Here is a 72,089-nt window from a genome sequence, read left to right as displayed (position 1 = left end):
ATCAATTTATGAGGCTTATCATAATGGCTGTTTTTACCTGTGCATTTCCATACATTCCATTTGCTGCAAAAATATTTGCCCCCCTAAAGATGTCTTGGTTTTGCTTTTTTGGTACACTTAAATGTTTCAAATAATTAAACAAATTCAGGCGAAGGTAACCTAAGTAAACAAAAAACTATTGAAATTATGATTTTGTCCACTAAGAGAAAAAATGATTCAAACCAACCTGTAAAAAAGTAATTGCCCCCTAAACCTAACAACTTGTGCTACCTTGGCAGCAACAGCTGCTTTCGAGTGTTTGTGATACCTGGGAGTGACTCTCACATCCCTGTGGAGGACATTTTTCCCACTGGAGGTTTATTGAGCTTGTCCTGCTCAGTCGGACTTTAACTAGGTCACCTCAAAACTTTCATTCTTGTTTCTTTTTTTTAAGTCATTCAGAGGTGGAATTGCTGGTATACCTCTGGTCATTGTTCTGCTGCATAACCAAGTTGTGCATAAGCTTGAAGTCATTAACTGGTGGCTGGATATTCTCCTGCAGGATTTTCTGCTAAAGAGCAGAATTCATGTTTCCATCAATCATGGAAAATTGTCCATGTCCCAGACCATCACACAAACACCACCATGTGTAACTGTAAATATGATGTTCTTTTTCTGGGATGACGTGTTAGTTGTAAAACAGATGTAACAGGATGCACAGTTCGAAAATGTTGAGACTTCTGTCTCATCTTTCTACTGAATTCTTTCCCAAAAGACTTGAGCATCATCAAGATGTTTTTAGAGAGATGTGAGACAGGTCTTTGTGTTGTTTTTGGTTATCACTGGTTCTCACCTTATGACCTTTCCCATGGATGCCATTTAACCCCGTCCTTGTCTTATGGTTGAATAAAGAACACTGACTGTAACTGAGGCCATTTAGGAGAGCAGTGCTTCAAATGTTGTCCTGAAATATTTTGTAGTCTCCTGGATGAGTCGTTGATGCACTCTTAAGAGTTTTTGGTTGATCAGACCAAGAAAGGTCACAACTCTGTTGTTGGATAATTACTTTCTGGTTGGTTTACTAAAGCCTCAGAGCCTTGGAAATGGCTTTGTAAGCATTCACAGACAGATGTCAGTGACTTTATTTCTCATCTGTTCTTGAATTTCTTCAGATCGGAGCACCATGAGTTGCTTTTTGAGATCTATTCACAACACTGTAGTGTAAGCCGTGTTTAATCATATGACTAACCTTTGCAGGCCAAATTCCTCCGTGGCCCAACCCCTTTCCGTTCAGCTTCCTTAAAGTCACGGGTCATAGGAAACCTCCGGGTCCGTCTTCACTGTGGCTGTGGCGTGCTCTGTTGGTGTGTCTCGAACAGATTGTAAAATCTGCGCTCTATACAAACTTGATGGCATGAACTGGCGGTGATTTATCTTCCAAACTCCATTGGAATGGTGCTGTAAATAGCCATTCGGCTGTGCATGAAGTTAAGTCACCCTTACTCCATTGAAAAGGTCTGGTTTTTTTTTTTGGACAAGATTCTTCACCTGGATTCACAGATGGCGAGCTAGAATCATGGACTTATATTGATGGACTTTGAATTGAGCTTTGTCACTCAATCCATTTTGTGTATTGTGTTGTTATCTGCACCAGTCACTTTAATACATGCACCAAAACTAAAACTGAATTTGCTGCTTCTTGGTTTTTACCCCTCAAGCTCTTTCAAATAATATACTTTTGATGCTGCATTTGTAGCCCAGTAAAATTGCCTAGTCTTTATGCGTTACAGTAGTTCTAAGCATCTTTCCCACATTGTGGATGATTTTTAAAGCCTTCATATTGCACTATTTGGATGTTCTAGAAGCATCATTTTGTCAATTTAGTAATATTCATCCATCCATTGTCTATACCTGCTTATCCATGCAGGATGGGGACTGGTTGCCAGTCTCCAGGGTCACTGGGCGAGAGGCGGGGTCAACCTAGGCAGGTGACCAGTCTATTATAAGGCTAAGTTAAAATATAGATTTTTTTTAAATGTATGATTATTGATAATGTTTCACAGCTCTGATGCTGCACAACTTAGTGCTTCTATTTGAATTCACAAAAAATATAGATTTCTAAATAAAAAACTATTAAATACAGATTTATTTGGACTCCTTACTCGAATTAAGCATTATGAACATTAATGAAAATAAAACAGAAAACTGCAAATATTTTAAAATTCTTTATTCATAAACTTGATGCAAGTTTACAAATAACTGTACATGGTCAAAATATCCTCAAATGGAAACTGAAAAATAAACAGAAAGTAGGGCGAGCCAAACGCAAGACTCAACATCTCTTTGTTGATAATAGAAAATTCAATGATAATCGTGATAAACGGATGTTTTCCAACAACACCGTCCAAGTAGGGAAGTGTGGAGATGTGATCACTTCATGGCTGTCTACCTTCAATCTTTAATATCTCCTGTGATCAGATTTTTGGCTCGTTTTTAGAGGCATTCTCCCAGCTTAATGAAGGCTCTGCAGCAAAAGAGGTTGGTAAAATGCCAGAAGATTTATGCTGTAAATATTCTGTGCCAAACACACCAACTGGTCAGTGGTGGGACACCTCATGAAACAAATACCAAAAACTCACCGCCCTTCAAACATACCAGACAAATGTAACAACAGAATATGGAATGAAAGATCTAGTTTTTCTGACCTGAAAACATTAAGTTCACAAGTTCCTATAGCGCTTCTCCAAGGTGGCAGCTATGCAAACGACCTGGAAACATTTGTTCGCACACCAAAACTGGGAGTAAACAACGCAAATATTACAGTTAATATTGAAGAGATCATCATGCTACAGAAATCCCACACTCTTGTCTGTTTGGGTCTTCAACTTTCATTGTCTGAATCACAGACAAAAAACAAGTTTTTCTAAAATCGCTTCAGTTTTGTTTCCAACAACACATTGCTTGATGAACAAGCCAAGCTACAGTCCAATGGAGCACTATTTAAACCCAGATAACCCAACAGAAATATTCATGAACCTTCTCGTAAGAATCGTTGATTACCTGAGTTGCCTTTAAGACATCTGCAGACAGTGTTGACAAATAAACTGCAAAAGAACCATCAGATTGACAGATACAGTGCACGTCCCGCGCTAAGCGGACAGGAGGACTTGTGCTGTGCTGCGGCACGTTGCATCGTTACGGTCAAAATGTTAGATTTTCATGAAGACTTCAGATTTCCATCACAATATCCCCCTCTCTAATTGTAACATAAAAAAAAGATGTGTAAGATTTTGGCGGCAAAGAGAGCCCTGAAGATGAGGGGCGTTTAGCTGCAGAGACGACAGAGGAAGAGTAGGCCAAGATCTGAGCTGGAACGGCTGGAAACGACTGGCATGGTGTGGCTTTAAATAGGAGGCGAAGGTTTAGATGTCCTAATAGAGATAAAGCTTCAGAACAAAGAGGCCAAAGATGGATAAAACTGGTAACGATCATGGGAAATATGGATGACACATTCAGCATTCTCAAATCTGTAACATTAGGGAATCTTTAAACGTAAGCTACATGTTGCCCATTTTTCACTTCTGAAGCCGTTGAGTTCAGGTGCTGATCATTTCAAAGTCATTTTCTGCAATCCTTTCATAGTCTACTCAAAGAAATGTGGTTTTATAGCTTCAATGGGCGACATCTACCAACTGGAGTTCACCGAGTTATTATGGTTTGATCAGGGCACACAATCTGTTAAGATAAAAGTCAATGGGCCCAAACGTGGATCAGAACCAAAAACAAAATGTGAATAGTGAGTAAATCAAAATTCAGATAATAAAAAATTAAATGAAATTCCACGTCGGATTTAAGCATTTTAATCGCCACTGTTAGCTTTAATTCATGAAAATATTTACCTGCAACAAATTATAAAGTCAGACAGCAGGCCTTAAGGACGTGAATGAAATAGTTTGTTTTAAATCAGGGTACAAATTGGTGAAGGGGTGTATTGATCTAAAGTTGTTTATTTCTGGTGAAAGTGGTCCAATCAGCAGAAAAGTAGGCGTGAAAAATCAAACATCTTTCTCCATTTTGGTGGAAAGGCAAGTCTGACAGAAAGAAGGTTGGAGATTTAGAGATTACAAATGAGGAACATTCTGTACAGGGAAGATCAAGGATAGACCAGAAGATAGTGGTGCAAGACTGTAAAAGACTAATGAGAGACAAATGAAAATGTTCTGGTTTAAGCTGGACTACACGAGCGGCCCTATTTAATAGTCACACCGTTGCCCCTTTTCCATTTATGGTTCCAGCACTGAACGGCTCCACTCCGCTCTACCTCGTTCTACTAGGGACAAAACCTGTTGCGTTTCCATCGAAGCTCCGCCTCCAGTCGTCAGCGTCATGTGGTGTGCAAAGTAAACACTCGTGAGGTTGTGGAGTCCAGACCATGCTCCCGTCCATAACTCCTGCGACGATGACCATAAATGGTCCATGACTTCAAGTCACTTCCACAGCTTTCGGTCTATCTCGCTCTGGTAATTGTGGTCCTTAATATTTTTAATACGCTCTGCTACCTTGAAGAACACTTCTCCATCGAGCTGCCGCTGAATATTGCAATCAGACTCATACGGCTGACTATGCTCATGCCCAATCAGTGAACAGCAGTCTGCTCACGTCCAATTTCGGCCCTGCCCAGCCCCAACAGGACCTGCTGACGAGCAGGTCGCAAAACATGCTTAGTGTAGTGGAGCAGGTTAAAGTAGAGCGTGTGGAAAAGGGGCATTTGTCTGAGAAAGATGATGAACGTCATCGGTTTGTTTACAATGCAGAGCTAGTTCCAACTCAAAGGATCAGACCTTTTTAAAAAAAAAAAAACAAATAAAAAACCAAGATGTGTTTCCTGTACAACTTCAAGCAGAAATGATTCGGTGTTGGCATCAACCTTTGCAGCCAAAAGCAGAAAAGTCCACCAGCACTTTGAGGGGCAACAACAGAAATATGGCAAAACGAGACTTTCAGCTTCGACATTAGGCCTGTCTTCTGGTAAAATATCTTATCACATATAATCATCCTAGTCGTGACTGGCTGAACAGCTGATCTTTGTTCAACAACACTGAAGCATTTTAATCTACACTTCATAAACTTTCAGAAGAGGTGAGGGAGAGAGAGCAGCAGATCTTTTCGGTTTTAAGATAAGCTTCCAACATCTGAAATTGGCTCTTTTATTGTCTAGGATGATCAAAGAACAAAAAAAATAAAATAAAATTCAAACAATGTCTTAAACAATATATGCATTTATGTACCTGTTAATTTCCAAAAGAAACAGAAAAAGTAAAATCACAGTCCATTTAAAAACTGGTGCAATGAGGTGCCACTTCAAGAGCTTCGGTTTTGATCTTTTTTAAAAAAAAAAAACAAGAGTCATTTAGACAGAGGGTAACTGATTGTGGGGTTCGCTTTGCCAAAGCAGCTAAATGAAAAAGCATTTCCCCACATCTAAAAGAAAGAAAAATCTAGTTTTCCTCTTTTTTTCCTCCAAAAGAAAAAAGAGCATTAAAAAACAGGACAGGTGTTACCCTCATATTGTCCTCCTCACTGAAACAGAGGGGGGGGGGGGGGGGGGGGGGGGGGGGGGGTATGAGACCAGAGTTCAGTCCTTTCCAGAGCAGAGTGAGAGAATACTTGTCAGATGAGGCAGCGAGATGGCTTCTGTGAGAAAGATGATTTATTCCCAGTAAGTCAGAGAGGGAAAATATTCTGAAGAAAACAAGATGACCCAAAGACATGTTCCAAGTGCATAGTGGTGGCAGCTCCTTATCCGTCCTCTTTGGGTGGTGTGTACCAGCCTGGAACCAAAACAAAACTGTTGTTAATGGGTTTTTTTTTTTTTATAAAGGCAAATTTAAACACTCCAAATTTGGTTTTTAAATGTTAACATACCATTCTTTTCATGAATCTGCACGAGGGATTTGTACGACTGTTGTGCTCTTGCAAGATTGTACTGGTTCTAAAACACAAATGACAAATAGTTTAAAACCTTTCTAATGAGTGGAGAACAGGAGGGCTTTTATTTTCTTCTTCTCTCTCTCATCTCATCTCATCCGCATGTCTTGGGACATTACTGGAATATTATTTTATGACCTAACCCTGGTTTTAACATCTCCACAACTATATCCCTGTCATGTCTTCTGTGTTCCTTGGTCTTTTTGGCTATGTTCACACTGCAGGTCTTAACGCAGAAATCGGATTTTTTTTTTGGGTAGTTGTTCACATTACTTTAAAAATGTTGCGGCTCAAAACTGACCCGCATGCGCAAAAGAACAATACAAGCGCCATGAAGCGCAGCACAACAGTAAACACGGAGAAATAGATGTTCTGGTTTAAGTGCACAACAGAAGCCATTTATTGTCAGCGGGTGCTGTGTGGGAAACACGTGAATAAAAGGAGAGTGAAACTCTTTATTGGTCCGTTGTAGAGAGATCTGACTGCCAAATCAGCATCCAAACCGTTTGGATGCGGAGACACAGCCAGCAATGGTGGAGCAGGGATGTTAACAACTTTACAGAGACAGAGTTTATTCAGAACTTTAGCATGTCGAGGGCAACCTTTAATCATATATGTCAGCGCCTCTCCTCTCAACTCCACAGGCAGAAGACCTGATGCAATCCAGTGTTTCGGACTGCAGCAGTCGAATTTTACAATACAAACTACAGGGGTTGGACAATGAAAGTGAAACACCTGGTTTTAGACCACAATAATTTATTAGTATGGTGTAGGGCCTCCTTTTGCGGCCAATACAGCATCAATTCGTCTTGGGAATGACATATACAAGTCCTGCACAGTGGTCAGAGGGATTTTAAGCCATTCTTCTTGCAGGATAGTGGCCAGGTCACTACGTGATACTGGTGGAGGAAAACGTTTCCTGACTCGCTCCACCAAAACACCCCAAAGTGGCTCAATAATATTTAGATCTGGTGACTGTGCAGGCCATGGGAGATGTTCAACTTCACTTTCATGTTCATCAAACCAATCTTTCACCAGTCTTGCTGTGTCTATTGGTGCATTGTCATCCTGATACACGGCACCGCCTTCAGGATACAATGTTTGAACCATTGGATGCACATGGTCCTCAAGAATGGTTCGGTAGTCCTTGGCAGTGACGCGCCCATCTAGCACAAGTATTGGGCCAAGGGAATGCCATGATATGGCAGCCCAAAGCATCACTGATCCACCCCCATGCTTCACTCTGGGCATGCAACAGTCTGGGTGGTACACTTCTTTGGGGCTTCTCCACACCGTAACTCTCCTGGATGTGGGGAAAACAGTAAAGGTGGACTCATCAGAGAACAATACATGTTTCACATTGTCCACAGCCCAAGATGTGCGCTCCTTGCAACACTGAAACTGACGTTTGGCATTGGCATGAGTGACCAAAGGTTTGGCTATAGCAGCCCGGCCGTGTATATTGACCCTGTGGAGCTCCCGACGGACAGTTCTGGTGGAAACAGGAGAGTTGAGGTGCACATTTAATTCTGCCGTGATTTGGGCAGCCGTGGTTTTATGTTTTTTGGATACAATCCGGGTTAGAACCCGAACATCCCTTTCTGACAGCTTCCTCTTGCATCCACAGTTAATCCTGTTGGATGTGGTTCGTCCTTCTTGGTGGTATGCTGACATTACCCTGGATACCGTGGCTCTTGATACATCACAAAGACTTGCTGTCTTGGTCACAGATGCGCCAGCAAGACGTGCACCAACAATTTGTCCTCTTTTGAACTCTGGTATGTCACCCATAATGTTGTGTGCATTTCAATATTTTGAGCAAAACTGTGCTCTTACCCTGCTAATTGAACCTTCACACTCTGCTCTTACTGGTGCAATGTGCAATCAATGAAGACTGGCTACCAGGCTGGTCCAATTTAGCCATGAAACCTCCCACACTAAAATGACAGGTGTTTCAGTTTCATTGTCCAACCCCTGTACGTCCCACATCCAGACGGTTCCTATGAGCCTTTCAACTAGACTTGAATAAAGATTTTTCTCTGTTTATTAATGAGCTCTAACGTCTCGCTGTCTCTCCACTGTGCAGTACTATTTTAGCCCCCCGCCTGTTTTGCTAACTGCAACCGTTTCCTGCTGGGCGGAAAGCTGTGATGAATGTGATGAAAAATGATGCAAAGTCACATCTAATCCACCCTGGTCGTTCCCACTAGAGTCACATTCCAAAAGATCAGCGAGTCGGATTCAGGACCACATATGAATATGGCTCAAATTTGATTCCAAAAAGTCAAATACGGTTCAGATATGAGCGCTTACACGTGTTCTAAAAAGTCTGACCTGGTCACTTGACCCACAATAAATCTGATTTGGGCCACATTTGCCTGTAGATCGCTATGTCATTTGTTCTCTAATGTTTGTTAACAAACTGCAGAGTACACAATACCTTGTTGGCTCCAAACTGGACTCTGGCTTTGCCTTTAACCAGAGTGGCATTTATCTGCATAATGACAGATTCTATTGAGTAGGCACTGCTCCAGCCCTAAAACACACACACACACACACACACACAAATGAATCCAGCTCTATGACCACTAGAGATGAATAAAACTTACAAACGTTGTGTGAGACTCATGCATGTACCTGTTTTGTGAGAAGTTCCATACACAATGCTCCACCTCCTAGAACATAACTAAAACAAAACATCATTAATGGTATTAATTAATGAAGAGCTTTTGGAGGCACTGTAGTTAACATCAACAGCATATGGCAAGTTGCGACATAGGTGAACTAGACAGTGAAGATCGCTGCACACTTACCCTCCGGAGAGCACAGGAGAGACAACCCGTACAAAAGGGGGGTCAAAAGGAAAATTATCCTGTCAGATGACAAAAAAACAACAACAAAAAACAAACAAACAACAAAAACACAAAAACAAATGTCAGTTTTGGGATAACAAAAAAAATTCCACCCTTTTCCAAAGAACAAAATACTAACATTTCTACTTGACTCACTTTATAAGAGAAATTGAGCAGAATGAAGTCCACTCCTTCCTTTTCTTTTAAAACCTGCAAGTCGCTATGCAATGGACTATCTGGATCTACCCTAAAAAGAAACAAAAGTCAGATCAAACAGATTAGACGACATCTTCAGAGGGAGATACTTGTAGAAAACAAGCCAAAAGTAGAACTTACTTCCTTAATTTGACGTGCCATTCATAAAGGCTGTCATTGACTAGTTCGACTGAATAAATACCTGAGAAACGAGTGGAAAAAAAGCCTTTTATTTAACCTTTTTGTAACATGTTAGAATAATAAGAGCCACAGTTAGAGACTGATCCCTGTATTTACCCGTCTTGTAACTCTGTGACCTGTAGATCTCCCTGAGTTCCTTCATTAAGCGATCCGAGGCTTGTACTGAACCAGAGACTGCACCCTGCAATATAAATTAGGTGTTGATTAAATGCTTTCCAAATGGACAGATGTGTAGTTCCTAAACAGTAACCTTGAAAGGAGGCAACCATGTCTGAGTACAGTGATGTCAGTGGCCAATAGATAATAACCTCTCTACTCTGTTGTACTCACCATACTTATTACACAATAACAGTAACAGAAGAGGCACTCACATTCAAATGATCTTGTCTCTGGTTTTTACGTATTTTTTCCAAGATGGCCAGATTTTCTTTTTCTATTCCATCGTCTTCTGACTTTTTGCCTTCTGGGGGCTCCTCTTCTTTCATGTCATAATGGTCCAGGTCTTGGTCCAGATCTAAGTCCTGCTGCAACAGATTATTGCATTGAAACCAAGTTAGGCAATTAACTGTGTAAGTGAAGCGTTTCATCACGTGAATTTGCCACACTGTCAGAAATGTTTATAGGAACCTCTCCCATTTCCTCCTCTTCTTCCTCTTCAGATGTCACCTCATCTGTTGGCCCATGCTGTTGCAGAGTAAAATAATAAAAGTTAATAAATAGTGAATTTCTGATATCGACAAAAACACGCACAGAGCTCTTGTTTCCTGCGCCCACCTTGCGCTCTTGTGTAATCGGGCAAGCAGGTAGAGGCTGGTCCAGCATTTCCACATCTGGATGTTGTGGCAGATTGTAAAGCCGACATAGATCACAAATAAGACGCTTCAATTGCTGAAGAAGCTTGAAAGTACAGCAAGAAAAATGGGAAATTAATAAAACGAAAATAACCAGTGTTAATTATTAGGTATAAAGAAATATAATACAAATGCTCTGACATGAAGAAACTCCTACAATCCTTATATCATTTGCAACCACGATGCGTTCTGAACCATATTGCTGTAAATTGGGACACATAAATAAAAACTTATTTTGTTAATAAAAACTATGTTGTAGTTAGTTTCCAAGATGTTGTTAGGCTATAAGCCTATAACAGAGAATGCACATATGTACCAAAAAGAAAGATGAGGAGAAACGTACCAATGTGCTGCCTTTTCTCACATCCTCTAAGCGCTCCAACACTTCAGCCAGGCTAGGATCATCGGAGTCAACAAACCATATTGGGGGTGTTGAGGGGTATGACTCCTGTTAGAGAGGTAAATAAGTCAAAAATGTAGTGGCTGCTGTTCATTTCACCCCGTCCCCACTGAGTCATTTTAAGGTTTAGCCATTTCATATCAAATGTTTTTGGGTACAAAAAGAGGCCATCAGCCACAGGTACGAAACATTCCCGCATTGGGAAGGATCCGTACCTGTTCTGACAGAAGTAATATCCTATTAGCTACTAAGTGTGCTATAAAATAATAGGGTTTAACTATCATATCTACAAGCTGGTCTGCAATTTTGGATGAAACAGTCGCCCGGCCCGAATCAGAACCACAATCAATGGAAAGAGGGCTTATTATATATTCATATCAATATACATGTAAATTTAACATCAAGTTTAAGTATTTTTATGGGCATCTTCATAATTAATCAAAATTATTACATATCAAGAGAAATACAATGACACACAGTGGTTACGTTAATGGAGACAAAATGGTTTGTTTACTGGTAAGAAATAGAATTAGGTAGTGACAAAACATCAGCAGGTGAGTATGAATCGTCACGGGGGCAACTGGTCTACATGACACATTGAAGGTGCTGTAACACTGCTTCCCATATTGCCATTTATATTTGCATATTAAAAATGCATGTTATAATAGTATAAACATGATGAAATGAAGAGCCCTTTGAGAAGCACCAAGTTCTGCCACGTCTTTAAAGTTTGCGTGTCGCTCATGATGCGCCCCAGTTTGGTAAAATGCATGTATACTGGGATAAAGGGTTTGATATCTAGAGTGTTCTGCTGCTTCAGGAAAGGGTAAGTTACTTTTGGCATGACGTCACCATTTATTAAAATTAAGGTTCAACTGATTGTCAAGAAAAAAAACGTTGATGTTCTAGTTCCTCTTAGGTGGTCAAATAATTACCAGCTGAATTAATAAAAACTAGGTGGCATGCTGGAGTTATGCTGCGTTCGGGTTGTCTCAAAGGTCGGACTGAGGATGATGTCACATCAGAGATGCGAGTATTCCTCTTGAAAGTGAGAAAACGGTGGGATTGGCTCAACAAGCTCTGACTTTCCTAGTTGGAACCACAACTTCATTGCCTGTTCTTGTTTTTTTGAGACTTGCAACTCGGATTATTTGGCTCCTGAGTACAAACAGAACACACCAATAGTGAATGAAATGGAAGCACTCTAGTCAGCATTGCCCAGGCGAGTAAAGCGTCTGCATAGCACAGCAGGAGTTTACAGATTGTTATTATTTGGTTATTGCTGCAGACTTTTAGTAACCCCGGCGTAAAGCAGCAGCAGCACATTTATGTGGTATGTAGTGATGCTTATGCCAGGGGATTTTTCAGTGTGTCCCAATAAAAAAAAAAAGTCTGTGGCAGCCTGGCACAGCTGGGGATCAAATTTATTGTGTTAAATGCATAAGAAAGCGATGCTGGTTGTTTACTTTAAAAGGTGCTTATTTTACTTGCCACTGAAACAGCGCAGATATGCAATAGTGTGATTAGAATATGAATTGGTGATTTTTTCGTGGTAACAAATTTTGTTTAAAGATTGTCTTCGATTTGAGTTTCAAGAGAGCAGAATTCTGGTTTGAAGTAAAAATGGCATCATTTACATAAAACTAGTGAAAATGTATTTCATGGCTCCAAGTGCTTTCTAGCCAAATGTCCCATGACGCACAGCCACCCACTGAACAAGATGATTCGTCCTCAGTGTGCTGTAGAGAAATAGCACCTTTAGCATGAATGACAAGTGGCACTGAAGCTTTAATTAGATCCACCGTTTTGATAAACATCTGTTTATACTATTCAAGAGGCGTGAAAATGATCTTCATGCTTTAAAATAACATGAATGCGAAGACATCACCTTAAACAACGCTAAATTGTATGCGTTCAGATCTAGTTATTAACTATGTGATGATGTGTCTAATCACGATTAAATAAACATTTAAGCTAAAAACTGCAGATCTACAAATGATTTTCTAAAGCCTAAGACAGTCTCTGGCCTGAAATATCCCCTTGTATAAAATTTCCTGGCCGCTCTTTTTCTGACATGCCGTTTCAAAGTCCGTCTACAGTTGAATAAAACACCTGAAGGATGTGGAAAACAAACGCAACTGTGATTGTTATGAGTTTTTCTTTGCTGAACAATGTTTCTTCTTGAGCTGTTGTGCTAATTTGCTCAAAAGGTCTTTATTTAAAATGAAACTCTGACACTTTTTAAAACTTTAACGTGGTTTGGTGAGGATTTAAAACCTAATTCATTTGCAAAATAATTCAAGGAGCTCAAGATGAAAACTGGTTGAATGAAAAGAAATGGACAAATCCACATTGTAACACAATAAGAAAAGAATTACTGTACATTCATTTTCAAAGGCAATGCTAAGGGACCTTTGGTTTAGTACTCCAGCCTGTCAAAATTTTGTATTGTTCTTTTATCTTGATTATGGCTTCTGAGAGATCAGAAAAACAATTATCATCCCAGCACTTTTCACATAAGAGGAATAGACATAAGCATGGTTCTGATTTAAATACTTCAGACAAGGTCTGTTTAGTAGTCAAATTACAGATGAAGCTATTTTCCTTTGCAATTTCATCAGCTTAGGTCGTATAAATTTAGAAATGAACACAAAAGACATCAGCAAGCTGTCTGTGGATGACACTTAAAAACATCTGGATGCTTTTGTTTAGAGCTGGGTTTTTAAATGGCCCTGACTTTGGGTAGCAGCTACATTCAATTCAGTCTTGAGTCACTCCATTATAACTTCAATAACCTATCCATCAAACACACACAAGTATTCAGCCTACAGTTTTCACAATGACCCACAGCTTTGTTTTACTTGAAGGTATATTGTTTAAAGCGCTGGTGATGATCAACGGAAAATATGAGATTGAAGAATGACCGAGACTGTTGAGGTAGGCTGGTGGAAGAAATAGGTCACAACATGTCTGCTATAACAATAACAAGACTTCAGTAAAGATGACAGCAAGCTTTCGCTTGTCCACACAGTTAATACTCTGTGGGTCTGTGTCCATATTTTTGGTGACAATTTAAATGTCTGTATTTGGAAAATAACACCAGGCTCCGTCAAGCTAGAAATATAATGACAACATGATCAAAAACACACAATCAATCATTACCAAAATGTTACAACTACATTTCTGTTATATTACCCTGCCTGACGTCGATTACATAAAACACGAGATAAGAAACGCCTTAGCAAACATTTCACTGCTTGTATGGAATCAAATTATGTCAGTAGGTAGACCTACAAGGTAGATCAGTCATATTTCAATTCAGTGTTAAAAGATTGTACCACCTCTGAATGTGGCCTGCACAACTGAAACTTATCCGAACCCTCGCTGGGTGGTTCTGAGTACGAATGTGTCTGTTTTCATAGCTGATCATATCACTCTGGATCAGCTCACCGAAGGTTTTATGGACTAAAAGTGTCAAATGACTGAGAAAAATCTGAACATTTAAATATGGAAAAATGTCAAGACAGCCTTGTACAACATTAGGTCTGAAGACTGCATAACAAATCTGTTACTGCAATCTCTCTTTGTGCAGAATCAACACTGCAAAGAACTGCTTAGACAGCAATAACACTATTAGGTAGTGACAAAGCCATTAATCAACAAACGATTGAAATCAGCCCATTTAACCCGGATTGGGTTTGATGGGCGGCTGGTAGGCCAGACCTAAAAGAAAAACGGAAATCAGTATCAACTAGTACAAACCAGACTGGCACATCTCTACATCTCAGTAGAAAACATTTTTTGCTGCATCAACATTTCTTGCTAGTCATTAAGAAGCCCTATAAAACATCTGTTTTGAATGGATGGAGAAATTTAAGACCCCAAAATTGTGTTAATGAACGTTATTCAATAATCTGTTTTGTGTTTTTTCTTGTTTTCCTATTCTGGATTTATTTGTATGGCTAACTTGACAGATCTTTGGTAATTTCATGCTGTTTTTCAATGTGCTAAATAAATAAATTAGACATTTACAAAGCCAGACATGTTTGAGTACTTAATGTGAGACAGTTATAGCGCTGATAGACTCTATCTAAACAGTCCACAGATAAACACAGTATTATGCCTTAAATTGTCCTAATCAAAAAATCCCAAAAAACAACAATGTCATACAATATATAGTTTCCTCCACAACACATCCAACTATTTAAATCATCCAATTCTATTAGTCACTATTTACAACTACGGTAAGCCACTCTATACCAGTTATGTTATTGTGCAAAAAAATTACTTCTGGGAGTTCCCAGCAAACCTGGTCTAATACAAGCCAAAGCTCCACCTTTCTCTTTCACACGACCATTGTACTGTGCTTCGGTGTACTAATGCAGCACCAGCTACGCAAGTGAGTTGCAGCTGCCTGTGATCTCAAACCACGTTTGTCTGTCCCAAAAAAACGAGCGAAAACTGAACTGCGTGTGCGTATTTGTGCAGATAAAGAAGGATGTGGTCAGGATGTCGGAGAGCTTCTTCATCTGTGCTGCCTGAAGAACTCAAAACAACGACTGCTGTGACAACGGGGTCACTCAGTTATTACATTTCATCTGCACGTCTAGGATTTTAGGCGCATTTTAGTTTTAAAGTGACTAAGAATCCTAACAATATAGAAGAAAGGTGATTTAATGACCGGGTGACGCGCTAAGAGACCCGTTCTTTGTGTCATCAATTAAATACATCCAAAAACAACTCCGTATTTCCCTGTGCGTACACGCATCTAATCGTTTCCGAACAGGTTGATGTGTCTGGTTAACATAGTCGCTGTTTTACCTGCCAAAAAGTTGGCTAATAGGATTAGTCTATTTACTGGGAAGGTAGAAAACAACATTCCATTAAACCGCTTCTGTACGTTACGTCTGATTACGACGACGTATTCATTAAAATGTTTTCAAAAACCTGCAACAAGATGAGCAGCTTTTGTACCTACGCCGACCCGTTTATTAATTAACCACATTAAATTCATTTATACGAAAAGAAAGTTGGTATGTGTAGTATTTGAAGCGGTAACGTAGTTAGCTCGGCTAACAGACGAGCTAGCGTTACTTTCAGTTAATATGCTAGCAAAGCTACCGCAGCGTCGTTACTACCAACCGTTTTGGTAGCATTCTCAGCATTTCATTGGTGAATTCAACTATTTCACGGTATTATCTTTTTACAAGACGTCGTCTGTTTTAATGACGTATCTCTAAATGATAAAAAGACAAACGCGAGCACTCAACTCCCAGTTGTGCTTGTAAATACGGTGGGTTCGGTGGAGTGATTTGGTTTCAGTTAATAGTCAGATCGCTAGCTTGTGCGCAGAGCTGGCCTCAAACTCACCGTGATGTTGCAGTGAATGATCAGCAGCTTCTCTCTTGTTACGTTGAACTGGCAGCTCAGCTCATCGGGTTTCCAGTCTATTATTCGGAAACGCTCGTGATTTGGGTCAAAAATCGACTCCAGAAACTTCAGCTCGGCCTTCAGCCCCGAAACCGACATCTTCTGTTCATCTCAAAGCACCAGGCCGCTGGCAGAGGGGAAGTCAGGGCGGAATGCGACCGCGCAGTGGAGTCGGCTCGTCGGATCTCGCATGTTAGCGTGAGAACAACAACAAAGAGCCGGAGACTGAGCTCATAACCATCAATAAGTTGCGCATTTTACAGTACACTTGACGCATTATTAGTATTTTTTTTAATAACAGAATCTTTTTGTTCCGGGAGTCCCGTTTAAATTACATCTTAGCAATAATAATAATATTAATAATTATTATAACAATAATAATAATAAATAACTGTTTGAAATGGGGTGGAAACTATTGGGTGAACGTATTCATATGTATTGAACATAGACACATTATTAATAACCTGTCATGAAGTCACATGTGAATACATTTCATTTTACCTATTTATTAACAAAACATATTCAGGTTACAGATGTACACTAAATACATTCCTATCACTTATTATATACAGGGGGAGGTTTGAATATCATCCACAGTTAGCTTTTTGAGTATTTCAATTCAAAAAGGCAAACCTATCCATTATATAGATATATTGCACAGTACCACATTTCAAATGTTTATTTCAGTTAACTTTGATTATTATGTTTTACAGTTAATGACATCCCACAATGTAGTTTCTCAGGAAATTAGAATATTGCTTAAAATCAATTTTAAAAAGTGATTTTAACAATCAGACTGTGGCTCTGTAGGCCAAAGTAGCTTAAATCACAGCCTTCAGCTTGTCTGCATTGTTGGTTCTGGTGTCTGTCATCTTCCTCTTGACAACTCTGTGACGATTATGAATGGCGCTTAGCACAGATTAGTTTAATGGCCATTGAGACAATTGTCATTAAACTATGGAGAGCCGTTTCATTCAAAATTAAATAAATACTGCTACTGATAAATTATTAATAAATATTCCATGAAATAAATAAATATCCCCATGAAATAAAACAAAAAGTTATGTTAAAATAAAATTTTCATCTTATTTTATTTAATTCATTTAAAGATTTATTTAATTTACTTATAAAGATTTATTTATTTATTTCATAATGCAGTTTTATTTTGTGACTTTTATTTTGTAAAGCTACTTCACGTATTTCAGTGACTTTTACTTTTTAACCCCATTTTTCATTTTAAGCTCTTTTTATTTCATGTTCTTATATCCAAATGAGGGGGCGGAGTTTTATCTGTGGGGTGGCGCCAGTGTTGCCAGGTATACGATAATTATCGTATTTGTACAATAATTTTGCTCTCTGTACGATGTACGATCAATATTCCTAAAAAAGGCCAAATGTACGATAATTTCACCATTCCGTGAATGTCCGATTGTAATCAGTCGTCACCAGCCTATCGCCAAAGTCTGTCGGAGTTTTTTTGTGAACCTTGAAGGCATCTGTGTCCGGATTCGGAAACAAATGCTGGAAATTCCAGCCAATCGTGCTTTTCTAAATGTGACCTACGTGTGACGTGATGCGTTGGCCTCAGAACGACGGCCATGATTGGCTGAATAGTCCACTACGCCCGCCAATGAATGAGGCAAAGAAAAAAAGAAAAGAAGAAGAAGCAGTTCCCGGCAAAAAGAGTGATGCAACATTACCATGCAATGTTTATGTTTGAGAACCAAGAATTATCTTGAAGAATCTGGAAGTGAAGTTAAGTTAGTTTTGGAACTAACTTAGAAAATAATCAGCAACATCTAGACAACCCTTCACAATGCAAGATCAGATAAAATATTATTTTAATAAAATAAAGTTTTAAATAATGATCTGCTGAATAAAACCAACCTTCTGGATGACCATTTCTCAATGGTGTCTAATTAGCTGCCTTTAGTTATTGAAATAATATTCGAAGAAATATTATTAAAGGAGTATTTTGGAAAAGAGCCAAATCTTTCTGGAGAAATGGGGCTTAATGGTGTTTACTTAGTTATCAAATCTAGTAAATGATGTTCAGGGACTATTATTCACTAGCTTGAGAACCAACAACCTATCTGTTGACTAGTCTTAGCGCTAGCAAACACATGTTCTTACCGTTAGCAGTTAAGCTAACAAAGAAGCGGATAGCTTAGCACCAGAATCAACACATACCTTTAAAATACCAGGGTTAATAAAAGGGTTAAAATGCATAAGCGCGGACAGCGCGTTATGAGCGATCTTCTGTTTAAAATCAACCTTCAAGTAAAGTTTCTCTTAACTTTAAAACATACAAAGAACACAAACCGGCCTGTGTGCTACAGATAGCATGCTAGCACAAAGAGAGCCGAGTTCCACAAACAAACTTCATAACATGAAAACGTTTAGATCATTTCATCCTAAACCTATCTGTTAATCTGCCCAAACCTACAGGTCCTTCTCAAAATATTAGCATATTGTGATAAAGTTCATTATTTTCCATAATGTCATGATGAAAATTTAACATTCATATATTTTAGATTCATTGCACACTAACTGAAATATTTCAGGTCTTTTATTGTCTTAATACGGATGATTTTGGCATACAGTTCATGAAAACCCCAAATTCCTATCTCACAAAATTAGCATGTCATTAAAAGGGTCTCTAAACGAGCTATGAACCTAATCATCTGAATCAACGAGTTAACTCTAAACACCTGCAAAAGATTCCTGAGGCCTTTAAAACTCCCAGCCTGGTTCATCACTCAAAACCCCAATCATGGGTAAGACTGCCGACCTGACTGCTGTCCAGAAGGCCACTATTGACACCCTCAAGCAAGAGGGTAAGACAGAAAGAAATTTCTGAACGAATAGGCTGTTCCCAGAGTGCTGTATCAAGGCACCTCAGTGGGAAGTCTGTGGGAAGGAAAAAGTGTGGCAGAAAACGCTGCACAACGAGAAGAGGTGACCGGACCCTGAGGAAGATTGTGGAGAAGGGCCGATTCCAGACCTTGGGGGACCTGCTGAAGCAGTGGACTGAGTCTGGAGTAGAAACATCCAGAGCCACCGTGCACAGGCGTGTGCAGGAAATGGGCTACAGGTGCCGCATTCCCCAGGTCAAGCCACTTTTGAACCAGAAACAGCGGCAGAAGCGCCTGACCTGGGCTACAGAGAAGCAGCACTGGACTGTTGCTCAGTGGTCCAAAGTACTTTTTTCGGATGAAAGCAAATTCTGCATGTCATTCGGAAATCAAGGTGCCAGAGTCTGGAGGAAGACTCGGGAGAAGGAAATGCCAAAATGCCAGAAGTCCAGTGTCAAGTACCCACAGTCAGTGATGGTCTGGGGTGCCTTGTCAGCTGCTGGTGTTGGTCCACTGTGTTTTATCAAGGGCAGGGTCAATGCAGCTAGCTATCAGGAGATTTTGGAGCACTTCATGCTTCCATCTGCTGAAAAGCTTTATGGAGATGAAGATTTCATTTTTCAGCACGACCTGGCACCTGCTCACAGTGCCAAAACCACTGGTAAATGGTTTACTGACCATGGTATCACTGTGCTCAATTGGTCTGCCAACTCTCCTGACCTGAACCCCATAGAGAATCTGTGGGATATTGTGAAGAGAACGTTGAGAGACTCAAGACCCAACACTCTGGATGAGCTAAAGGCTGCTATCGAAGCATCCTGGGCCTCCATAAGACCTCAGCAGTGTCTCAGGCTGATTGCCTCCATGCCACGCCGCATTGAAGCAGTCATTTCTGCCAAAGGATTCCCGACCAAGTATTGAGTGCATAACTGTACATGATTATTTGAAGGTTGACGTTTTTTGTATTAAAAACACTTTTCTTTTATTGGTTGGATGAAATATGCAAATTTTGTGAGATAGGAATTTTGGGTTTTCATGAGCTGTATGCCAAAATCATCCGTATTAAGACAATAAAAGACCTGAAATATTTCAGTTAGTGTGCAATGAATCTAAAATATATGAATGTTAAATTTTCATCATTACATTATGGAAAATAATGAACTTTATCACAATATGCTAATATTTTGAGAAGGACCTGTAACCTCTGACCATGGTGAGGAAATGTTGTCCAAGGGCGATGAATTTCGAAGAAACGTCCACAGTCAACAAGTGGTTACCTCTACGTTCGCTCTGTGAACAATAGGGTTAGCTCCGGAGAGCTGGGTGACTCGTTCGGTCCGTCAACCAGCTGTTCGTTACCGTAAACACGGCTGTGCAGCCGTGGTCCTTCCTTCAGGCTGGGAGACTGCGTCTTTGCCTGGGCTTCTCTCGAACACCGTTTGCGTCTGCGGGGCTTCGGAGAGACAGTCAGCAATGCTTGTACCTTAATTATCCCCGTTCATGAATGAAAATACCGGATACACAAACAGTATTTCATTCTACTTAACTTTGCATATGATCGATGATCGTATGGCTTTGGATCCAGTTGAATTTTATGTCTTTTTGCCGCAAAAGACATCCGCGCGCTGGGCCTCTCCTGACCGGTCCTTCTCAAAGGCCGTGTGGAAAGAGAGCGTTATGTGGGAAGGGTGGGGGTCTTATACAGGCAGTGGCATCACTGGGAAGTCCTCTGCTACCCCCATTTTCCCCTTCGGAGTTTTAATGTTGAAATCCATGGCTGTAGGTCCCAACACCATGCCACATAAAATCTCAGGGCAGGGTTAAGCGGATGCTGAAGTCAATAGCAGGCAGATGGTGGCTACTTTCTGCAGAGTCAGTAGCTTCAGACCTCCAGACTTTCTGAGGCCTTCAGATTAGCTAAACAAAAGTGTGTAAAGAGCTTTATGAAATTGGTTTCCATGCCCTAGCAGTTGCACCCAATCGTCAAATGCAGTGGCGGAAAGCATGCCACCCCTGGGTGTAGAGTTGTGGAGGCGTATTCCCTGAAGTAACAAATCATGCATGTCAGTCTTGCAATCCAATGGAGGAGTCTGGGTACGGCAGTTGCCAGGAGAACCTGACCCAACCTGATCATACACCTCTGGAAAGAATTATAACAGAGTGTTGGAGCCAGGGCTTCTCGTCCGACATCAGTGTCTGACCTCCCAAATTCTCTTCTTGATGAATGGTCAGAAATTCTCATAGACACATTCCTAAACCATGTGGAAAGCCTTCCTAAAAGAGGTGAAGAGCCTATAGCTGGAGAGGGTTGGCTGACATTATATTAAGTCCTATGGATTAAGAATTGTATGTTACTCAAGTTTATATATATAAAGTTATACAAGTGATTATGGCAATACAGCGTATGAGTTTCCCTTTCGGAGTTAAATTACTAAAGTAAATTAACTTTCTGATGATATGATAAAGTTATTAATATCCACGTTTACTAAATAAAAATTTATGAACTGTCAACTTTTCAAAGCAACAAAAACAATTAAAATGCTAAAATGATTCAAATAGTGTGGTGAGGATAAAGAGGTTTTATGGTTTTATGGCCATTTAATTTATAAGATTAACAGAAGGGCTGAGATTATATCCAGTCTGGCAATTTTATAGTTAGAAAATGTTGGGATGAAAACATTTCAATGAGCTGTTAGTGCAATAGCAGTGTTATCATAAACATAATTAGGCAGGTTCATATTTATTTTGTATTAAATTTAAATAATTATACTAATAATGTAATATAAATGAGATTATTTGATTATTTAAAATTATTTAGCTTTTAGTTTAGGTTGCTTTTAGATAGAGAATATTTCTTTGAGTAAGTCCTGTTTAAAATGCTGGGCCTTAGAAAAGTTTAAAGTTAATCAGAAAAAATTAAATGAATGAATCGACAAGACTGCAGAAGTCAATACAGCATAAAATAAGAACACTGTAAAAGGACTGACCAAGAAAGACTTATAAAGCCTTACCAAATAAGGCAGTATAATTCATTCCCAATAAAAAATGCATAAATAACACAATTTCAGGGGGGAATATCTGAAGGTTGGAGGTATTCTGAAGCCTTTTCCAAAGACACAGACCAGAAAAGAAAAATGTTGCTATTCCTAATTTTGAGTGCACTATAAGAGCAATTAACTGTGTTTTGAATGTAGAGCTCATAACATAATCACTACTATTATCTATCAAGATGCAGTTTACTTAATAAAACCCTTAATATATAAACATAAAGCTCTTATTGATAGTAATTGAGATAATTTACTTGGAAGGAACCTGGAGAAAACTTTCTTCAATCTATTTTTCCAGCACATCCCAAAAGACTGTATAAACGACATAATTTATTGAAAATAACAGTTCATAGCCTTATTTAACAGCCTTTCTTCATTAAAACTGCTTTAATAATAAAATGCTGTGTCTTTCATATCAGGTCAGCCCAGTTTAACAACCTAGTGTCAGGTCGTGCTCTGACCTGACACTAGGTGGCGCCGCAGGTGAACCTGCTCAGTTTTGTGTGGTAAACGTCACATGAACTCTGACAGTTCAATGTGTGTTACAACAAAACTATTATCGCGTTTGTGACGTTTGACTACATGCCACACAAACAAGCCTTTAAAGGGCAGACAAGGAGAAGCTTTCAGGAGAAAACAGAGTTCCCCAGTTACTCTCCAGCTGCTGTTTATGAAACTGAGACCCAGATTCAGGTAAGAATATTAAATATTACAAAATAAATAACTAAGCAAGGCAACCATGAGACCCGCGTCAGTTTAGTGCACATGTAAGTGTCAAAGTCCAATGCATCATAAAACGTTCACAGAAATAATTTTTAGATGTGTTTCTGCAAACAGGATTGTTTATGTTAACTATTATAAGATGTGTAATTCCTTCCTGTGTTGACATTTAGATCAGTTATTATTCTCAGTTAGTGTGTTGTCTGTGAACCAATTTCCAATATTTGAAAAAAGAGTTAAGATACAGTACAGCTAACATGTCAGAAAAATTTAAACATCAAACGCCCTTCAATAGAGGTCTTAAAGAAGATCATTTTAAGGAGAATTCAAAAAAAGTCAAATAGAAAACGTGTTTAATCAAGGATTGTAAAAATATAGTAAGAGAACAATAGAATATGGGACTTGTGTCCAACATAAAATTATACTTGTGTTTAAACTCCTGGATTTGTCTGGTCAAACTACTTTAATTACAAATGGTAGCTTTTAGTCATTATATTCCCAAATGGGGATTTGAGACCCTTCAATGATAAGGTAAATCTTAGTAGGCATGAATTGTGAAGTAACAAAATTAAAGTCACAATATAAAGATGCGTCCCCATTGTTTCCTATTACAAATAATCTTAAATCAATTTATCTTCTTTTTCTATCCGTTACCTTTCATATAAGTATCTCCTCAATGTTTTTTCTTCATTTCACACTGATATATGGATGCAATGCCTTCCAAAAGTATTCATAACCCCTGAACTTTAAAAAAATATTTTCACATTACAAACACAAACTACAATGTATTTTATTGGGATTTTATTTAATGAGAACAACACAAACTAATGCATATTTGTGAAGTGGAAGAAAAAAACACATGGTTTTAATTTTTTTTCTTTACAAATAAATATCTGAAAATATCGGCATGCGTTGTCTAAAACCTAAATGAAAACATAACACAATGATTTGCAAATCCTATTCAACCTATTTGCAATTGAATACACGACAAAAACAAGATATTTAATGTTCAAACTGATAAACTTTATTGCTTTTGGGTAATTATTAACTAATTTTGAATGTGATACTTGCAACACGTTCTAAAAGAGCTGGGACAGGGGCATGTTTACCACTGTATTGCATGACCTTTGCTTTTAACAACTTTAAATAAGGGAACTGAGGACAGTAACTGCTGAAGCTTTGTAGGTGGAATTGTTTCATATTCTTGATTGATGAACAACTTCAGTTGCTTGACAGTCCAGGGTCTCCGTTGTCATATTTTGCTCTTCATAATGCACCACACATTTTCAATGGGAAACAGGCCTGGATTACAGGCAGGCCAGTCTAGCACCTGAACTCTTACTATGAAGCCACGCTGTTGGAACATGTCCAGAATGTGGCTTGGCATTGTTTTGCAGAAATAAACAGGGACGTTGCTTGGATGGCAGCATATGCTGCTCCAGGACCTGTATGTACCTTTCAGCATTAATGGTCCCTCCGCAGATGTGGAAGTTACCCATTCCATGAGCACTAACACAGCCCCATACCATCACACATGCTGGCTTTTGAACCTTTTGTTGATAACAATCCAGACAGTCATTTTCCTCTTTGGTCCATTATTTCTAATACCCATTTGAAATGTGGACTCGTCAGATCACAGCAGACCTTTCCACTTTGTTGTTGATATATGGCTTTTGCTTTTCATGGTACAGTTTCAACTTGCATTGTAGACGTAGCAATGAACTATGTTAACTGACTGGTTTTCTGAAGTGTTCCTGAGTCCACGCAGTAATATTCATTACAGAATGATTTGGTTTTTAATGCAGTGCCTCCTAAAGGATTGAAGTTCACAGACATTCATTGTTGGTTTTTGGCATTTGTTGAAGTACCCCTTTAAAGAGGCCTTCCGCGCGTTCGTTTATTCACCATAACCTGGAGGAATTCACAACACATTAGAATAAATCACACGGAGACAGCTGTATGTTATTCAAAGTACCTGGACCAGGGAAGCTCTCATGTGATCAGGACACACACCGAGACGACTTCAGAGCTTCTCACTGGGCACATTGCTTTTATTAAAACACACATTAAAATGGGCATCGCCCTGTTTACAGTTTTTTCTCACATGTAGTCACGTACACACTTTTTCCGGCTTACCATATTTAGACAGTCATTGTCCACCAGCTGCACTCCGTATCTACTGATATAAGCAGGGAGTAACACTTATCACCAATTTTCACACACTTCTGCAGTTTTCAGTAATTTTCCACTTCACCTCTTCTGTGAGAAATACTTCTGCAGACCACACAATACACAATGTCTTTATACTATTTCCCACACTGGTTATGAACATAATAATAATAATGCACACACATAATATATCTCCACAATTTCCCCCTTTTGAAGTCTCCTAAGACTTCACCACTTACTTGAAGATGCTTCATAAAAGATTTGAACAGTCATTACAACCTGTGGAGCAGAAGGAAATGTTTGTCATCATGCTTTTTGACCCTGCCTCCAATGCCATGCCATGTGCCCAGGGACTATTGTCTGTCCGGCCTTTGTAGTCCCAAGGATGCTTACAACCTTCTAAGTCTTGACAGGGAGTACTGACCCCTCTAACTGGAGGGTGTCGATCCGTGCTTTATTCCATAGTCTGTCCAAAGATGCCAATGTAATATTCTACCAGCCTTCTGCTTCCTAGACAGTAATACATATCAGACGCCCTGTAACTTACTCTTACGGGTTAATCTTCGTCCTCCTCCTCGTTAGCATCCACCACAAGCAAAGGCATCATATGGGAAGTTGTAGTAATAAAGCGAACAATCAAAGATCTTATACATGGTACACAGCAACATCCACAGGTAACCATAATAGCTACAAAAACAGCAATGGATATAAACAATGACATAATCAACCCTTCCCAGTGTCAAAACATGCCCGTCATCCAGTCTTCTAACAGATTGTGTATTCCTGAGTGCTCATGCATGGTCGCGGAAAGTGTTTTTAACCCTTCTAAAGCTTTTGAGACGGAACCATCAGGTGCAGTGTTGTTGGGAATAAAAGTGCAACACATATCCCCAAACATATCCCTTTTTCTGCTAACAACATATCTAATGCCATTCGGTTTTGCACAGCCATGAGGGAGGTTGGTGCCAATTGTTCAGACAGACCTTCTACTGCATCCCTTGTTAAGTTAGCTAGACATAAAACATTGTAATGGATGTAGTTGATGCGGTCTACGTTTTTATTTGGGGTCACCGGAAAAAAGGCTGCAATTATTGGGATATTTTCAAAACCTGCTGAGATTTGATCCGCGATTTTATATTCATTTGGCACTCCCCGAGGTACTCCTATGGCATCAATGTAAGTGGGGGAGCCTTGACTTAGGTCAAAGGTTCCTGCGCTCCTTTTCATAACATGCCTTCTTCTTCTACGTGTTAACGCCCTGGTCTTATCATGAGTGGTAGTGGCAGATGTTATATTAGGTCCTATCAGGACCAGTGGTGCCTGTAGCCTAACCATGGCACACAATCCTACAGTCTCTTGTGGGATATTAGTGAGCAGTCTATGGTCTCCGCAATAATAGTAGAGTCCTGATCTTGCCCAACGTCCAATGCCCGCGCCTGAAGTGGTCCTATTACACCAATCTAAGGGGATCTGTCCCACATTGATTTTAGGGTTCTGAGCAGTAAAATTAAAACAAGTATAAGTACCATTCCCTTTTTGAGGGGTAAATGGTCCTGTTTTGGTGTTATTGGGAATTGGAGGAAAAATGCTGGCTAGTGTGGCGCAGTTAGCTGGTGTGGCCTCCTTAGTTAGTTGTATCATACAGTTGTAACCCCACGTGTCCTCTGGATACAGAGGGGCGGGATCTGTGGTAAGATGTGGTCGGGCCGAGGCACAGGCCACACAATCAGCTCTACTTTGTTCTTTTGCTGTTTGTGTTATACACTGAAGCCAAAGGTTATCTTCGGTATATCCAGTGGCCATTTGGATTACCTCTATAGGTTTCAATTTGGAGTAATCAAGTTCCATCACCTGTGGTTTATTTTTTGGCCTGACTGTCGGTGGGACGGTAATTGTGTTGTCCTGGTGCACAGACGGTGTTTGAAAATTTATTTTTATTGGTCCCCATGTGTCTGTTCCTGACTGCCATACTGCAAGAGTAAAATACTCTACAGAGGGTCGAGTGCAGTCCATCTCGAGCCCGTCCAACTAGTCACCCCGCTCCAAGAGCCACATGGTAGGGGTATGGGCCAGGAGTCCCCCATTGTTTACAGTGCTTAGACCATCTTTCGTCCATGCATAAATAAATGGCATAACCTTCCCACCATTCCGCCATTTCCGCAATTCACTACCAGACAGAGGTCAAAAGAAAAGGTGGTGGTGGCCCCACAAACATAATTGAGCTCTATCCCCTCGTATTTAGCCAGGCACCGGTCCGCTGTTCCCTTATTGGTTGCGCGTTTGAACATTTGCTCAGTTTGGCGGCTGTCAGAGCATGTCTGGAATGGAAGTTCACAATACAAACCTAGAATCAATGTGACAATGAAAAATGCTAAAACACCTATACCTCCCGTGACCCAACCCTTAAGGGACCTGAGTCCTAGATTTTCACCTCCCATTCTTTTCGAAGGTGCCTGCAAAGGAAGATAAGGAGTAACAATATGGTGAAACACAAAAGACCTCTTTTTTTTTTTTTTTTTAAAGTTCAGAATGTTCAGTTTAGTTCTTCGGTGGGAGAGCAGCTACGACCACCAGTGAAAGAGAGGAAAGCTCAATCACATCCGCCTCTTCTGTGTGATGTCCTGGTCTTCACTCACAGGTGTAGACTGACCTGGAGCTAAGTGGTCTCACCAGGGGATTATTCTGCCCCTATTGGTGGCACCACTGATCTGACGGTGCACCTAAGGTGTAGACTAACCTTTAGGTGTAAATGAACGCTTTCTCACCCTAGGGGATTATTCTGCCCCTTGAATTGGGTGAGAAAGGTCTTCTGGTGTGCTGGTGTTGTCCCTCAGGTTCTGCTGGACCTCTGGCAGCAATCTCTGTGGTGCCTCTGCTGCTGCACACTGGCTCCAATGATACCACGTGTCTCCTTTGCCCTTGACCCTCACCGCATGTGAGGTTCTCTCTGTGACCTGGAATGGACCCATCCACCTGGGCTCTGATCACTTCCGTTTGATGACTTTCAGAAGGATCCACTCCGCGTCTGAGGTGGTGGCTCGAGCCTCGGATGGTTGGGCGGCCACTTGTTTTGAGAATGCTGCAACCAAGCTGTGGAGAGATCTATAGTAATCACGGTGAGACATAGATTGTTCACATTCAGTCAGAAAAGGTAACCTGGTTTTTGGGCCTGGAAAAGGTCTTCCAGTCTGCAGTTCATGGGGCGTCAACCCATGTCTCTGGCTCACTGAGCTTCTTACTGACATCAAAGCTAAAGGTAATGCTGTGACCCAATTCATTTTGGTCTGTGCACACATCTTAGCCAATTTGGTTTTGATTGTCTGGTTCATCCTTTCCACCTTCCCTTGGGATTGGGGATGGTGCACTGTTCCAAAGGAATGTCTCAGTCCCAGGAACTTTTCAACCTCTCTAAGTTCTTCATTTGTGAAGTGTGTGCCGTTATCTTACCTGATTTTCGCAGGAAAACCGTGCCTGGGGATGTAGTGATTAATCAGACACTTCACCACTGTTTTGCTGTCTTCCTTTTTTGCTGGCCAGGCCTCTGGCCAACCGGTGAACGCATCCACACACACCAAAAGATATCTGAACCCATTCACTCTTTCAGTCATATCAGTGTAGTCTATGATGATTTCCTTACCTGCTACCGGGTCTACAGGGAACTTACCTGGTGCAGGCTTCAGAGTGGGTCTCACATTGAATTGTTGGCAGGTGCTACACGAGCTTATCCAATGACCTACCGTCTGTTTCAGGTATGGATGCCACCAGTGCTCAAGACTCTTCATCATTTGTGCAGTTCCTGCATGTCCCGGTCCATGTGCTTCTTCCAGCGCTGTTGTGGTCAACCCTGGGGGTAGGATGGGACGTCCGTCTGGACTTCTCCATAGTTCATCCTGGTCTTTTCTTCCCCCTCTTGCCTTCCAGACTGATTTCTCTTCCGGTGAGGCCCCCTTTTGCAGTCTACTCACCTCCTCCAGGGTCGGTTCTGGTGTCCATTCAACTTCAGAGTTCATCAAGATGTGTATGAGCAGATATCCAGCTTTGGTTTTGGCTGCTTGGTCTGCAGCTTGATTTCCTTGAGCCACCCTAGTGTAGCTGTTATCATGTCCTTTGCATTTTATGACCGCTACTTCTTGGGGAAGTAGTAGGGCCTCAGCTAATCTTCTCATTTCTGGCTCATGTTTAATAGGTTTCTGTCCTGCTGTTCTAAACCCTGTTCTCATCCATTGCTTTAGTTCCACGTGCGTTGCTCCCGTGACATAAGCTGAGTGTGTGTAGATGTTCACTTTTTGTCCTTCCCCTAGTTCTAGGGCTGCTATTACTGCTAGCACCTCTGCTCTCTGTGCTGATTGGGTGTCTGTCAACCCTTCTGCCTTAAGAGTCACAAAGTTCGTTCCTGTGTCTTCCACCACTGCATAGGCTGCTTTCAGACCCTCTGTGTCATGTCTAAAACAACAGCCATCTGTGTACAGGTTTCTTGCTTCTGTCAGTGGTTCTACTTGTAGGTCTGGTCTGATTTTCTCACTTACCTCAACTTTTTTGGCGCATACGTGGGGCTCTCCTTCTGTCATTCTGTCTGCCATGTTGATCCCTTCATGGCTGTAGATGATATTTGGCACCTCCAGCACCTTACTCAATCTCTGTTGTCTCAATGGTGAGAGTGTGAAAGTTTTTGAATTGACAAATGCCACTACTCCATGTGATGTTAAAATGTGTAGTGGATGTCCCATCACTACGTGGGCTGTTTTTTGAATTATTTTTGCCAACCCTGCTGCATGTCTGGTACATTCATGGTGTCTTTGTTTCATGTTGTCAAGCATCACGCTAATATACATTAGCACTGTTCTTACTCCCCCTTTTTTCTGGAACAGCACTCCGTTCGCGGTATGTGCTGTTACAGAAACATCCAAGTGAAAGGGCAATGTGTAGTCTGGATGTGCCAAGTGAGCAGCTTGGGAAAGGCTGGTTTTAAAAGCAATAAAGGCTTCCTCTGCTTCTGTTGTCCATTCTAGAGGCGCCGTCAAATGGCGCATGCCCTGTGTCTTCACTAAGTCGCGGAGTGGGGCAGTTAGGTCAGTGTATCCTGGAATAAATGACCTGCTGTATCCGGTGAGTCCCAAGAAGGAAAGCATGTCCTTCACCCGCACCGGTTTTGGATGAGAAAGGACAGCAGATTGATGTGAAGGGGACATTCCTCTCCCGGGCTGGGAGATCACCCTGCCCAAGAAATCCACCTGTTTCCGGCAAATTTGTAGTTTGGCTTTGCTGACCTTGTACCCAGCTTTTGCTAGGTGTGAGAGCACCACAGCCGTGGCCTCCAAGCATTCAGAAACAGTTGGTGTCGCCAAACAAATGTCATCCACATATTGAATCAATGTGGTGTTCGGTGGGAGGGGACAGTCTTGGAGGGATTCCTTAAGGACCTGATTAAATATTCCTGGTGAGCAAACGAGTGTAGCGGTACCTGTTTGACTTATATGTGAATGCAAAAATATCTCTGCACTCCTCAGCTAGAGGCAGGCAGAAGAAAGCATTGGCCAGATCGATGCAGGTGAACCATGCATGTTCGGGGTTTAGATTGGTAAGAGCAACATAAGGATTGGGCACTGGAACTGTAGGAGTGGAAAGTGCTGCATTTACAGCTCTCAAGTCGTGGGCCATTCTCCATTTCCCAGTGCCCTTATTTTCTACTGGTAAGATGGGTGTGTTCCAAGAAGAGCCGTCAGCTGGTTCCAGCACCCCAGCGTTCCACAGCCCTTCTATGGTGTCAGAAATTCCAGTTTCGGCTGCTGGTTTGTGAGGGTACTGGGATTTCCAAATGGGTCGGTCAGTGTTAAGCTGAAAAGTGATGGGAGAGCACTGAATGAGTCCCACGTCCGTGGGGCCCTCTGCCCAAAGTGAAGATGGCATGCTCTGAACTACAGCTGCAGCCATTGGATGATCTGTTTTTTCCCTCCCATGATGTCTTTCAAGTTGCACATGTTCCAAGGTGCCAACGTCTGTGGACATGTTAGTAATGCAGTAGGTGTTACATGAGGGGGAATAAGATAGATTGGGTGTGGATGAAGAATGCCAGTCAGTGAGAGCTAGGGAGCATTTTAACAATCCTCCCAGTTCGCGGGCTTCGTGAGCAGGGTGGAGCGCCAGTGAAACATGGGGTACACCATCAGACCACATTTTGAACCAGTTGTCCTGTTCTGTAGACAGCTGCACGGAGGCTACGACACCTTCAGGGGCTACATAAATGTCTGCGGTGGCGATCTCCCAGGAAGTCCCCTCCAGCTCCTCAGCAAAGCTTTCCTGATAACACACAGTTATTCCTGTCATAGAAGAGGGTGACATGTGGCGGGTCAGGGGGAGAGACGTAGGGCGCCAGGGTCGAGATCCAGGATTTCCACCGAAGGAAGGACGAGAGGATGCCTCCGCCGCTGTGGTTTCTGGATGCAGGAGGACCCAATATATGTCAGCCATAGGGTCAGCCAGGGGTTGTATGAGATACTGTCCGTGAGAGAGGCAGGAATTGTTGCCACAGGCTAGTTGAGTTCCATTGGGCAGATGCACAGACAGTCCATCAGGTCCACATAAAATGGTAGCACCCATTTTAATCAACATGTCTCTGCCCAATAAGTTGACAGGGGTGTCCGCTGACACCAAATAGCTGTGGTTCAAAGTCTGTCCCCCTGACCTGTTTAGCCCCAGAAAACCCCATGACAGTGGTAGTCCTTGTGGAGAGGGTAGTAGGAGGGGCTCGTTGAATAGTTGAGCATGTGGCCCCAGTGTCCACCAAAAAAGGAAGAGTTTGTCCATACACTGTCACGGACAGTAAGGGGTCCTCAGTCCCTCTGTCCGGGGGGTTCTGTGGGGGCCCTCAGTAGTGGTCTGGCCCAAAGCTGGGTTCATCCCAGGCTGGCAGCTGAAGTGAAGGTTGCTGCTGTTGACCTCCACGTGGTGGACCACCCCGTCCTCGATACGGGCGTCGCCCTGGGCCTCCTCTGGGTCCATACCCACGCTCATATGCCTCAAGGTTGTACGGACATTCTCGGCTCCAATGACCCTGGTCCTCACAGTAGTAGCAAGCGTCAGCACCCCCCCATCGCCTTGGTGGTCCTCCACGGAATCCACGGCCCCTTGGCCCGCCTCTGCCCCTGAACCGGCCTGGTTGGGCATGATAAGGACCAGAGGTTGCAGACCTCGGTGCAATTGTGTCCTGATGGCCAGGAAAGGGAGGAGTCTGGGGGCCCTGAGAAACCGCACCTTCATACATTATTTTGGGAGTTTTGTTGTCTTTCTTTTTTTCTCCTGCTTTCTGCTTTGCTTCGGCTAACTGAATTTTTAGCAATTGGGTCTGCAGGGTCTTAAGTTCCTCCTCATCTTTCTTATGGTCCTCTCTTATTTTGGACAGGTGGTGAATCAGATGGCGATCCCAAGTTCCAGTGTCTGCTCCAAGCATGTCAGGATTGTCGTCCATACTGGCCTTCACTTGTTGGGGCAGTCCCTTAAGGACAGCATCTCTGAACCAGTCTCGCTGTGCCCCTCATTAGCTGGGTTAGTTCCTGTCCAAGTTTGCCACATGGATTTGCACTGGTCCAGGTATTCCCTGGGGTTAATTTTAGGGTCCCATTCAAACTTAGGGATGGTGCGTCCCCTGGTTACAGGGTATGCTTTTCTCAATGCATCACCTAGCCAGTGGACATGCTGGGTGAAGAGGTCAGAATCCAGGGCTCCTGAGGTGTAAGCAGCAGTCTCAATCTCTCTACATGTGTGGTGTGGCATGCACCGTCCTGCCACTGCTCTATAATCTCCCAATGCTAGCGTGGTGCCTGCCGTCAGGGTGTCTAAAGTCTGGAGCCACACTGCTGCTCCTTCAGTTATGGGGGGGCAGTTTGTCACAGAGAGCTGTAATGTCGCCCAGAGAGAAAGGTTTATACCTACAGGGGGCCCCAGAGCCTTGTTGCTGTAAAAGGGGATAATTGGTTTTTGGGGCATAACTAAAGCCTTCTGGTTTAGCTGCAGCTGTGCGGGGTAAATGTTCCCTTAACTGTCCAACTGTGTTACTGCGTATTGGGGATCCGTCCTCAGGATGGTTTTGCTGCGGATCTGCTCTGTCTTCTCCATTTTCCTTTGGCATGCTGTGCCTGCTTTCCTGCACCTCTACAGCTGGGGTAGAGGTGTAACAAGGTGTGGGTGTGAGAAAAGAATTGGGACACAAAACCCTATCTGGGATTCCAGGATCCACTTAGCATTAAAGCCACTGAACCTTCCGGATCAGTCCCTGCTCCTTGTAAGCCAGAGCCTGGGCCGGGTGCCCCGAATGGTTCCCGTGCCCCAGCCTCTGAAAGTAGAGAGGCCGGCTGGGAGGATGGCTGTGGAGGCGAGTAGAAGGGGTTTGTTTTACTCATGCCTCGTTGTTGCTGTTCTTGTCTTTCTCTTACCTCTCTGTCCTGAAATGCTGTCTTTTCTGCATCATAGAAGGAACCTGCAGCTACTGACATGGATGAGCTGGAACATCTGCTGAAAGATCCACCTTTATCAGCTGGAATGTCCAAGCCCTGCACTACAAGTGTTCCATTTTCTACTTCCTATATGGGGTACAATCCACCAGGGGGCGGTGTGGGCGCACCAGTGAGTGAGCTGTACTTGGGGAGGGTCTATACGGGGGAGGTGTTTCTACGCCCATCCCCTGAGCTGATTTTGACCCCTCCTTCTTGTCTCCTTTTCCGGGTTTTTTCCACTGCATTGTATGAATTCCTCCTTGGTAAATCAAAAGTATGTCTGCCCAGAAACGCTCTTCTTTTTCCAATTTATCTACGTTTGTCTGGTACTTACCTTTGGACCAAACAGTAGCTTCATTCAACTTACTTTGTGCTTCCTGTCTGTTTGTCTTCGCTGTGTTTGTCTTATAGCTTGCCAAACTATAGAACTTTAACCTAGCTTTTCTTATTAATTCGTCAATTAATAAGTGGGAACGCCACACCCAGCAATTAGGACTTTTACCTTGAAGGACTTTAACCTTGATCAGCTTTAAATAAACTTTAAAGCTGCCTTATTTTGCCGACCCTGTCAGCAAATCTTATCTGTCTCTGTTTTAACACGTCCAGTTAACGCACACTCTTTTACAGTTTTGCAGAGTAAAATGACATTCAGAATCAACTGACACCTGGTTAATTTAGCCTATATATAAATTCAATCGGCAGAATTTAATACAATAGGCTCTACCTCAGCTTTTTAAGATGGATGGGCGCCCGGTGTCAGAAGATTCCGTCTGTCACACTCTCTTTTTGTCCACGTCGGGGTCTCCAAATTGTTGAAGTTACCCCTTTAAAGAGGCCTTCTGCGCGTTCGTTTATTCACTATAACCTGGAGGAATTCACAACACATTAGAATAAATCACACGGAGACAGATGTATGTTATTCAAAGTACCTGGACCAGGGAAGCTCTCATGTGATCAGGACACACACCGAGACGACTTCAGAGCTTCTCACTGGGCACATTGCTTTTATTAAAACACACATTAAAATGGGCAGCGCCCTGTTTACAGTTTTTTCTCACATGTAGTCACGTACACACTTTTTCCGGCTTACCATATTTAGACAGTCATTGTCCACCAGCTGCACCCCGTATCTACTGATATAAGCAGGGAGTAACACTTATCACCAATTTTCACACACTTCTGCAGTTTTCAGTAATTTTCCACTTCACCTCTTCTGTGAGAAATACTTCTGCAGACCACACAATACACAATGTCTTTATACTAACACATGTAATACATTTTATTTCCCACACTGGTTATGAACATAATAATAATGATGCATACACATAATATATCTCCACACCTTGCTGCTTACGTGCTGAGATTTCTCAAGATTCTATGAATATTTTTATGGTATTTTGGACTGTAAATGATGAAATCATTACATTCCTTGCAAGAGTATGTTGAGAACCATTGTTCTTAAACTGTTGGACTATTTCCTCAAGCAGTTGTTCACAAAGTGGTGAACCTACCCTCATCATTGCTTGTGAATGACTGAGCCTTTTGGAGATGCTCCTTTTATAACCCAATCACGACACTCACCTGTTTCCAATTCACCTGTTCACCTGTGGAATGTTCCAAACAGGTGTTTTTAGAGCATTCCTCAACTTCCTCAGTTTCTTGTTTCCCCTGTCCCAGCTTTTATGGAATGTATTGCAAGCATCAAATGATGATTGAAACATATATGGAACAAAATACACCCTGGAAGAAAACATAATACAAGCGGCACAGGACTTGAGACAGGACTGGAGGACATTGACACAGCTAGAGCTACAAAAGAATAGTTTAGATAGAAGCATCTTTATATCCTATTTTTTGAATGACCTAGTCAAAGTGTAGACCCCAATCCATTTCAGCATCTGTGGCAAGACTGGAAAAAATGGATGTTCACATTTGCTGTACATTAATATGTCTGAACTTGAGCTGTTTTGCAAAGAATGGGCAAAAAAGTTGGTTGTAAAATGTAAAACCATGTATTATAGTTCTTCCACTTCACAATTATTTTCAACTTCTATCACACTGTATGAAATAAAAAACTGTTATGTAGTTGTAATGTGATAAAATGTGCAAATGTTTAAGGGATATGAACAGTTTACAAGTCAATGTATTTTACTTGTCTTTAACGTGGTAACTTTGGACATTTTTGTCCATCTTTGGCCAGAACAGAGGACTTCTGACCTCTTGTGCTCAATACTAATCTGTTCACTAATTTATTCATTTGATGTCAATGTGCTTTGCATTCACAATTAAACTGCCAAGAATTTGAAATCTTTTTGAAAAGGTATTGCTAAAACTAAACTTGATATATAATAGAAAGTCTCCATCACTGATATTTTTTAAATGTTAATTTCTGTTAAGGTATAGAGAGAAGACAAATTAAGGATAGGAATTAGACAAAAGGGGGAAAAACATAAAATTGCTCCCTCTAACTAAAAAGTTCTCAGGAAGACACTTTACTAACTTGACTTTCTGTATTTTGAAGGTATCCTGCAATCAGCATGAAGATGCCTCTTTTCTCTTTTCTCACCTTTACTCTGCTATCAATGCAACTATCGATCGTATCAGGGGGCAAAATTCTGGTGTTCCCATTGGACGGAAGCCACTGGGTAAACATGAAAGTGATCATAGAGCGACTGCATGCCAGAGGCCACGAGATCACTGTGCTTCGGCCCTCTGATAGCTGGTACATCAAAGAAGAGTCCTCCCTCTACACCTCCGTGACTCTTCCCTGCCATGGCGGATTTGAGGAAAACTTTGACACGTATTTATCTCAACAGCTAGAGATTCGGCTTCAAATGAAGCCCGAATCTTTTTGGTCCAAAATCTGGACTCAGATGCAAATAAGGTGGGTGGTTCTAGACCAGTTCACACAGTTTCATAAGAAAGTGGGTGATATAATTACACACATGTTTGAAAATGAAGATCTGATGCAGTCGTTGCATGCTGCCAAATATGACATGGTCCTGACTGACCCTGGCATTGGTGGAGGTGCAATGCTGGCACGCAGACTCCATCTTCCTCTGGTGTTTAATGCCAGATGGACCATTCATGGTGAAGCTCACTTCCTCATTGCTCCTTCACCTCTCTCATACATTCCCTTTACGGGAACAGAGCTGACAGATAAGATGACTTTCCCTCAGAGATTAAAGAATGTCTTGAGTTTCTTTATTGGGAAACTCACACTTTCATATATCACAGACCCTTCCTACAAACCCATCGTCCGGCGCTTCTTCGGCCCTGATGTCGATTACTCAACCTTCTTCCTCGATGCTGATATCTGGCTTATGAGAAACGACTTTGTGTTTGAATTCCCTCGTCCAACATTGCCAAATGTTGTCTACATGGGAGGTTTTCAGTGCAAGCCCTCAAAATCCCTCCCTGCTGATCTGGTGGAGTTTGTACAGAGCTCTGGAGTTCATGGGATTGTCATAATGACTCTAGGAACGTTAGTAAGCAACCTGCCTCCGGATATCTCAGAAGAGATTGCGGCAGCATTTGCTCAGCTGCCTCAGAAGGTTATTTGGAGGTATATAGGACCAAGACCAAACAACCTGGGCAACAATACACGATTGGTCAAGTGGCTGCCACAAAATGACCTTTTAGGTCATCCTAAAACTCGAGTATTCATCACCCACGGAGGCACCAATGGAGTTCAGGAGGCAATATACCATGGCGTTCCAGTAGTTGGTCTTCCCTTGTTCTTCGATCAGCCTGATAATCTATCCAGGGTCAAGGCAAAGGGAGCAGGTGTGATTGTAGATATTGCCATGCTCAACAGGCATATCTTCAAAGAGGCTCTGATGACAGTTATTTACAACTCCACCTATGGAGATAACATGCGGACGCTATCAAAGCTGCACAGAGATCAGCCAATGAAACCTCTGGATCAGGCTGTGTTTTGGATCGAGTACGTCATAAGACACAAAGGAGCCCGTCATCTGCAAACACACTCCTATAAAATGTCCTGGTTTGTTTACAGCTCTGTTGATGTCTTCACAGCTTTATTAGCAGCTGTTCTGCTTGTAACGTTAATCTGGATTTCAGTTGTTAGATTTCTGTTGAGGAAGATTTTTACTGGAGGAAAAATTAAACATCAATGATGTAAAAATACAAATGCTTATTGAGTGACACTGAGTGAGAAAGGAAAGCGGTTTATCTATGACAATTTCATAAATAAAAGCAACAGAGTTTATATTCAGTGTGTCATTTGTGTATGGTAAGAAAACTGGGGGGTGATGACATTGTAAAAAGAGCTGAGTATGAAGGAAATGCTCTGTCCTTTGCCTTCAAATGCAGAACAAACAAAACAATAAGAAATCAGGAATATAAGCATGAGGTCAAATCAATGGTTTCATATTTTCTGACAGTATTCAGCACAGGTATAATATATTCAACCGCAAATAAAATACGGGACTGTCATTTCAATTGAGGATGAGAATAACAAAACAATTGGAAGATTAGTTTATTTTTCTGATCTCATCCTGTTTTATTTAGGATTCAAGGGTATTGTCATACCATCACATTTACATAGTGTTTAACCAAATAAATTAAATAGAATAAAGAGTATAAAGTATATGAGTATAAAAGCATAATTTAAAACAGTATCCAAAGTTATTACATCTTAAGGAAGGGCAGCAGCTTAAGTACTAGTAGTGAACACATCATCTTTGCAAAGTTTGAATGTCTAGTCTAGCTGAGCAGAAGTCCATCAGAGTCAAGCAGCCTCACAGCTTCAGGGCAGAAGCTGCATCTCAGTCTGGTGGTTCTGCTCCTGATGCTCCTCAGCCTCCTGTCCGGGGGAAGAAGGAAAAACAGTGTGTGCGCAGGATATGTAGGATCCTTCATGATACAGGAGGACCTTTTCCTGCATCTGGTGGTGTAAATGCCCGAGTTGGAGTGTAGGATGCACTCTCAGTCTTCTGTTCAGCCTTCACCACCCTCTACAGCACCCTCTTCTCTGCTGCAGAGCAGCTGCTGTGACACACTGATACAGAAGCACAGATCACTCCATCACACATCTGTAGAATGAGGTTCTTTACCAGGGTGAAGGTGTTCACACTCCACATGAGGTCATCAACCAGGTGTAACCTAAGGTACCTAAAGCTGGAAATCATCTCCATCTCTCTCTAGGTGTGTGAGGGCCATGTGAACCACAGAGATCACTTTCTGCAATAAGCATATTGATGTGGGTTTACAGTGACATCAATGTTATCCTTAATGTGAAACATGACCCGTCTCCCAAAGGACTTCATGACAATCTTTACATGCTTTGGATAAACACACACTTGCTAAGCATAATGATCCTTCTTGTTTTTGGTGTTGAGAAATCCTGTCTGATTGGTTCATGATGTTCATCAATCACGGTGCTTTTTTTGCAGAAACCATTTTTTTTCTACTATTCTGGGTCATGCATCAAAAAGTCTGAGTACAGTTTATTGTCCTGTTGTTTTACCAAAACATCATGCTTATTCTGCTAGCAGTCTAGTGCAGTCTGTAAGGCTGGTGCTAATTTGCTCTTTCCATTGTTTTTTTAGTCTAAATTTGACTTTTTATTTGCTGTCTCCATAGCCATAAACAGTTTTGATTTTATTTTTTTTAAGTTTACGATGCAAAACTGAACCTGGAAAGGCTTTTCTTTTAGCATACACTGTTTCTGTCTGTTTCAATTAGACAGTCATATTTACTTAGATGTAGGGGAGACTCAGAGATGGTTTGGATTAGACAAACCACATTTTTATATAATAAACTTACATCTATTTGTTAATAGTCAAAACCATTTAAAGCTGATTAAAAAAATTACATTACACAATTTGCATCTGAATGCAAACAGTCAGATGTTGCAACTGACTCCGGGCCCAGGGATATTTGTAACACTGTTTGGGGAGGGTTGCAACATGTTACAACCACAAAATATTTCACTGTTAAGACAAGGATTATTATTATTATTATTATATATTGTACAACTATTTTTATTTTAAAATATGTTATAATAATATTACAGTGTTATTTATCAGCTTTGATCAGATGACAATTAAATATTTGCCTAGATGAGTAGGCCTTATATGAAGATGTCAGAGATTCAAATTGATATAAATACAGTAGGCTTTCAGTGATATAGGTAGAATGAAACAAATTGTGAGCCTTTTATTTTCTCAGATGTCAGTATACATGCATTCATTATGCAAAATTTACCTTTGAGAAAACTGAGCTGAGGAAGATAGTATTCACTGTATCCTCCTCAGCACATATTCACACAGGCATGGACACAGACACACATACACACACATAAACCTCCTGTCCCTGCTCTAACCTGATGAACTGTATTATATTTAAGTAAAAAAAATAATAAACCAATATTAAAAATACTGTTATTTATTCTGTTTTATATTAATGGGTAAAGTTGCAACAGTTGTTGCAACCTTCCCCCTTCCCGTCAGCTATGATAAACCTAATATGTTAGCTAAACTATGTGATTTTGATACATGCTGACCATATTAGCTAAAAGAAAACTTATCACTCATTTAAACCATATAGGTTTGTGCTAAATCATAAAAACAGTGACAACAGAATAACAAAAACAATGACCAATCAAAAAAAAAAATACTTTCATACTTTAAAAACATTTCTTTCCAATAAATCATGAATCAGCTCTTGAATCTGCTTGCTTTGTCTCTGCAAGGGAGGGCATCCAACTGAGCATGTTTAGTATGAGTGTCATCTCTCTAGCTTATTTCTGATCAGAGAGAAAGGACATGTTGCAAGCCTGTTGCAACTGTCCCTGGTCTCCCCTTATAATACAAAAACCAGATGTCTAAAGTGCTAGCGGTGTGCAAAGTATAACAGGAAAGCAATCTGCTGTATTCTTCATATGTCTGGTCTAAGGAGTAGGGCTGAAAGACATAACCCTTCTTTTCACCGAAATCTTGGAGGTTCTGCTAAACTTTCCTAAACCTTTCTGGAAGAGGGTATATTTGTTTAATGGTATCAAGGTTCTTTACGGCCTCAGCCTATGGGCCACAAATCCAAAAGGGATGTTTGGCACAAAAACAGCATTGTGCATGACCAACAGAACACCGTCCCTGTAGTGAAAAATGGTGGCAGCATCATGATCTGGGATTACTTTCCTCAGATGGAACTGGATGCTTTTTAATCAGGGTGGATAACATTCTGGGGAGATACAAATATCGGTCGGTGTTAAACAAAATCCCTTAGGTTTATCTTGCCACTGAATGCTGCCTTTCCCTAGCTCATAAACAGCCATGTAAAAAAAAAAAAGATACATACCATATATATATAGTATGTATTTTCTCCTTCCTCGGGAGGTGTTCCAGGCATGTCCCACTGGGAGGAGGCCCAGAGGACGGCCCAGGACACGCTGGAGGAACTATGTCTCTCGGCTGGCCTGGGAACGCCTTGGGTTCCACCCGGAGGAGCTGGAGGAGGTGTCTGGAGAGAGGAACGTCTGGGCGTCTCTGCTGAGTCTGCTACCCCTGCGACCCGGTCCCGGATAAGCGGAAGACGACGAGTACTATATATATATACATTATAAGTCAGTAAATGCCTCTTTTTCTGGCACCCACTGGCATAAAATACAGCGGTGTGAAATGGTTTAAGCCAACTCTTACGGCAGCCTGACTTTCTAAACAGTGGGTTTTACATGATTTCTTTACAAAATGCATTGGAAAATAAATGAATCGTGGCACTTTATTAAAAGAACAATTTGACAGTGGTAATTGATAAAACGCATTGCAGCATTTCTGAAGTGTGTTAGTATGAGCCATCTATGCGGGACGTTCTTTTTTTTTCCATGTTTTTTTATTAAAAGTTTAAAATGTTTGGTGGATTAATCCGGACTGGATGATGTACTTTTGAAGGATTGTGATTTCTATTTTCATTTCCTTTATAGCAGCAGATGGCTTACATTCATGGTGTTGTTTGGGCCCTTCTGCTCGTTAATTCTCTGTCTTCTTGTTCTTAGATCTGCATTGCTGTTTGTGGGTGGCATTACGTCGCTGCATGTGGGTGTGATGCATTTAAGGCGACTGCTAAAATGCCTTTAATCTGGTTAAACTTCATTGTTTTTAAAATTTACTTTTCTATTATGATTCCTGACACAGAAGACCTAGTATTGCTATTAAATATAAATAATATGAAGAATCTGGGGATTTTGAGTCTTGACGTTTTAGGTTTATTTTCAGAATCTTAGGTTCCAGTAGAAAACATCACATTCCCTACCTGTCGCCCTCGCCCAAGGACCGCTGCAGAAAGGCAACTGCCCCCTGAGACCCTGCACTGATTAGCAGGACAATGGATGGATGGATGTCTCATATTCACTAAGAAATCAAAACAATGCTCATTTATGAGCTTCTTGTATTAAATGTATCCTAACAAACTGTATCTATTAATCTTATATTTTATTATTCAAGCACACAGTCTTTGATTAAAGATTCTGTTTGGGTTTATTTGATTATGATTAGCATCTTGTTATGTTCATTAGTGGCTTTTAATTTTCTGCTTGTAGTTGCAGTTGTAATTGAGTGAAGCACATGCAAGTGTGCATTGTGATGGCCCTGTGACCTGTCCAGGTTATAGCCTTGGCTTCTTGGCCTGTGTTTAGAGCATTAGAGATAGACACCATCCTGAAGTGACCCTGCAAGCTTTAGGTGAGTAGAGAAAATGGATGGAAATAAAAACAGTCTTTGGTGATTTAAAGCTTTATGCACTAGATGGCAACACAAGACAGAAATATTTCTATCTTTGACACTTTGTAGTCAATGAAGTTTTGTTAAGTTGGAGTTTTAAACACACACACACACACATATGATGGCTATGATATTGAGTCTTTCTTCCATCAGCTACCTCTGGCATGAAGTCATCTGAGCTTTTGGTGGTCAGTTCTGGGTTGTGCTGCAGAACTCTTTCTACTTTTCGTTCACTGTTTTCAATTAGTTGCAAAAACGTTTCCTAAATGGAAAAGTCAGTGCATTCCAAAATAAACCCCAAGAGTCAAATTTTACTTGGTACTGGGTATAACAAAAGACGTATGTTAAATGTTGGCCAGTGTCTGTACATTTAAGTAAGAAATGTTGCCTTGACAACTATTCTTTAAAATAGATTAAAACACCGGCTTTAATACAAAGTAGGGAAAAAGAAACATTTATATTGTGAAAATGTTATTGATAACAGAAATAAACTGATATAAAAATGACTTGTCATTTAATGTGCTTATGTCCCACCACTGGTGCAATTTTCTATTGTTGCATTTTATCATCACTGTTCAAATGTTGGACAATAATTTTCTGTTTACCTTTTATATTGCTGTGACTCATTATGTGAAGAGAAGAGAGGCCTAAAACTGAGGAAGATTTCCCCTTAACATCCTGCATTAAACACACCGTTCAATAATTTTAAACCAGTTGCACTAATTCACTTCACCTCAACCACAATGCTTTGAAAATAATTATTAAAAAACATTGTATTTACTATTTATTATGAGAGCAACTACAAATATTCTTTCTTGTTGTCTTTTAAAATATTAAAAGCATGCCAAATGTTTAGAAATAATAGGGAAGACGATTTTAAAATTCAATATCATGAAGTTTATACATTTCCATTCTTCTGTACATGATGTTTTAGTTGATTTAATTGATTTTTTATTAACAAGTTTAGGAACTTGATGAGTAGTGGTTTTTTAAACTTAACTTGTAATACAATATATACATTTTGGACCTACAGTACATACATTTGAAAAACAGAGCACTGTGGAAAAACTATGCAGAAAATATTCCAAATACAGAACATCTGAAAACAACTGAAGATCAAATATAAATATTTAAAAGAGGACAGTAGATCAAATAAACTTATATGAGGCTCATCAAGTTAGCAACAATGAATACAGTAATTTCCTAACAACTCTGTAATTTACTTCCATAAGAATCAACCGTGAAAGCAAGAAATCGAAACGATGTAAATGGACTTTCAGAGGTCCTTTCTCTACTTTCTCCTGAAGAAAGGCGCACATGTCCTTCTATCAGTAGGAGAGTGAAGGAGGAGTTAAATAACTAACCAATCTACTGCTTATTCAAGATAAAATAGGGCTTGGTCAAAAATGAATATTGACTTACTCAGAGCTGGTGCATTATTATATGTTCTCATTTGACCTGAGTCACACTGAGCAACCAACTCATCATGAATAAACCCCAAAATTAACAGGAGTGGAAAAAAACAAAACACAGGAAGTAGAGAACACAAAAACAAAAGGATGAAACTAATAAAAGTAAAAGAGAAAACTAAACTGTACAACTTGACATACAAGAAATGAAATTACACAACAGAAAAAAACACAATGTCCAATATTGCATGACTGAATGGTGAATGTTTCCATCAGCACCCTCCTAAATCTTGTGATCAGTCCTTCAAGATGAGTAGAAGCTGTAGTAGCTGCAAAGGGTGGACTAACTCCACATTAAAGTCTTCACAATGGGATGTCATAACAGTTCATGTGTGTGTAAATACAAGCGTCTCAATACTTTTGGCAATACAGTGTGATGGCACTGGTACCAAGAAATTTACCCAAGTGTCTGTTCTATGTGAGTCATCTTGCAAATTAGACTGTGACATGTTCATTGTTTAACGTCTGAAGAAGCAAAAAAAAACAAAATTTAAATAAAAGGAAGAGAGAGCCCGAGCCTTTATTAATCTGTCCATAAAATGTTGGTTGGTTGGGTTTAAATACTGATAGAGAAGAAAAACATGAACATTGAAGCTTTCAGGATGAAAAGTTTGCAGACATTATTCTAATGAAGGAAGACGTTGGCTAAGGTCAATGTCTCGTCTAAATGTCGTCTGTGTTATATGTCTGAGTTTGTCATGCTTAAATGTTATGTTATATGTATGTGTGGTTCATCGTGTTTAAATGTTTGTTTTTGTGGAGTTTTTTCATTTTGAGCAGAAGTTCTTTTTCATTGAGGGTCTGATCAACAAGCTATGTTACAGGAATGCGGCTGCATATGGTTCTGAGAAGCTAAGAACCAACAGCAGTCTTCAGATTGACTTCCAGAAGACAAGATCTCTCAATACTCACCAGGTCCAGACTGACAAATAAAAGGTAAGCAGAGACCTGTTTTTTTATTAAATAAGTAAACTTCTGCTGTTGAACATTTCAAATGTGTTGTGTGTGGAGTTAGTAAGGTTAACTGGTCTACATTTTTCCAAAAAAAAAAGAAAAACGGAAGGAAAAGTTCCTTATAAAAATTCAGAGAATGTCTGTTACTGAATATGCTAAGTTGAAGATTCAAGTCTGGCAAGATCTTTGTGGTCAGAGCTTGTAAATGCCTGTAACAGGAAGAAGATGGCTTGCCTGCAGCACTGAGAACAGAGGATTGTGTATGTGTGTGAAGTCTGGATAAGGGTTTGTCGGACCTACAAAGAGCTGTGTAGAGCAGAAGCGGTCTTTAGATTTAGAAGTACAAAGCAGTTGAGCTTTGGGGGGGCCCTCCACAGGCTCACATTTGGTCCCACCAAATGAATATAGGCAATTTCTTTGTTTTTTCATCAAAGTAAAGTATGTTGTTAAATACATGACTATAATTGTTTTCTTTACTCACCATCTTCTGTGTAAGAAGACTGGGTTTACTTCTGCACACAGTCTTACTTCTGCACTGCTGTGCCAAACTCTGCCACCACACGCTCTCCTGCCAGTGTATAATATTTACTTGTGTTAACTTTTTCCACAGTCAGAGGCGCCAGAGGCGTTCTTAGGCCAGCCGGGAAACATAGTTCCTCCAGCGTGTCCAGGGCTGTACCCGGGCCTTCTCCCAGCGGGAAGTGCCTGGAGCACGTCCCAGGGAAGGAGTCAAGGGTGCATCCAAAATAGATACCCGAGCCAACACATCTTACTCCACCTGAGCAGCGGGACTAGTTCGAGCTCCTCCCGGATGGCCGAGCTCCTCACCTTATCTCTAAGAGAGTGCCTGGCCACCCTGTGGAGCAAGCGCATTTCAGCTGCTTATGTCTGAGATCTCGTTCTTATAAAACCTTGAGATACTTAAACTCCTCCACTTGAGGCAGGAGCTCCCCTCTAACCTGGACAGTGCAAGCCACCCTTTCCGGTCAAAAACCATGGCCTCGGACTTGGAGAAGCTGATACTCATCCCCGCCGTTTCATACTTGGCTGCGAACTGCCCCAGTGCATGCGGTAGGTCTTGGCTAGAAGGGGCCAGCAGGACCACATCATCTGCACAAAGAAGAGACGAAATCCACTGGTCCCCAAACCAGATCCTTGCCTGTGGCTAGAAATCCTGTCCATGAAAGTTATGAACAGGACCAGTGACAAAGGGCAGCCCTGCCGGAGTCCAAAATGTACCGGGAACAGGTCCTACTCAATGCCGGCAATGCAGACCAAACTCCTGCTCCGCTTGTACAGAGACCGGATGGCCCCCAATAAATGGCCCCCCACTCAGTACTCCTGGATTGTCCTCCACAGAACACCATGAGGGATATGGTCAGATGCCTTCTTCAGGTCCACAAAAGACATGTGGACCGCTTGGGTAAACTCCCCCATGAACCCGGAGCGCCCTGTAGAGGGTGTAGAGCTGGTCCAGTGTTCCACAGCCAGGACGAAAACCACACTGCTACCCCTGAAGCCGAGGTTCGACTATTGGCTGGACTCTATTTTCCAACATCCTGACATAGGCTTTACCAGGGAGGCTGATGAGTTTGACCCCCCTGTAGTTGGAATACACCCTCCAGTCTTTCTTCTTGTGACGGGGGACCACCACCCCAGTCTGCCAGTCCAGAGGCACTGTCCCCAACCACCACGCAATGCTGAAGAGGCGTGTCAGCCACGATAGTCCTACAACATCCTGAGACTTGAGGTACTCAGGGCAGATCTCATCCACCCCGAAGCATTGCCACCGCAGATCTTTTGTCCACCATGGTGACTTCAGCTTGAGTGATGAACAAGTCCAACTCCAACTCAGAGCCTAAAGACTCTGAGTTGGCCTTGTTCAACTCTGAGTCTTTAGTCTCTGCTTCCACCAGGGAAGGTGTGAGGGTAGGATTGAGGAGATACTCCAAGTACTTCTTCCATTGCCTGATAATGTCCCCCATCGAGGTCACCAGCTCCCCACCCCCATTGTAAACAGTGTTGGTGAAGCACTGCTTTCCTCTAGTAAGGCACCGGATGGTTTGCCAGAATTGCTTTGAGGCCGACATGTAGTCCTTCTCCATATCCTCACCAATCTTCTCACAAGCCTGAGTTGTTGCATCAGCTATTGCCAGAGCTGCGGCACGCTTGGTTTCAGGGTACCCGTCAGCTGCCAGAGTCCCACAACCAACCAGAACCAATAGGACTCTTTCCTTAGCTTGATGGCACCCCTTATGCCTTAATAAGGGATTATTTAGAAAAATTAAAAGTGAAATGGACTGATTTTTTATTAAGACATTTTAATGAAAGTTTGGGTTATTTATTACCAGAATTAATTACTTTAGAGATTATACATAACGGGATGAAGTAAATTGATGAAGTAATAATAATAATAATAATAATAAAATATTTATAAGGATAACTGTCAGGATGCGTGGTTCTTGTGGAAGCCAGAAAGCAGACAGGTAGCAGAAGCAGCTCGGTGAGTAGGACCAGTTTAATGAACTAACATCTTGACATGGCAAAAACAGTCTAGGACGGGGGTTGGCGACCTGCAGCTACAGAGACGCATAAGGGTCTTCAGCCTCCTTTATGTCACTTCTTGGCTTTGACAAAAGGAAAGAAAAAAAAATACATTACCGGTCAAAGGTTTTAGATACAATTTCTCACTTGATGGGTCTCTTTATTTTCATGACTATTTAAATTGTAAATTCTCACCAAAGGCAATAAAACTATGAATAAACACACATGGAATTATATAGTAAACAAAAGGTGTGAAATAACTCTAAAACATTTTTCTATTTTAGATTCTTTAAAATAGCCACCCTTTGCTTTGATGACTGCTTTGCTCTCTTGGCGTTCTCCCCATGAGCTTCATGAGGTGGTCACCTAAAATGGTTTTCCAAAGAGTCTCGAAAGAACTTCCCAGAGGTTCATTGAGAGATAGCTAAAGGTTGATATTTCACTCATCACAGCAAAGGGCGGCTGCTTTAAGGAATTTAAATTATAAAACTTGGGCAATAATCAGCAGACGTTTCCCCCAGGCCCTAAAAACAGCAATTATCAAACCTCTATTGAAAAAGAGCAACTTGGACAAGCTGCTACTACAGAACTACAGGCCTATATCAAACCTCCCCTTCATCAGTAACATTATTGAAAAAGCTGTGTATCAATAGTTAAACAACTTCCTAACAATGACCAACCACTTCGATGTCTTCCAGTCAGGCTTCCTGCTCACCACAGTACAGAGACTGCTCTTGTCAAGGTGTTCAATGACATCCGTATAAATGCAGACTGTGGAAGAACCACAGTGCTGGTATTATTGGACCTTAGTGCAGCATTCGACACTGTTGATCACTCCATTTTATGTCAATCAGACAGTTGCAGTTGGTCCAGAACGCTGCTGCCCGCGTCCTCACTAGAACTAAGAAAGTGGAGCACATCACCCTGGTTCTAAAGTCCCTACACTGCCTCCCTGTAGCTCAGAGAATAGACTTTAAAATACTTCTGTTAGTCTATAAATCACTGAATGGCTTAGCACCAAAATATATTACAGACTTGTTGTCAGTGTATCAACCACCCAGACCTCTCAGGTCTTCTGGCTCAAATCTACTCTGCATACCGAAAACCAGAACTAGACATGGAGAAGCAGCTTTTAGTTCTTATGCTCCACTAATCTGGAATAAACTGCCAGAAAACTGTAAAAGCGCCGAAACCCTAAGTTGCTTTAAATCAAGATAAAAAACTTATTTGTTTAGAGTGGCCTTTGACTGTGCCATTTAGGCATGATTAGTTGCGTTTTCAGTCCAATTTTCCTTTCATTTTCTTGTCCATCATTCTATTCTCTTTATATTATTTTACTTTTTTTAATTACCTCTGTTGTTTGATTTTATCATTTCATTTGTTTTTCTGTGTCTGTATCTGTGTTTATTTGCTTTGTGATTGTATTGTAATTGTATGTACAGCGCTTTGAGTGTCTCGTTGCTGAAAGGCGCTATATAAATAACCTTACCTTACCTTACCTTACCTTACCTTACCTTACCTTACCTTACCTTACCTTACCGCACCGCTCCGCTCCGGTTAGCAGTTGAGCTAACAAAAGAAGCTGATAGCTTAGCACCAGAATCAAACACATACCTTTAAAATACCAGGGTTAATAAAAGGGTTAAAATGCATAAGCGCGGACGGCACGTTATGATCAATATTCTGTTTAAAATCACCGTTCAAGTAAAGTTTGTCTTAACTTTAAAAACACACAAACAAAGAACACAACCTGAGCACGTTTGCTGCAGATATTCTGCTAGCACCAAGCTGAGTTCAACACAAACAAAACCAAACTTCATAAAATGAAAAACGTTTAGATCTTTTCAATTTAAATCCTTCTATTTCTCTGCCCAAACACTTAACCTCATGAACTGTGTGGTAAGGAACGTTGTCCAAGGCGGCGAAGTTTGAAGAAATGTCCACAGTCAACAAACTGTTAGCTTTCAGCTAACCTCCGTAGCTGTAGGGGGGGGGGTTGAAGGTGCGGCCACTGTGTGAACAAAAGGGGTTAGTTTCCAGCTAACCTCCGTAGCTGTGGATGAAAGACGGCTCGTTGTGTCCGCCAACCACACTGCACGTTAACACGGTGATGCGGTCTCTGCTGTCTTCCTTCCAGACTGGGAGACCGCGTCTCTGCAGGGGCTTCTTATGACACTCTTGGATCCAAGAGTTATGTCTTTTTGCAAGCAAAGAGACATCAGTGCGCTTTGTCCCCTCCTATCCTGATGAACACCGGTGTGGAATAGATCGGACCATTGAAAAGGGGGTGCTTTTATTTGGCCAGTGATGTCACAGGAAGTCCGCAGTTACAGTTTGCTTGGCTGTGCCGGAAGTAGGTTAATTGCACTTTATTTTGAAAGTTCCAGAAGAGTCCGTACCGGAGTTTAATGTTGAAATCCATGGCTGGGTCCCAACAAAACGTAATTAAAGTTCTTTCACAATTGGTCATTCGCTACATAATTCCATGTGTTCATTCAGTTTTGATGCCTTCAGTCTGTTAGACCACTAGTTTGCTGAATATTGGACCATTTGCACGTTGCTGGACGCCACTATGCCTTTCCAACGTCATCGGCCATTTTGTACCGCAGGATAGTCTGCTCCTACAATTCCCAGCAGGAACCGTGGCTGATAAGACGGGGCGTCCCAGTTCCAATGTCACAGTAACTATATAACGGACTATGAGACTCCCCACCCACGCTTTTCAGCTTGGGACCTACACACGGTGACCGGCATCTGAAGCAGCATTCTGGAGAAGAAGTCCCACGTGGATTTTCATTCATTATCCTCATTGGCCAACGAGAAAACTAAGCGAATTAAGCTTACAGGAATAAGAAGGCTTGTAAGTTTTCAACTTTACCGATCGAAGACGTGGGTTTAACACGTAACCAAACAACCACGGAGTTTCAAGGAGACGGATTGCCACCCTTGTTTTTGTTCCAGTCGACTGCTGACGGTCTGATCATATTTTCCCCTTTTGCCAAGGAGGCCAGAGGACGAAGATTGACCGCTCTTCTTGGAGTTAATTGCGGACGCGCAGTAATCCCCCCCAGAGAAGACTTCAACAAGTAAAATCCACCCTTTTATTATTTTATTTCTTTATTAGGAATAGCGTGGGCAGGGTAGAGTAGGTTTTAGTGCGATTTAGAGTCGCCACTTATAGTCTAATATGTTCTGAATTGTATGTGCATGCAACCTTTTTTTTAAACTTGACTGCTGTTGAATTTCGGAGACCGCCGAGTCTCGTAAGTTGTGTTTTTACTCTGGGAACACCTGAGCGTGGGTGCGCTGTGAAACTGGACTGCTATAATAACCTTATGGTGAAAATCAACCATTTTCTTTGTCTTCAACTTCGTGCTTTACTAGCTTGCTGCCAAAAGTTTATTACCCTTTGTCTTCTGGGTTTACAAATTTGCTTGGAGGAAGTTTATGACTGCCTGTGTCCTGCTGAGCTAAACTTTGGGGAGTGGCCTCCCCGAGCTTCACTCAGCGTCACATTATCACTTGTTTGCCATAATTGCTGGTTTGATTCCATACACACCCACTGCTGTTTTGTTTGATTTTGTTTAGTTAGATATTTTACCCCTTTTGTGTAGAACTTTGCATGTTTGATTAGGTGAAGATTATTGAATCAGAAAACGAATGGTATCAGGGCTGTTGATTTAATAAATATTCACATAGATAAAGAGAAGGCCTTTGTGTTTATTTTGTGCAAGAGTAATTTGTCAGTCAAAATAAGGTCAAAGTTCCCCATGTTCCCAAGAAACGGTTGATTAAACAGTGACATCTAATAATAGTTACCAACTATTACCGAGAATTTAATAATTGTAATTATCAAAGGCTTTGAGCCACAATTACAACACCAGAGGACATCTCTGGTTTCAATTCATAAATGAGGATTTTTGGTTAAGAAATTAATTTTCTCAAATTAAGATTTTAAATTATAATTCTTGATAAATATTAATTAATCAATAATCATAATCCCAACAGTCAGAATCTACGTACAATGTAAATGGTCATAAAAAAAGAAATCTGTTAAATGAGAAAGTGTTTCTAAAACTTTTGACCGGTAGTGTAAATAAATATAAAAATAAATATTTATTAATTTATTTTTATTTATTTATTTTTAGATATTTTTTATTATTTTGAAGCATAGTTATGTTGTATGGCTTCCCATTGTATTAGAGTTCGAGGTACATCAATGTTACATTTTAAATGTTTTTTAAAAACTGTCAATCAAAATATACATATCCATGTCTACAACCCTTGCCTTTGGTGGCTTTTTGAGGTTGCAACCCCCCGTGCTAAGCTAACCATAAATACATTCCAAAAAAGAAAGAAAACAGAAAGCTCCATTCTGCATGGACAGATTCCCTTTGCCTTCACTGTCAATGACGCGGGCTTGCCTCTGTGCTTGATATGTGGCGAGAAAGTATCAAACAACAAAAAAAGTAACGTTGAAAGACATTTTCAAAGCAAGCATTTAGCATTTGCTGAAAAATACCCAACTGAAGACGAAAGAGGTATTTCGGAACTACTACAGAAAGCTGAGCAGAGCAAACATACTTTCAAGAAATGGATCAACACTCCAAACTCAACTACAGCTGCTAGTTTAGTGGCAGCTCATGAGGAGGGGGAAGCCATTTGGAGACAGAGAATACATGAAGTTTATTAGCTGTGTTGTCTTTTGCACCTCCAGACCATTTTTCTTTGGTGGAAGAGGACACAAAATGGCTCTTTTGTAATAAAGATTGTCGACCCCTCGTAGAGGACATGGACAGACTTGGCATGGCTAACAGTATATATCCATAAGGGGTATTCAGAGCATCAGAGTTTATGAAGTGGATGGCACAGGTGAAAACAAGGAGACTGATTGGCACGGCGCAGGTGGACTGAATAAATCTGATTACAGAAACTGAAAGGCGTGATAAGGCGTATTCGTCAATTCCTGTTCTCACTGTTGCACTCGGTGGATTGTTTGGTGTGTGAAGGCTCTCTCGTTTGATCTGATTTCTCTCAACTGTGATATCTCCTACTTAATCTAATACATAAGCACGTTAAAACACATACTTTCTGTTGCTGCATTTAACGTTTGGGGACTCCGTGTCTTACACGATATTTCAAGTAGTGGTAAGGGGTCGCTAGCTTAGCGTTGGCTCCACCATGGCTACCCGTTCTGCTGTTTCTCTCTGTGAGTCTCCACCTCTCTCCTGCTCTCTGTGTCAGATGTTCAGTTACTCATCTGCCTCCTTTAGTGATAATGGTACATGTAATAAATGTAGCATTTTTGTAGAGTTGGAGGCGAGGGTGTCGGAATTGGAGGCCCGGCTCCGCGCTGTTGAAAAACCAGCAGATAGCCGAGGCCCCTTAGCCAGCGCGGAGCTACCTAGGGTAGCTCCCCGTAGCAGTTCTTCAGCAGAGCCCACACAGCCGGGGCCTCAGGTCGGCTGGGTGACGGTACGTAGAAAGCATAGTCCTAGATCTCAGCCCACAGGTCACCACCAACCCGTCAGCGTTTCTAACAGATTTTCCCCGCTCAGTGACACACCTGCTGAGAAGCCAACTCTGGTAATTGGCAGCTCCATAGTCAGAAACGTGGCACTAGAGACACCAGCGACCATAGTCAAATGTCTGCCAGGGGCCAGAACGGACGACATCAAATCCTACCTGAAACTGCTGGCTAAGGATAAGCGTAAATACAGTAAGATTGTAATTCACACTGGCGGTAATCGGACGTCACCAAAGTTAGTGTTGCTTCGGTGTGTAAGTTTGCCAAAACAATGTCGGACTCCGTAATTTTCTCAGGTCCCCTCCCTGATCTGACCAGTGACGACATGTATAGCCGCATGCTGTCATTCAACCGCTGGCTGTCTAGGTGGTGTCCAGAAAACGATGTGGGCTACATTGATAATTGGCGAACATTTTGGGGAAAACCTTGTCTGATCCGGAGAGACAGCATCCATCCCACTTTGGATGGAGCAGCTCTTCTTTCTAGGAATCTGGCCGAATGTATTAGTTCTCCAAACCTCTGACAACCCAGGGTTCAGACCAGGAAGCAGAGTCGTAGTTTAACACTCCTCTCTGCAGCTTCTGTACTGATACCCACCCATTACACTATTAAGACAGTGTCTTGCCCACGGCCAAAATTGAATAGATTAAAAAATAATCTAAAATCAGGAAATCAGGAAAATCTAATAAAAATAAACACAACTCAGACTAAAAATAAAAATAAAACAATTACATGTGGCTTACTGAACATAAGATCTCTCTCTTCAAAGTCTTTGCTAGTTAGTGACCTGATTTGTGACAATCAGATTGATTTATTTTGCCTCACAGAAACCTGGCTGCAGCAAGAGGATTTTGTTACTATAAATGAGTCAACTCCTACTAATTATTTAAATTTCCACATTCCTCGAAATACTGGGCAAGGAGGAGGAGTAGCAACCATCTTTCGGTCCGATTTATTGACCAGTCACAGACCAATCACTAGCTACAACTCTTTTGAATATTTAATCATTGGTTTTCCTCATCCAAATTGCAAATCACTAAAACCACTTCTGTTTGTTGTTTTGTACCGTCCACCAGGCCCTTACTCTCGATTTTTAGATCAGTTTTCAGACGTTTTATCTGATTTAGTGTTAAATACAGATAAAGTTATTATAGTGGGGGATTTTAACATTCATGTTGACACTGAAAGTGATAGCCTAAATATAGCCTTTAATGCTATCTTAGACTCAATTGGCTTTGCTCAAAACATTAACAAACCTACCCATCTTTGTCTTCATTCTCTGGACCTTGTGCTGACATGTGGTATTGAGTGTAAAGACATAATAATATTTTCTCATAACCCTGTCCTGTCTGACCATTTTTCAATAACCTTCGAGTTTAATTTAACCGAGTACTCCACACCTGAAAGAAAATTTCATTATAGTAGATCATTATCAGAAAATGCTGTAACAACCTTTAAAGAATCTGTTCCACTTTTAATTTCCTCATTATCACAGAAAAACACAGTGGAGGGCAATAATTTTGTTTTTTCCCCTTAACAAATTGATTCTCTTGTTGATAGTGTTACTTCATCATTGCGTGGTGCATTAGACAATGCAGCCCCCTTGAAAAAGAAGGTAATTATTCATAGGAGGCTAGTTCCACGGTTTAATTCAGAGCTGTGAACTTTAAAGCACAATGTTAGAAAATTGGAGGGAAAATGGCGCTCTACACACCTAGAGGATTCCTACTTAGTCTGGAAAAATAACCCACTGTTGTATAAAAAGACACTTCACCAAGCCAGAGCAGCTTATTTCTCATCATTAATAGAAGAGAACAAGAATAATCCTAGGTTTCTCTTTAGTACAGCTGCTAAACTTACACCGAGTCATAGCTCTGTTGAGCCATCCATTCCCTTAGCTCTCAGCAGTCATGACTTTATGGTATTCTTCTTAAATAAAATTTATTCTATGAAAAGTAAAATCTTTGACATAGTCCTGAAGATGATTACTTCATCCTCAGCAAGTGAGACAACATTGGAAGTAACTGTAGAACCTGATATGAGTTTGGACTGTTTTGATCCTGTGGAGCTTCCTGAGTTATCAGAAATATTAGCTTCATCTAAACCAGGGTGCCCAAACTTTTTGCAAACAGGGCCAGATTTGGTCAAATGAAAATCTATGGGGGCCGACCATTTGGCCTGACATTTGTTGAACCATTACCATTGTAAATTAATATGTAAATATGTAACTATATCACTTTGCTGTCTGCAGATAGGACGATATTGCAAATGAGAATCTGTTAATTGCATTACCAGGATAGTTAAAGGTTAAAACAATAATAAATTAAACTACAAATGAACAATTTTATGAAAGTTGACTGAAATTTTTATTACATGTATTGATTTTGTTTTAACAAATCACATCCCAGTACATTTTGAAAAATAGTACAGTCAAATCAGATAGCAGAAATGTGACAAAACTGTGGTCTGATTGTCACAAAAAAGCAATTCACAGAGACTTTACCGTTTATTCTCCTCAGAATAAAAACAATTACCTGCATTAATGAGAAGGGTGATATTGGTGTTTCGACTGCAGTAAACTTGCCAGGTCTAGATCAAAAGCAATGGTTTTGATGCACTAGATGTCACGCAAGTGAGAGTTGCTTAGACTTGTCCTGACGCGGTTCTTGTTAATGTTCATAACTGAAAATGTCTTCTCGCACAAGTATGTCGAGCCAAATAAACTCAGCATTTTCTTCGCAAATGTCCAAATCTCTTGGAACCTGTCTTTGTCCAGCTGACGGTAAAAATTGCTGAGAGGGAGTTGTTGGTAGTGATTGTGACACTTCACGTCACACTGCAGCTTAATGAGCTCCAGTTGCAGGTGGTCTGGAGTGTCATTAGGATCCACGGAAAAAGGGGAGGAAAAAAGTGTGATCTCCTTTTCAATAACTGCAAAATCCCTGAAACGCCTCTGAAACTCCTCATTCAGAGATTAATTGTTTTCTGCATACCTCATTTGCGCACAAAAATTGTTCTCTGGAAAACTGGTCATAATTTCCTGCAGTGATGGGAAATGTGCGGTATTGGGCTGCGTTTGTGTCAGGTGCCTTTGGAAAAGTAGCAGCTTTCTCCCAAAAGCTTTAATGGAGGTGTACAGTTGGCTTATCATTGCATTTTCCCCCTGAAGACTCGTGTTCAGTGCGTTCAGATGTCGTGTTATGTCAACCAAAAATCCAAAATCAGCCAGCCAAACCGGGTCAGAGATTTCCGGCATCGGTTGTCCCTTTTGGGCCAGGAACTGTCCAATCTCCTTTCTGAGGGAGTAGAATCGCTATGTCAATGTGATACACAACATCTCCATATTCAGCATGGACGTCGAGGAGAAACTGCTGAAACTGGCAGAGGCACAGGGCTCTGGAGCGAATAAAATTAATTGCCCATGTCACGGGTTTCATAACGTGATCATATTTCAGATGTTTGGCACACAGAACTTGTGTGTGAATAATACAATGGAGTTTTATAGCGTTGCCTCCTTCTTCGCTGACTTTTTTGCAGAGTAGCGTTGATAGCCCACTTTGCTCATCAACCATGGCAGGTGCGCCGTCCATAATAATCCCAGTGATTTTATTCCATTGTAGTTTCATGTCATTTACGGTGGAACAAACAGAAGCGAACAAATCTATTCCTCTCGTTTGGTCCTTAAGGCTCTGAAGGTCAAGAAGCTCTTCACTCACGTTCATTTCATTGTCCACTCCTCTCAAAAAAATCAGTAACTGAGCTGTGTCAGACGCATCCGTGCTTTCGTTGCAGGCTAACGAAAAAAAGACAAACTCCGCTCCTCTTGCCTCTAACTGTCTCTTGATATCACATGAAATTTCTTCAATCCTCCGTATTGCTACGCCCAGGCTAACATTGGCAAGGTCTTGCTTTTTCTCAGGACAAATTTTCTCCACCATTTGCATCACGCAGTTTTTAATAAATTTACCCTCAGTGAAAGGTTTGCAGTACTTGGCAATTAGCATTGCCACCTCGTAACTTGCCTTTGTAGAATTTTCTTTTGATTCACGGGCTCTTGTCAAAAAACTCTGCTGTGCTATCAAAGCAGCTTCCAGTTGCTTCAGTTTTTCGGTGCGTTCTTTCGCGGTTAGCTTGTCTTAGTTTACATGTTTTGTCAGGTAGTGCCTCTTGATACTAAATTCTTTGAAAACAGCCACAGTCTCTTGGCAAATTAGGCAGACACAGTTGTTTCGAATGTCAGCGGAAAAGTACTCTGATTTCCACTTTTCCTTGAAACGGCGGCCCTCACTGTCAACTTTCCTCTTTTTCGTACTACTTGCCATTTTCGAAATGGGTTAAACATATTCTCATACTCGAGCGCGAATCTGCTGTTAGCTCATTGGTCACAGAGCAGGACAGGGGATAGGAAGTTTACCGTAAAGTTTCATTAAAAGGTGCCCTGTTATTGACTTTCCAATGGCAATGGCAATGGCAATTGTTTTACTCTCACAGTAATACGGGACATAGTGTGTCCCTTGTCAGCTCAATAGAGAACGGGTGCTTTGGTTTCTAAATACAGGACGATTCTTTTTTTCGAGGTCAACTAGTTATGAGAGTGCAGCCACAGGTCTACTGCCGGCCTATGGTGAAATATAAAAGAAAATTGCTTTTTTGTATGTGCGTACTATTGATTGTGGGAAACTGTGCTGTCGGGCCACATACAGTGCCTTGCAAAAGTATTCGGCCCCCTTGAACTTTTCAACCTTTTGCCACATTTCAGGCTTCAAACATAAAGATATAAAATTCTAATTTTTTGTGAAGAATCAACAACATGTGGGACACAATCAAGAAGTGGAATGAAATTTATTGGATGTGTCAAACTTTTTTAATAAATAAGAAACTGAAACGTGGGGCGTGCAATGTTATTCGGCCTCTTTACTTTCAGTGCAGCAAACTCACTCCAGAAGTTCAGTGAGAATCTCTGAATGCTCCAATGTTGCCCCAAATGACTGATGATGATAAATAGAATCCACCTGTGTGTAATCAAGTCTCCGTATAAATGCACCTGCTCTGTGATAGTCTCAGGGTTCTGTTCAAAGCGCAGAGAGCATCATGAAGACCAAGGAACACACCAGGCAGGTCCGAGATACTGTTGTGAAGAAGTGTAAAGGCGGATTTGGATACAAAAAGATTTCCCAAGCTTTAAACATCCCAAGGAGCACTGTGCAAGCAATCATATCGAAATGTAAGGAGTATCAGACCACTGCAAATCTACCAAGACCCGGCCGTCCCTCTAAACTTTCATCTCGAATAAGGAGAAGACTGATCAGAGATCCAGCCAAGAGGCCCATGATCACTCTGGATGAACTGCAGAGATCTACAGCTGAGGTGGGAGAGTCTGTCCATAGGACAACAATCAGTCGTACACTGCACAAATCTGGCCTTTATGGAAGAGTGGCAAGAAGAAAGCCATTTCTCAAAGATATCCATAAAAAGTCTCGTTTAAAGTTTGCCACAAGCCACCTGGGAGACACATCAAACATGTGGAAGAAGGTGCTCTGGTCAGATGAAACCAAAATCCAACTGTTTGGCCACAATGCAAAATGATATGTTTGGCGTAAAAGCAACACAGCTCATGACCCTGAATACACCATCCCCACTGTCAAACATGGTGGTGGCAGCATCATGGTTTGGGCCTTCTTTTCGTCAGCAAGGACAGGGAAGATGGTCAAAATAGATGGGAAGATGGATGGGGCCAAATACAGGACCATTCTGGAAGAAAACCTGTTGGAGTCTGCAAGAGACCTGAGACTGGGACGGAGATTTATCTTCCAACAAGACAATGATCCAAAACATAAAGCCAAATCTACAATGGAATGGTTCCCAAATAAACGTATCCAGGTGTTGGAATGGCCAAGTCAAAGTCCAGAACTGAATCCAATTTAGAATCTGTGGAAAGAGCTGAAGACTCCTGTTCACGAACGCTCTCCATCCAACCTCACTGAGCTCGAGTTGTTTTGCAAGGAAGAATGGGCAAGAATTTCAGTCTCTTGATGTGCAAAACTGATAGAGACATACCCCAAGAGACTTGCAGCTGTAATTGCAGCAAAGGGTGGCGCTACAAAGTATTAACGCAAGGGGGCCAAATAATATTGCACGTCCCACTTTTCAGTTTTTTATTTGTTAACCAAGTTTGACACATCCAATAAATTTCATTCAACTTCACGATTGTGTCCCACTTGTTGTTGATTCTTCAAAAAAATTTGAATTTTATATCTTTATGTTTGAAGCCTGAAATGTGGCAAGAGGTTGAAAAGTTCAAGGAGGCCGAATACTTTCGCAAGGCACTGTATTATTGATTTTATGACAGGATGCTTCGGGCTTGTGGAAATTTGGATGTGGCCAGATTTGGCCCGGGGGCCGGTCTTTGGGCATGCCTGATCTAAATCTTCAACTTGTATGTTAGACCCAATACCGACCAAATTATTTAAGGATGTGTTCCCTCTGATTACCAGCCCGAGTTTAGATATGATTAATCTATCCTTAGTAAATGGATATGTACCACAATCTTTTAAGGTTTCTGTAATTAAACCTTTACTTAAGAAACCTTCGCTTGATCGAGATGACTTAATAAATTACAGACCTATATCCAATCTTCCATTCTTATCTAAAATTCTTGAGAAAATAGTTGCTAATCAATGTGTGAGCATTTACACATCAATGACCTGTTTGAAGAGTTTCAGTCAGGTTTCAGAGCTCATCATAGCACTGTTCAGCTCTGCTGAAAATCACTAATGATATTCTTATGGCCTCAGATAATGGACTTGTGTCTGTACTTGTCCTGTTAGATCTCAGTGCTGCAGTTGATACAGTCGATCACAATATTCTCTTAGAAAGGCTAGAACATGCTGTAGGGATCAGGGGAACAGCGCTAGGCTGGTTTAAATCCTATTTGTCTGACAGATTCCAGTTTGTTCATGTAAATGATACATCATCTTCAAACTCCAGGGTTAATTGTGGAGTACCACAGGGTTCAGTACTTGGGCCAATTCTCTTTAATACATATATGCTTCCAATAGGTAAAATTATCAGGCAGCATGGGATACATTTTCACTGTTAAGCTGATGATACTCAGCTTTACTTATCCATAAATCCTGATGAGCCCAACCAGTTAGGTAGACTACAAGCATGTCTTGAAGACATAAAAACTTGGATGACTTTAAATTTTCTGCTTCTAAATGCAGACAAGACAGAAGTTGTCGTCTTTGAACCAGAGTCTTTAAAAAAGAAACTGCTTAGTCAGTCACTTAACCTGGATGGCAATAAATTGACCTCCGGTCAATAAAGTAAAAAGTAAAAAACCTTAGTGTTATTTTTGAACAGGACATGTAATTTAAATCCCATATTAAACAGGTTTCTAGGATTTCCTTCTTTCACCTCCGGAACATTGCCAAAATTAGAAATATCCTATCCAGGAGTGACGCTGAAAAACTAGTCCATGCATTTGTTACTTCAAAGTTGGACTATTGTAATTCTTTACTATCAGGATGTACACAAAATGCAGTTAAAAGCCTTCAGCTGATTCAAAATGCTGCAGCAAGAGTACTGATAAAAATTAAAAAGAAAGATCATATTTCTCCTATTTTAGCTTTCCTTCATTGGCTCCCTGTTTAATCCAGAATAGAATTTAAAATTCTCCTCCTCACATATAAAGCCCTTAATGATCTAGCTCCATCATACATCAGAGATCTGATTGTTCCATATGTTCCTAACAGAGCACTTCGTTCTCAGACTGCAGGTTTACTGGTGGTTCCTAGAGTCTTCAGAAGTAGAATGGGAGGCAGATCCTTTAGTTATCAGGCTACTCTCCTGTGGAACCAGCTCCCAGTTTTAGTACGTGAGGCAGACACCCTGTCTACTTTTTCTGAATCAGAATCAGGTTCATTGCCAAGTTCGTACATACAACAAACAAGTAATTTGACTCTGGTACACTTTGCTCTCTGGGTTTTTTTGTTTTTGTTTTGCGTTATAAGATATATTCTGCATATACCTTTATGTCCTTAAATACATATATACAATATACACATATACAAGGTGGAATTGCAAATTCTGTATGAGGTTGTTTGGTTCTCTATTTAATGTTCATCAGAGAAACAGCCTGGGGGAAGAAACTGTCTCTGTGGCGGCTGGTTTTAGTAAACAGTGCTCTGTTTGTGGCGGCCTGAAGGTAAAACTCTAAACAGTTTATGTGCAGGGTGTGTGGGGTCTGCAGAGATTTTAGCAGCTCTTTTCCTGACCCTAGACCTGTATAAGTCCTGGATGGAGAGAAGGTCTGCCCTGATTATTTGTTGCAGTCTGCACCTGTCCTGTTTTGTGGATGAGCCAAACCACACTGAGATGGATGAAGACAGTACAGACTGAATGATGGCAGTGTAGAAGATGACCAGTAGCTCCTGTGGAAGGTTGAACTTCTTGAGTTGCCTCAGGAAGTACAGTCTCTGCTGGCCCTTCTTCCGAACAGTGTCTATGTGTGATGACCATCTCAGGTCCTCAGAGATGGTGGTTCCTAGGAACCTGAAGTGGTCCACAGCTGACATGGTGTTGTTGAGGATGGTGAGGGGGGTGTATGGGGATGGTGTTCTCCGAAAGTCCACCACCATTTCCACCGTCTTGAGTGGGTTGAGTTCAAGGTAGTTCTGACTACATCAGTGTACCAGCCGATCCACCTGCTGTCTGTATGTAGACTCATCACCGTCCTGGATCAGTCCAATGACAGTGGTGTCGTCTGCAAACTTCAGGAGTTTCCCGGACGAGTCTGATGAGGTGCAGTCATTTGTGTACAAGGAAAAGAGGAGTGAGGATAGAACACACCCCTGGGGGCCACCAGTACGTCTTGATCTGCTGCGGGAGAAGATGCTCCCCAGTCTCACCTGCTGCTGTCGGTCTGTCAGGAAGCTGTTGATCAACTGACAGGTGGAGGTTGGGACGTTGAGCTGGGTGAGCTTCTGGTGGAGGATGTCTGGTATGATGGTGTTGAGGCCGAGCTGAAGTCTACAAACAGGATCCTGGCGTACGTCCCTGGGTGGTCGAGGTGTTGCAGGATGAAGTGTAGACCTAAGTTAACAGCATCATCTGCCGACCTGTTTGCTCGGTAAGCAAACTGCAGGGGTCCAGCAGGGGGTCTGTGATGTCTTTCAGGTGCTTCAACACCAGCCGCTCAAAGAATTTCATGACCACAGATGTCAGGGCTACAGGCCTATAGTCATTTAATCCTACGATGGTGGGTCTCTTGGGAACCGGGATGATGGTGGATCGTTTGAGGCAGGAGGGGACCTCACACGTCTCCAGTGACTTGTTGAAGATCCAGGTGAAGATCGGGGCGAGTTGATTTGCACAGACTTTCAGACATGATGGGGAGACGTTATCAGGTCCTCCAGCTTTCTTTGTTTTCAAGCGCTGGAGGAGCCTATTTACATCTTCCTCGGAGATTTTTAGTGCAGGCAGAGTATCTGAAGGTAGGGGGTTGGTTGTTTTACGGGTTGAATGTGTTCCTGAATGGGATGTGGAGGAGATGTTTTGAGGTATGAACAACTTCCTGTCATGTCTGCAGTAGAAGCCATTCAGACGGTTTGCAGGCGAGGATTCTGTTCAGGATGGGTGGGGGGGCTCCTGTAGGCAGTCAGGTTTCTCAGACCGGTCCATACAGCTGAAGTATCACCAGTAGAAAGACTGTTCTTAAGGTTCTCACTGTAGCTTCTCTTGGCTGCTTTAATCTCCTTTGTTAGTCTGTTCCTGGCCTGCCTGTACCGCGCCCAATCTACACTGCTGTGAGCTTCTTCCTTATCCCTGCACTGGTTCCTGAGATGTGGAGTAAACCATGGCTTGTTGTTCCCAAAGGTGCAGAATGTCTTGATCTGCACACACATGTCCTCACAGAAACTGATGTATGATGTCACCACATCAGTTAGTTGGTTTGAGTCAGTGGCTGAGGTTTCAAAAACAGTCCAGTCTGTGCATTCAAAGCAGGCCTGTAGCATCTGCTTTGATTCCTCAGTCCACTTCTTAACAGTGTGAACCACGGGTTTGGAAGCTCTTAATTTCTGCCTGTAGGTTGGGATGAGTTGGATAAGACAATGGTCCGAAAGTCCCAGAGCAGCCCTAGTAACAGCATGATATGAGTCCTTTAAAGCTGTGTAACAATGGTCCATTGTGTTTTTGTCTCTGGTGGGACACTTAATACACTGTCTGTATTTGGGGAGTTCATTGGAGAGGTTTGCTCTGTTAAAATCTCCCAGTATTATGATGAAAAAGTCTGTGTTTTTTCTCCACGTCTGTAATCAGCTCAGCGAGATGTTTTTCAGTGGCAGAAGTGCAGCCATGCGGTGGAAAATATGAGCCAAATATTATAAACGAGGAAAACTCTCTCAGTGAATACAACGGTTTACAGTTCATATAAAATGCCTCCAGATCAAGACTACATATTTTCCCCAGCACTTTTATGTCTCTGCACCAACCTTCGTTTATATAAAAGCAGATTCCGCCTCCTCGCTTCTTCCCCGATAGCTCCGCGCTGCGAACCGCTCTGAACAGCTGGAAGTCCGGCATCAGCAGTGCACAATCCGGGGATGTTTTCACTCAGCCATGTCTCGGTGAAGCAGAGAACCGCTGATCTGCGGAGGTCCGTGTTTTTACTGGTGAGAAGAAGCAGCTCGTCCATCTTGTTACTTAGAGAGCGGACATTTGCCAGATGGATTGAAGGCAGTGGTGTGCGAAGTCCTCTTTTGCGGAGTTTTACCAGCGCGCCAGCACGCTTTCCCCTCCAACGCTTTCGGCGCAGTATCCCAGAGTGCTGCGGCTCCGCTCCGTGAAGCTCGGATTATATGCTTTGGAAAAACACACACTGGCTAAGCTGTCAGAATTGTGGGTTTGGAGGCTGGATGGGGATGCAGAACTTTGCGAGGAGGCCGCATGGTGAGTAGATGAAGTTTTTAATGTAAATGAAGACTGACTTAGAAACAGAATAATCCGAATAGCCAAGTTCAGGAGGCGAACAGAAAACAAACCACTAGGAGAAACTCGGGAAGATTACTAGGGTTGTTAACATGAGGAACCAGCGGGGAACAATGAAAACTAGATAGCTTATAAACTGAGGGAAGTGGAGTGTGGACCAATGACACAGGGAGGCAGGTAATCAGAGGAAACATGTAACAAGTGTGGACCAGGCTGCAGGGAATTGAGGGAATAAGTGAAACTAATTAGCAGTAACCAGAGAGAGTAAATGTACATCCTTCAATCAAACAAGGTGTGAAAATTTTGACAGGTGGGCGGGACTTCCGGTGGCAGGACATCCTAGGGAGGGACTTCCGGTGGTGTAACCGGATATTGTCATTAACTGGATGTTGTCATCACAAGGAAGCGAATCTTTCTAATTGTATGTTTTTAGATGTTTTTACATTTAAAAAAAACAAAAAAACATGTAGTTTCTCCACTTTAAAGGTCACTCAGGTTAATGCAGGCACGTCACACAAAATTCTGATAAAATTAAAGGTCACTCAGGTTAATGCAGGCACGTCACAAAAATTCTGATAAAAAGAGAGAACCTGACAGAATTCTAAATTCATTTTGTTTTAACGCAGGGGTTATTTAGATGGATGTTTTTACATCTAAAAAACAAGAAAGACAAAAACTAGATATAGAACCTTTCTTCCTCTGCTCAAATGTTTGAGTAATCTAATCTGCACCAGCAACTTGTAGAGATGATCTAAAAACAGAAACAAATGAACTGAAAAAATACTTAAAAAGTAAGCCAAACATGGAATTATCTAAAATTTTATGAGTACTCAGTATGCTGTTTTCAAATTAGAAATGGATTCTACAGCTAAAATACTTTTTAATTTTTAGCTACCTTAAGCTTTTCTTTTTTCATCTTAGAGCAATAGTTATTGAGGATTTAGAGAAAACAGTTTTCTCCTCATCCCACGAGGTTGTAACCTGTATGTGTGGTCTATGTAAAACGTCACAAGAAACTGAAAAAAAAATAAATAAAAGTTATAAAGTCCTCAAACATGTCACTGTTTATTGAATTAAGGCAGACATCCACAGCTGTTTCTTGTGTATTGTCTCAGACAAAGTCTTCACACTGACTTTAGTCAAAGTAATTAAGACGACCGTGCTCCTTCCTGGCCCAAAGTGTTGAGCATTGTCTCAGTCAATACACATCCACTGTTTATTGAATAGGTGATCATACCTCAGACATCGGCAGCTGTTTCTTGCATATTGTCTCAGACAAAGTCTTCACACCGACAATAGTCAAAGTAATTAAGAGGACTGTGGTCCTTCCTGGCCCAAAGTCTTGAGCATTGTCTCTGACAATTCACATCCACTGTTTATTGAATTAACACGTCTGCACTGTTGCTGAGGTGTCTCGGGGGGGTTGTGACCAAGGGGTGTTACCATGCACGCTGATCGGTTGTCGTCATTAGGGGGCGAATCTAGAATCAACGAATTAAAAAACTGAGGGGTGTGCTTCAGTGTTTGTTTTAAATACTAGCAGAAAACGCTGCAATTTACCTGCAGCATTCGCTGGAAAAGAACACTCGTTGAACAATGGTTAGAGTTAAGAGAGTTTTTCATCAAACCGGGGAGAAAAGCAAGGTGTGCCGAGATGATGAGCAACCATCTACATCATCTATTTCCTCATCTGAGATACCAATCGGAATTCCTATTGTATCATACTCTGCAGATGATGATCCAACTTCACCAACAGCAATGGATGAAAAACAGGCCTCAGGTCAGCTAAGACGTACGTCTCTTCTGTGTGAAACCCCAGTAACCGTCTACAGGCATACGCGCCGTGAATTGGATGCCCCAAAGAAATCAACATATTACCTATGCAAGGTACAAAGGCCTCCGTTCGACACTCTGCAGGAAGAGTGGTCGTTGGAACCATGTGGACTGAGCGGTAGCTGGGGGTATATTTTCATGTACGAAATAGGAGAGCTCTGCCTGTATAAATTGGATCAAGACGAGGTATTTAATGGATCATTGGCTCTGTGTACTCTCAACCACAACGACTGGGCTGCGTTACGGCTGGCAATCCCATACCTTAACGATAACCCTGAATCAGTCTCAGTGTACAAGAGGGAGGATGAAGATGAAAGCTCTCCTCGACCAGCAAAAAGGATGAGAATGTGTCCTTCTGATGTTGAAATAGCTGTGAGAGAACCTCTCTTTAGTGCAGTGTGGGGGTCAAAAACCACAGCAAATGGCCGCTGGTCTTTTCAGGCAAGCAAATGCAAGAACAACCAGACGATCCCCTCAGATCTGTTTGTGTTGGAGGCTTTCAATCAGAACTGCAGTGTATTCAAGACAGTGTTGAGAAGATGAATGAAATTGGACAGCGTCTTTCCAACCTTTTCTGAAACTCACGCTGCTGGATTGATGTTATGTCAGTGAAAAGAATGCTGACGTTCCCTGTTGTGGATCTAAAGCCCACCCTCTTTTGAGGAACCACCACCCTTCTTGAGGACTCTCCCCCTTCCTGCGCTATATATCAGGGTCTAACTGCGAGCTCACAGATATTTCTTCACAACAGCGGGTAGCAGACCTTGAGAATGTATGGAGCGTACAGGAAAACACCATACTGGGACCTCTACAACCAGCAAGAAGAGACCGTCTTCTCTCCTGAGCATGATGAAAGCTTCAACACCGGGCCGTATCATCCACCTTCTCCAGACCTCTACTCATCAGCCACCTCATCGTCGCAGCTCTCTGAGTCCCTATTCAGTCCAGGCACACCTACAGGATACAACCTCAGATCGTATCATCCGCCTTCTCCCGACCTCTATTCACCGCTATGCGTGGCTGAGTCTGTACACACAGATATCCAACCTGAAGACAAGAGGGTGGTCGTGGAGGACGAGGCAACCATCAGCTACTCACCCTCTGCACAAACTCCAGACCCGATACCTGCCCCTCAGCCTTCACCGGAGGAGGTGGAGAGTAATCAGGGTGATGAAATTGACGGCTGGATCTCAACCGCTCTCATCAATACGGTGTCTTTTTCATATATAGCTGATTCAGAATCTCTGAACCTTAATGTTTTATTTTAATCAACAGTTCTCAGTCATATTTCAATCATGTGTTTAACTTGATAAACAAAGATCACTCATTTCATTTAATACTTGTAGAAAATAGAAAATCATCATACTTAATTTCTTTGGTTACACTTGTTGTTTATACTTCTGCAAAAGATAAGACAGTTACTACATGACTCCATACAGGCCTCTCCAGTCTCTCAGTCCAGGAATGTGAGAATATTTTTGTTTCACTCTCCATTGCTTCAACTGTGTATTTAATAATTGTTGCATGGATTACACAAAAATATACCTATTTTACTTTTTATTGATTTAACTGTGAGCAGTTAATGATTGCTGCATGGATTACATGGAAAGATCTCACCTTATTTTGACAAATGCAAAAGTGCTTTGAAAGGTTTGTTGTTAAGGGAATGTAAAACAAACATGAAGCAGGTGTGATGTACCACATCTGTGGGAAAGCAGAAGCAAGACTGATAAAACAAGGGAATAGATTGAAAAGAACACAAAATTCAATTGGGGCCAACTTGCATTGATTTAGTTTCTTACTTGTTCTACTACTTACGTTTACTTCTGGGCATTTATTCCAGTGTATGGAAATACATCCTTTTTGCCAATTTGTACCCTCATTTCATCCCTTCCTTCTTCTGCTTTGTAAACATACCATTTCTGAACACTATATTTTACACCTTATTTCCAATATCTGTGGATCTGATCTCTGTTTGAACCATTTGGTTCCTATAAAATATGAGAAATTATGTCCCCTGATTAAATCATATTTGTATATTAACCATTTGCAGTCTCAGAGAGGCCTAGTAGAAAGTGCTGTCAGAAGATGTGAACAAAATCAAGCTCTGTGACATCATTTCAGCTTGCCGTGCTTGGAGGAAGAAAGAAGTTGAGTATGACCAGTTGCTACGGTTAGCCCAGAGGTTGAAGCATGTTGCTTTGAGGCTTTTTTTCTGCTAGTGGTAAATAAAGCACGACACGTCAAAAAATTTGAATAACATATTTGTAATTCATTTTAGAAAATGACACCTCTCTTCCTTCGACAGTCAAGTTTTTTGTTTTTTTTACATTCATTTTTAAATAAAGGTGGAGAGCGCAAGAGCTGGGAGGAAAAGAGAAATCAACCGCTGTGGTTTATGTCCAAAACCTGGCCTGCATTTCAAATAAATCACATCTTTATTTGAATAGAAAAAGTTGTATGAACAGCCAGTCTTTTGAATGGTCCTGACAGAGACAGCAGCAGGATTTCCAAATAAAATCCAGCTCCTACTCTCTGTCATTTACACATTAAACACATGTGCATCAGGAGAACGTGAACAAATTAACTCAAACTGAATATTAGAGACTATAAAGTGCCTCAATCTTCAGACTTAGTCCTTTATTCATTTGCTGTGGTTGCTTCTTCAGTTTTTTATTTAAACATCCGAGTAACTATAAAACCATAATAAATGTGTTTTTAGAATAAATTTAGAATATTGCAGTTAATGAGCACCTTATTTGTTTGAACTGTTTGCAAACCAAATGTTTTTACACTTGTTCATATAGAAGTACTTTTAAAGTAAGTCCACAAAACACAACTTTTGTGTTAATTACTGCATTTTGCAAATAGCAATTAATACTGATACTGACAAATTGAAAGACTTGCCCTGCACTAATAGATATAGATAGGTGAAGACAGAGAGATAAATAAAGATTAAAAGATGGAGATAACTAAAAAGATGAGGACAGACAGAGAGAAATAGATACAAATGGAAAGATAAGATAAATATATAGATATATACATGAACAGAGTGGTGGTTTCATAACTGTTATATGGTGTTTATATTGAGTGTTATGTTTTAAATAGATTTCTGTTATTGATAGAAACATGACCCCACCACCCCCCACCATCACTGAATGGTACTGTTGTGTAATAACCAAATTTATTAGGATTTTTATAAGTCCTAATATGAAACTTGAGAGTGAAGTAGGTTTAATAAATACGTGATATTAAATACTGGATACACACGTTATTCGCTTTACCTGTGATTTTGTGTTGTCAGTCATCTTTGACTTTGGAGCATGTTGTGTTTGGTCCCCCCTATGACGTCAACATTTTTGTACTCATATCTCTAAACTTGAATTCAGGTCCACAGCAGTGAAGACTTCCTAGTTGTAGAAATTAGAGTTGTATTCTCAAGACTTTGCACTCGCAGCTTTCAGATTCATACTCAAATAAAAACAATCGTAACCCACACAATTTCTCAGACTCATATATTACAACAGTATTATTGACTTACAAATACGAATACAAATGGTTAGAATCATGCATATGACTTTTTGACAGTGTTCTCACTCCATACCTTTAAACGGAAAATCCACACATCTGTTCTCTGCTTAGACGTCGTTCTTCATTTCACGGTCTCTGAGATCTTCTCACCATCAACCTGCCATCTCCTCATGGCTCCATAAGTGTTGATTTCTCCTTCGCTCCACCATCCCGGTTGTGTTTTCTGCCCGTTATAACACTAACTGCTTCATGAATCCACATTTTGCGGTCTGGGTGTTACTAGATCAAACTGTGTGCTTCTTTCTACCCACCGGCAGTTCCTTACCATGCTTGGGTCTAGTCAACACACTACATAGTGCATCTCACCACTAAACTGACAACTGCAAGACCTGTACACATAAAGAATAAACAAGAACAACTTTCCAAAATATGAGAATTTATTAAGAAAAATAATCCAACTCCAAGGAAAGATATTTCAGTCAACAAACTATTTAGCCAGGCTAGTAACAATAAACTAAAGCCCCCTTTAAACAATGTTGCGTTTCTACAGCAGCACACGTTTTCTCTAAAAATGGCACAATTTGACAACAGGTTCCAGAATGTAATGGTTTAAAAAGGTCCTGGTCTCCGTTGTCGTGTAGACGGGAAAAATGGAATCGTTCTTACAGGGAAGCCCTGACTCATGGGCAGTTTGAGTGTGTTAACAGAAACAGAACAAAAATCCCATTTACAATGGATTGTTGTCGTTTAAAGGGGGTCTAAAACAACTAAGGAAAAATGAAAGAATAAGGAAAACTAATAAACTAGAAAAAAAAAGGAACAGGGAATAAACCATAACCAAGAAAATGATGGAATGATATGACAGTTTGTCTTTAGGAATTTGGGATGAGGTTAATTTAGTTTTAAACTAATTAATACAACAATATGTATGTGTTTAACCAACCAGTGCCTATCAGAAGGGTTAATAAAAACAGAATTTTAACAAAATTATATTTTAAATAATTATTTGCTTTTGGACAATTGATTCCTAAAGTTTCAAAAAGAGTCACAAAGGTACCTTTAACTACCATAAATGCCAATGTTGTGTGTGCGTATGAGTGCCGGCAATGTGTTACTTTTGATATGTGTTTAAACCACTCATTGAAGTGAAGTTTGTTGTAACTTTAAAACACAACCTAAACAAATGAAAAGGCTTAGAGGCCTGTTAGCACTCAGTCTCAATGGACGCTATATCAGCAGGTATTCTAGCACCCAAATGGTTTAGATTTTAGCACCACACAAAAAGCAAAATACCATAAACAATATTTAGAATTTTTTTGGTCCTGAAATTTTTTCTGCCCAGACAACCCTGCTTATGTAAACCGTTCCAAAGAATGGGAGGACAGAAGGGGGGCAGTAAGTTGCATGGTGGGCAACAATAAATTTTGTCTAAAAATTGAATTTAGTTCCATTTCCTCTGTTTGATCTGAAACAACAGCTTTCTGAGCATTTGTCAGGATTTTAAATGTATAAAATCATGGCAAAGACTGATCAACATTTAAGTAAAAATGGAAGCATTGATGAGAGCAAATCTCTAATAGAATAAAGAATCTGGTTTCTTAATTGAGCTCATATTTACTCACTAATGAGTAAAAAAAGAAACAAAAAGAAAAACTAACACAAATCAGTCATAATCAAACTACAAATTACTAAATAAAACGTTTTTTGTTTTTTTTGCAGAGTGAACTTTCTAAGTTATGGTAAATCTAAGATGGAAAAGGAGAAACATAACAGGAGATGAAACTAAAACTTGGGACCAACCTTAAATTGTCAGCTTTGCCAGCACCAGAACCACTCCCAAGTGTACTTGGGAGTAAACGCTTAAAACGTTTAAAGCAGAAACGGAAAAGCAATGGAAAGATTACACATGTTTATACAAAAAATAAAAATCAGACCTCAAATACAGCTGATCTTCATGCTAGAATCCAAAACACGAGCAAAAGAGGCCGACCTATTCTAGTTAAAAAAGGCACTTTCAACAAATACCTTAAAACGAATAAAATATTTCTACTTTGGTTGGGTGGTATGTTATAATTAGCAGATCATATAAGGTACAAACATTTAAAAGTACACAATAAGGTTTACCATGCTACGTAAAGCAGACATTCTTTCATTGTAAATCAAAACATTAAAATACATTTTGTATAGGTAACAAATCTTGGAACTGTTGGACTCTAAGACAGGCTGTTTGTTGCTTTTCCAAATATACTCCAACCAGTGCATGTAATATTTGTTTGTGTTTTGAAAACGGTTTTGATCTTATTTTTAGTTAAGTTCAATCCTGACAGTTTCATTTACATCACTGATTGGTATCATTCCAAGAGTTCCTTGATCATCTTTTTTTGGTTGAGAGCTTGATGAGCACCACCAGCAGAACAAACACATCAGGTAAAATAACGTCAGCCCCAGTCCCATTCAGAATCCAGTGTACTGAAACAAATGGGTAAAAAAAAGAAAAGGACAGGAGAAAGAAACAAATGTAAAATGATGTGTCATATAAGCACAATATGGTCATCAGAATTCCTGATTTGTACAGAACGTTAGATACTTTCCGTTGCTGCTTACCTGAGATCTAGAATACCACCGTCGGGTCTTGGCCAACGACTCCTTGGATGAGTCTTCGGGTTTACACCATTTCTGAGGTGCAGCGTTGTTGATCATTTCATAGCTTCCTGACCAGTTGGTCATTAAACAGGCATAATACTGACCATTAATAAACACTATTATTAGCCACATCATGGCTGGAACAAGGCTGTTGCTTAAACCTTTACAGCTTGATTTCAATGATTTACAATGGCATATAGCAGAAGACAGCAGCAGAAAGACTAGAGGTGGAACAATGAACACTAACAAAGCATATTCTTTGTTCCAGCTAGAATCACAAGGGCATTCAAACTCCACTTCCACTATTTTCTCCAAACAGATTTGGATCAGTCCTAGACAAGAGTTTATCACCAGTGGGCTGTTTTTAAATATGTCTATCACAGACAGCCAGTTGTTCTTCGTCATCATTTCAACTCTGGTGAGAAAAAGGAAAATTAGGTCAAGCAATGACAGCGCATTATTAAGGGATGAGCAGAGGAGTATTTTAAAGGTAGACTCTTACTACGCCTGTCCAGGGTGTACCCTGCCTCTCTCCCATAGACTGCTGGAGATAGGCACCAGCTCCCCCGTGACCCACTATGGAATAAGCGGTAGAAAATGACTGACTGACTGACTGACTGACTGACTCTTACAACAAGAAAACGTCTGACTAATGGTGGCTTGTTTCAGCATCGGGCAGCCA

At 41.0% G+C, this 72,089-nt stretch overlaps 2 protein-coding genes and 2 long non-coding RNA genes across 5 annotated transcripts; 1 reads left to right on the top strand and 3 right to left on the bottom strand.

Moving 5' to 3' along the window:
• Positions 1-2,191: 2,191 nt before the first annotated feature.
• Positions 2,192-16,093, bottom strand: LOC124856468 (ubiquitin-conjugating enzyme E2 Q2-like). Of its 2 annotated transcripts, none has more exons than XM_047346899.1 (13): positions 15,837-16,093; positions 10,410-10,514; positions 9,990-10,112; positions 9,843-9,899; positions 9,587-9,736; positions 9,312-9,396; positions 9,156-9,216; positions 8,976-9,066; positions 8,781-8,839; positions 8,605-8,653; positions 8,408-8,503; positions 5,905-5,971; positions 2,192-5,810 (listed from the first exon to the last, which is right to left on the bottom strand). In XM_047346899.1, the coding sequence occupies exons 1-13, from the start codon at positions 15,993-15,995 to the stop codon at positions 5,779-5,781; spliced, it is 1,134 nt and encodes a 377-aa protein (XP_047202855.1). In that variant the 5' UTR covers positions 15,996-16,093; the 3' UTR covers positions 2,192-5,778. The 2 variants fall into 2 exon arrangements, with proteins under 2 accessions (XP_047202855.1, XP_047202845.1); XM_047346889.1 differs by having other exon boundaries at positions 9,587-9,739; positions 15,837-16,091.
• A 6,244-nt stretch (positions 16,094-22,337) lies between these two features.
• Positions 22,338-37,407, top strand: LOC124860189 (UDP-glucuronosyltransferase 2C1-like). The gene is made up of 2 exons (XM_047353236.1): positions 22,338-22,491; positions 35,698-37,407. Exons 1-2 carry the CDS (start codon positions 22,469-22,471, stop codon positions 37,313-37,315), a joined length of 1,641 nt encoding a protein of 546 aa, XP_047209192.1. The 5' UTR covers positions 22,338-22,468; the 3' UTR covers positions 37,316-37,407.
• A 141-nt stretch (positions 37,408-37,548) lies between these two features.
• Positions 37,549-69,069, bottom strand: LOC124860192. The gene is made up of 3 exons (XR_007036293.1): positions 68,838-69,069; positions 68,518-68,643; positions 37,549-38,199 (listed from the first exon to the last, which is right to left on the bottom strand). It is a non-coding gene; the product is annotated as an uncharacterized LOC124860192 (long non-coding RNA).
• Positions 69,070-71,149: 2,080 nt separating this feature from the next.
• LOC124882544 lies at positions 71,150-71,426 on the bottom strand. The gene is made up of 2 exons (XR_007041932.1): positions 71,369-71,426; positions 71,150-71,233 (listed from the first exon to the last, which is right to left on the bottom strand). It is a non-coding gene; the product is annotated as an uncharacterized LOC124882544 (long non-coding RNA).
• Positions 71,427-72,089: the final 663 nt, after the last annotated feature.

The sequence above is a fragment of the Girardinichthys multiradiatus genome, chromosome 2 (assembly GCF_021462225.1).
Source record: "Girardinichthys multiradiatus isolate DD_20200921_A chromosome 2, DD_fGirMul_XY1, whole genome shotgun sequence".
NCBI classification, from domain to species: Eukaryota; Metazoa; Chordata; class Actinopteri; order Cyprinodontiformes; family Goodeidae; genus Girardinichthys; species Girardinichthys multiradiatus.
Note: the sequence above shows the minus strand (reverse complement) of the source record. Positions and strands in the feature narration are given on the sequence as shown.

Bases quoted from the DNA above. Each gene is read 5' to 3' on its own strand.
- LOC124856468 (XM_047346889.1), bottom strand. From the start codon at position 15,995: ATGTCGGTTTCGGGGCTGAAGGCCGAGCTGAAGTTTCTGGAGTCGATT. The intron at 9,900-9,989 runs GTGGGCGCAGGA...ACTCTGCAACAG, and splicing joins CGATTACACAAGAGCGCAAG to CATGGGCCAACAGATGAGGT. The intron at 8,504-8,604 runs GTACATGCATGA...TGTGTGTTTTAG, and splicing joins TGGAACTTCTCACAAAACAG to GGCTGGAGCAGTGCCTACTC.
- LOC124860189 (XM_047353236.1), top strand. From the start codon at position 22,469: ATGAAACTGAGACCCAGATTCAG. The intron at 22,492-35,697 runs GTAAGAATATTA...TGTATTTTGAAG, and splicing joins AAACTGAGACCCAGATTCAG to GTATCCTGCAATCAGCATGA.